The sequence below is a fragment of the Oreochromis aureus genome, linkage group 14 (genome assembly GCF_013358895.1).
Source record: "Oreochromis aureus strain Israel breed Guangdong linkage group 14, ZZ_aureus, whole genome shotgun sequence".
Lineage (NCBI taxonomy): Eukaryota > Metazoa > Chordata > Actinopteri > Cichliformes > Cichlidae > Oreochromis > Oreochromis aureus.
Genome location: NC_052955.1, coordinates 12,002,360 through 12,072,823, shown reverse-complemented (window position 1 = coordinate 12,072,823; position 70,464 = coordinate 12,002,360). Strand labels below are relative to the sequence as shown.

Below are 70,464 nucleotides of genomic sequence, written 5' to 3'. Positions count from 1 at the left end.
GTATTGTGCAGAACACCCTCGCATTTCAGTTTTGTTAATTCTGCTTCCTTGCTTCTTAGTTTTCCTTAGATAGATATAGATACATTCTATAATAATATAAAATATATCTATTCTATATTATTATTTTGAATATTTTCAGAATAAAGGCAATAGAATAAAATTTGGCATATTTAATTTAGTAGATTTTTATGCTGCCTGTCCTGAAATAGATTTATGTCTAATAGTTAAATGTATATTTCAGAAATTTTTATTGTTTTATACTTTGTACTGGTTGATTTCTTTCCATCATAAACTGTTTCTTAAATGAAATATCCTCTATATATTAATAATAAACACTGGAGCGCAGTAAAGGTCCCCTGAAAATCATTTTATTTCATACATTCAAACTTTTCAGTACAAAGTTTCAGCACCCTGATAAATGTAGTTAAGAAGTAAGATTATATGAGAGAGCACATGATGCAACTTGTCAAAGAGACTGAAGAAACACACAGTGATGGTAACATCCTCAGAGGCCATTTTGAAAACAGGAAGGCCACAAAAGTATTGGGGTTGCCAAGGGAACAACTTCAGTGACTCGTGCTACACAGCTTCAATGTGAATGTCTCCAATCTGAAAGAAAAGTTAAATAATGCTTTATTATTATAAGTAAACTGGTGATATTAAGAATGTTGCAGAGCAAAATTCAATGAGTCAGAAAAAGGGTTGTAAAAGTGAAAATCACAAACCTGAACATGAGGAGGGGCACTGAGCACATATGCGATAGCACTGACGATATCTTTTGCTTCCAAAGACTGTCAAAGAAGTGAAAAAATGCTTAATTTATTTTTATCTGAGTAATCATATCAACAGTATGCAAACTGTAGGATTAATGGTTTTACCTTATACGCAGCATATATCCCATCTTTTTTCTCGGGATTGTCACTGTGGAGCCGTGATGCAAATTCTGTGTCCACTAAACCAGGAGAAATGCACTGAAAAAAAACAAAATGGAAATTTCAGTAAACAATGTGTATGTCTCTCACAGCAGCCGATCTTGGTGTTAAAGACACATTTGGAGTCAGTTGGTGTCTTTTAAATCCTCACCGTGGCTCGGATATGGGTCTTTTCAGCACGCAGCTCCTGTCTCAGGCCCTCAGTCAGAGCAGTCACAGCATACTTGGTGGCAGTGTAGAAATGCAGATCAGCAACAGGTAAGACGTGATGTCCACACACGCTGCAACAGAAGGTTTACAAGCTGTTAACCAAATCAGCATTTACCGAGACTGATCATATCAATCATATTTAGGTTCTGAATTGCTGGTTGGTTGGTTTTACGATATTGTGACAGACATTTTTCACTACTGGCACTTTTTTAACTGTTAATGTTAATAAGTAATCATTATACTAGTGAACTCCTGACATGGGGTTTACCTCATTTTGCTTCCTAAATTTTTTAATAACAGAGAGCTACAGACCTAAGCAAATACACGATGGTGGCTTTATTCCATTTCCATAGCAGCAAGCAAAAAAAAAAAAAAAAAAAAAAAAATCTAGCCTATGTTAGGAAACTCTCACAAGTCAGACCAGGGGATATGAATGAGATAAAAAAAAGAACAATAACAATGGGAAATATGTGTCTTGCCTTGTTTTGTTTGAGTTGAGAAGATAATAATCTCCATGTCAAAGAGCTAGCAGTATTGTTAATACCACCATCTGTGCTTTTCCTGTTAACCAAATATTTGATGTGAAAAGGGTTTAAAGACTCCTGGACAATCATGGTAATGGTCATGTAAGATACTTTTCTGATGACTAAGTCTACAGACTTCACAAATCCCCATCGTCATTCATCAGCAAATAAAACTGCACCTGTTGAGATTTATAATGTGCCCATCGTCCACGTTTCTCTCTTTCATTGACTGATAAGCTTCCCGTGTGCAGATGCTCAGTGCAAGAACGTTCACCTGTAAGAAACCAAGCAGAGAAATAAACAACCAGGAAAATCGAAACTTTCCAAATGACTCATTTACTCTTTGTTTCTTTTGCATAAGGAGCATTAAGTAGTTTTTGCCCACTTGTGTATGTTTTTAACTCTCTGAGTTTTGTCAAATTGTATAAGAATTTTGTAATTCAGATGATTCATGAGTTTGGTTGAATCATACTTCCTGTTTTTGGGATGGATTAAACTGAACATGCACCCCACCTATTTACAGTGAACTTTTACACAGAATGTGATTTACAGTGTGATTAATGGATGACTCGTTGGAAAACTGGTTATACTGGTTTATTTACATTGAAATAATTTTTTTTCTCTTTCTGTCATATATAAGTCTGCTGCAGCTGAAAATTTTCTCCATGACAGTGACATTAAACATCAAAATTTAAGTATTCAAAATATAAAACAGCAAAATTTTGGATAGTTAGTTTAGATTAAACAACTGCAGAAACTGCAGAAAACAGTCACAATTATATCTGGAATCAACAAATTTCTGACAACCTTTTAGCTCGATGCTTTTATTTCAGTATTTTTTTTTACCCACTTTTGTGTATTTTTTTCTTTTGCCTTTCTCATCTATTTAGTTTTGTGATATCATGAGCTGGATTGCTATGAATGAGTCAACGTTAGAGTGATCACTGAAATTCACTTCAGTGTTCTGCTGGGGAATCCATTACTTTCAACTCAACTTTCACACCGCTGCAGATTTTCTAAAACATTTCTGAGCTCTTACATTCATCATGTTCTTCCAGCTGTTGGTTTTGCCGTTTAGGAGCTGCTCTGGGTGAGCCAAGCCAGCGTTGTTGATGCACACGTCCACACCTTTGTGCTGCTCCTTGATCGCTGCGAACATGGACAGAATCTCTTCCTCTTTGCTCAAGTCACACTTGAATGGGACCAAAACACCAGGGTGGCCGGCGCTCTGACACTCTGCTGCCAGTTTCTGAAAAAGAAAAGAAGACAAACAGACATTCAGATTCAGAATAACATTAGTAGTGTATGAATCTGCCCTTCAAATGTTTATGTTAGGTTACTGTAAATATCTGGCTTTGTTTTGAGCTTGTATTTTGCAACTCATTACAATAACTTTGTCCAAAACTCGAAATCCCATGTCTGAACACATCCAGCCCTCAACTGGTTCACCAAGCCTGCTGTACAGTACCTTAAAAAACTAAAACTATTTTAACATGAAAACATTCTGACAGTATGTTATGACCCAGCTGTTCCAGGGGACAGGGGAGGTTACATAACCAAGACCCTCACGAGGGAATCAGTCATTTCATATGTTTTTATCTGACCACTGCATTTCTTTTTCTTTTTAATCTATTGGAAAACTGTAGACTGTAAACAGTTAAGCTGCCAGATGTGTATAAATAGTCCAGTCCTTCTTATAGTCTTTGTCATATTGTTTGTATTTTCTATCATTCAACCTGGGCTGAGTCCTGCTTTTAAGTCCTTCACTTTACAATTCATTTCAAATTGTTATTTTTTTTTAATATATGTAATTTTCACCACAGTTTATTCTGCAGTTTAGTCACCAGTGTTTCTCACCTTGTTGATCCTCAAAGAAGGGTTTTGAAAAGTGCTATATTTACAAATAAATGCATTATATTCATTATCATAAGGATTTTTTTTTGTTTGGCTATATCGAGAGAACAAACAAAGACAGTTGAAACCAGGACTTGTATAATATACAAGTATTGTTCCTTCATATTTTCTACTGAAAACTGTGTGGAGACAAGCAACAAGCAGTTAAACTGTAAATCACTCATATGTCATCAGTTAATTTGTGTCCAGCTTTCTGTTTCTGTGCTGGACTCAACTGAAAATCTATTAGCAGTGAACTTTTACATTGAATCTGATTTACCAAACAGCCAATATACAATATTATAATACTGTATAACGGCGGTAAAAGAAAAAAAAAAACTTAACAAAGACTTATAGTTTATTTCAGTCTTACAGTGGATTATGTGTTGCAAAGCTCGTTCAGCAGGTTTATTTAACTGCCATAAAATCGGCTACTGCCCAGCCTCTCATCATTTTTTGCTGTATCAACATAATTAACAAACTATGAGTATGCATATGCCCCAACAACAAACACAACAAATAAACAAACACACACAAAAATCACTTTTAAAAAATGCAGTTGTTGCTCTTTGCTGAAAACGAGTTTTCACTTCAAAACAAACCTGGATTTTCCCGACGTCCCTGGCGCAGCCCACCACTTTCATACCGAGCCGGACCAGCTCTACCGCTATAGCCGCCCCAATCCCAACCGAGGCGCCGGTCACCAGAGCCACTCTTCCCTGCCAGCGCTCCATCACAGTCCGGCAACCTGCAACACACACGAAAGAACCACAAATACGAAGAGAGAGAGTGACGGAACTCAAACTGTCCTGTGCCGGGAAGCATTTATATATCCATCTGAACCATGTCAGCCTGCCTTTGCTCTCAAAACAGCTTCAGTTCTCCGCCCTGCAGGGAGGCAGTCAGCCAATCACATTTGTGAAAACACTGAGGAAACTTTCTAAGAAACCTTTTTATGTAGGTAGAGGTGGCCTTCTTAGTAAGATGTTCAGTGAATGGAAAAGCTGTTCATTTATTTTTAGGTCTACGTAGATAATTAAATACTTCCAACATACAGTATTATTATGTGGCATGATGCTTTTATGAATTTTATGGTTACCAACATATTTGGCAGAATCTGGACTTGTTTGTGTACCAGGGTGTATTTTTGTGAAATTTTCTTTCTTACACACAAAATTGTTCGCCTGTCTATTTTATAGAAAAATTGTATAAAATATAAAAAATATAATTTTAGTAATGACACATGAAGTACCGCAGTGCTGCAAGCTTTGATAAAATCAGCACTTCAGTGACAAAAGACTCGTGGAAAGGATCCATTGGTCTAATCCAGTCCACTGGATCTGATGATATTTGTATACAGAGGGCAGAGAGAGAGAGAGAGGAGAGCAATCAGTAAATGAGCATGTAAAATGAACATTTGTATGTTCATTTTACATGCTTTAAATACTAATACCTGTAAAAAGCCTGTAACAGGTCTACAGACTGGTAGGCTGCCTCAGGAAAATACAGGTTTGCTTTAAAATGAAAACTGAGTTTCAGAAGAGGGCAACTTATAGCTGCTGTTAATGTAGATTTTGGTTTTTTAGCACTGTTAACTACATGTCCATATGTCTGTTACTTACAACATATCTCTCTGTGTCATGGTTAATAAATGATGCAGTGTTTTCTGTTTAGTCCAACAACAATAACTGTATAATGACTCTACATCTGAATTCCATCTATCCATTCATCCACCCCAGGAATATCCATGCAAACACTTCAGTTAATGATGGCTCTGTTCTTATTATAAGAGATGGATTGCAGTAACTGCTAAGAAAACATCCATTTGTATTTACATCAGTTTTTTATACAGTTTGCTGACAGGCGATTTTGTGGCCTGCTGAGGTCTGTTCCCGCTTTATTTCATGACAGACTAAACAGATAAAAAAAAATCTATACTTGATTCCAAATAGTTGGCTTAGGAATCAAAAGATGGTGACATGTTAACCTGCAGGAGACCCATCAGTCATCACGATGGCCTTTCTTCACAGCAACTCAGTAAAATCCAGGCTTGAGAAAATACCTGTATATTGACTTCTGGAAATAAAGGAAGTAATGTTGGAAGGGAACAAAAAGGCAGTATTTTTGCAGTGTCACGATAAGTCATGTTTGTGTTTTACGCAAAGAAAGGGAGTGACATATTTGCCAATTCATTATGAATATATGTTACATAATCTCTCCTGATGTTTACACCAGTTAATTCATTGTTAGCATCAATACCATCCATCAAATAATGATCCTTATGTGACTGAATCTGGAAAGCACAGACTACAGTGGACAACATGGTTTCTCTATACTGCAAAATGATAAGAAATAATTTAAGAAACCTTGTAGAAAGCAGACTATTGAGCATCTCCACCCACTAATGTATGAATTACATTTCTCTCTTTAATCTCTTTATCAAGTTACACCATGTGGCCCCCTACAGGGCCAATGTTAAATCAATATTACACATTTACTATGTTTATTAAAATGTAATAAAGACACATTTACCATCTAATGGCAGTATTCCATATCTTAACTTAAAAGTTGCTTTAAACTGTTTTCATAAAAACAAAAACAAGATTAATTGCATGCCTCCATGCAGGGGGAGAGCTGCCTCTATAACACCAACACAAAACCCAACCATGCTGACAAAATGTTATGGTCCAGGGTCGTTGTGATGGTTTTTTTTAGCTTTGATTTCTTATGTCTTAGATGACTGGCTCCTATTTGTATTGTTACTCCAATATTCCCCACTGATTCCATGTCTCTGTTTCCCTGCTTCCAATTTTCCTCCAGTCTTGTATACGTGTCAGTACTTTTCTCCTTGTCATAGTGGCGTGTGCTTTTGGGTTCAGCTGCAGCAGTGTCAGGTGAGGTGACTGGCACACCTGTTGTGCATTAGCCAGTAAACCTCTCACTCTTTATGCGGTAGGTGAGGGGGCATCTATGCTGACACACCCAGCAATGATGTGGAGAGCTGTTTGTGGGGTTATGAACTGCTCAGGGAGGAATTTGAATGTGCTTTATGCACCCGGCAAGTTTTGTGAATTACACATTACTGAGTGTATATAATGCCAACAATAGGTGCGAATACTTTGATCTTTGTAACATTAAATGCCTCTGTCCATCTCTCACACCTAATAGTACTGCCATTCTTGTTTTCACCTTGGTTATGTCCCTTTTCCTGGTTTTCAATGAAGCCGCACATGGGAAGAAGATTTCATACTGTGCAGTTTGTATAACTGTCTATGGAGGAATTATATTTCAAAACGGAAACAACATTACTTCATCATGCTGAAAAAACACCAGTCCCAAAAGGACCCAGTAGAAATATACTGCTAACACAGTTAACAGACAGTAAACACCAACATGAGATTGAAAATGCGACTAATATGAAAGGGTTCATGTGTAAAACAAACCAGTAAAAGTCAGATTCAATTCTCATGGTCAATAAGTTGCAAATGTAGAAGGAAATCATCAATTACTGAGTGATGTTTTACAAAAGCAAAACTAAATATAAGAAGTTTGTTGCGTTTGTATATAATACTGGAGACGATGGCTCGTTTTTAGGCACACTTTAATTTTAGTCAAAACTGTTTTAAAACGCACTCTTCCACTTCTTCTCTCCCTCCTCTTTTACCTGTTACACAGCGGCACCTCTGGCCTGAAGGAGTAATAGCACCATAGAAGCACATAACATTCTGATTCAGTCTACATAAGCTTGTAAACAATAAAGTTCTTGTACAGACTTTCAGTTTCTTCCACACAGAGAATTTCCTGTCTTTGACTGTAACTGTCTGCAGATCATCTCTTTTGCTAGCTGTGGCGAAGGTGTGTTCCCTAGCTCAGCTGCAGGGGAGGAGTGGTGCAGTGAGCTCAAAGGGGCGGTACCGGGAGGCAGGTGAGCCACAGGTGGTGGCGATTGACTGATCACGGTGTCTCTTTCCGTTTCTCTATATAGTGAAGGCAGTCGAGCGGGGACGGAGAGAGCTGGACTGGAATGGACTGTGTTTCTTGAGTTGACAACTGTCAATAAAACGCAATAATAGTGAGCACAATCATTGTGTGTGTTGTGTACTTTTACACTAGCATTTTGATCCATGTGTGAAAGCTAAAACAAAGAGGACTGTTTGCTGCCCCAGTCATACAGCAGATGCCGGCAGTAATATCCTCCGTTTAGTCCAGGGCTGTCGAAGTCCAGGCCTCGAGGGCCAGTGTCCTGCAGGTAAAAAAATAAAAAATAAAAAATCGAGAGGGGATTAAAACTAACAAATTCTAAGTCTTAATTAAAGCAATTCTGTGGTCAGGTGAGGCCTGTTTCCAATTTAATTCATGACAAACTAAGCAGGTTAAAAAATAATCTGAAGTTGATTCCAAAGAGTTGGCTTAGGAATCAAATTTCTGCAAATAAAGGGAGCAATGTCAGAAGGAAACAAAAGGGGCAGCATTGTTGCAATGTCATGGTTAGTCATGTTGATGTTCAAGTTCAAGTTCAAGCGGCTTTCATTGTCATTTCAACCACGTACAGTGGTACAGTACAGAGTGGAATGAGACAGCATTCCTCCAAGACCCTGGTGCTACATATAACATATAACGGACAAACACAGGACTACGTAAAGTGGAATGTGCAAAATTGCAAAAATAAACAAGACAAGACAGTGCAACACTAGACAGAACAGCACGATAGAGACACAAGACTGAGGAAATGAACCACAAAAACAGCACCATTTGGTCCAGATTGGCCGCTGTGTGCCGCGCCACCAGTCACCTTTGTTAAATGGTAAGTGGACTGATTCTTATATAGTGCTTTTCTACTCTCCCAGAGTACTCAAAGTGCTCTATGCAACATGCCACATTCACCCAATCACACCCATTCAACCAAGCACTTTCTTCTATTCTTAGTGCTTCCTAAATACATTCAGACACATTCATACTCTGATGGAAGCATCGGAGAGCAACTTGGGGGCTTAGTATCTTGCCCAAGGATACTTGACATCCAGATTGGAGGAGCCAGGGATCGAACCACTAACCTTCTGATCAGCAGGTGACCTGCGCTACCTCCTGAGCTCCAGGCTATGTAAAGAAAGGGAGTGACATATTTGCAAAGTCATTATGAGCATGCATTACATAATCTGTCCTGATGGTTTTAAATGTAAATGTAGAACAGCTGAGTCACTGTTAACAAGAGTATTGTCTGTTACAATAATGATCTTTATATGACTGAATCACAAGAGCACAGCCTCTCACAGTGGACAATGTGGTTTCTCTTTACTGCAAATTCATAAGAAATAAGGTAATACATACTTTGTAGAAAGCAGGGTCATGTATGCAAAACATTTATTACAAAAATGTAATAAAATGTCACGCGATTTAAAGTTGTGTTTTGTAATAGATTTGTCAAGGAATTATTTCTAAGATTGTTATTTTAGCCTACACAAACACACTTCAGCCCCAAGTTCAGGGAATTCATCCAACATGTGATTCCCACACGTGCATCACAAATACGTTTTGTATCCATCTCTCACAAAAAGAATGTACACTGTTGTACACTGCCTCCATAGGAATCAAGATATAAGTAGCAGCTAGGTGTTGCTATTAAATATATTGATCATCAGCAAGTATGAGCACCTCTATAAAATCGGAGGTTTTAGCAGTTTTCTGGTCTGGAGCATCATTTCTAAGTTCACACTGGGAACATTTTTGCATTAATGTTCCAGAAAATACACATCAAGGTCAGTTTTCAGACTGACACACCTCAGACATGATAATAATCTACACAACCAGAAACAGAGAAAACACGTATGGCTTGTTTAGCTTTCTGGGAAAAAGAGTCCTCCTATGGGCAGAAATCTGTGCCATCAGAAACTGAATTTGAATAAGTTAAATTTGAATTTGAATTACTCGGATTGAATCTGAATTGTAACTTGAATGAAAGCTTTTGAAAACTGAATTTGAATTAGTCTAATTTGAAATTGAATTTATGGTTTGAAAATGAATTGATTTGCTTTGAAACTGCATTTTATCCTTTAAAAATTCAGCTCTCGAATAATTTCAGATTCACTTCTCACCATTCAGTTTCAGTTCTACAATTCAATTTCAGTTCCAAAATTCAGTTTTTTGGGACTTACATCCGGTTCCGGTTCAAGCGCAGATTAATAGAACTACAGACTGATAGCGTTACTGACGGAATCTACAGCGTCTTGAGCTGAATTAAGACTTCAGAAGTCATTCGTCACGTCGAATGACCAGCGGATAAACTCTCAGGTTGGTAATAAATGTATTACATGTATAAGAACAAGCGTCATGTTAACAATTGATAGCCGTACAGTAACCTTTATGCTGCTAGCTAAAAACGCTAATTTAGCGTAGTTTGCCCTGAATTCAGCTTTGACAAACAAATATGATCGACTGTTTCTAGTAGAATTCCAAAGTTGTCATCTTGTACCCTGTCAGAGCCCTGTATGCTTGCAGAGACCCCTACAGTAAGGAAACATGCAAAACGGTGTCCAAACCTTTGTATTTGAGCTTTATTTATGTCTTACACAGCATCCCAACTCTTTAGCTAACTTAATAACTTTAGCTAAAGTGAATAGTTCGTCTAATTCATTAGTGCAGCTTTACTGGATCACCTCTGTTTGAAGTAATATAATATGATATACAACTATCACTGAAACAGCGAACTTTGTAAATAAACAACACTTCTCATTCTCTAAACGTTTGGCCACAGCTGTAAATTACACTATCAGTGCTTTTTCACTCTTGACAATAATTACATTTCTAAATTCTCTTTGTGCATTTACAGGTAAACAATAGCTAATATTTTATCTAAATGACTGCTTTGTCTTTGAAAAGGTGAAGAGCCTGAGGCCAGTGACACTCCAGTTCTACTCTAAGTACATCCTTACGGTGGCTCACAGGACAAGGCGACATTCCTGTCCTGCCAGAAGAGAAGAGAAACTTCAGAGTCTTCATGAAGTTCAACCACACCTGTCATATGGAATATGACAGGGGTCTCAAACTCCATTCCTCAAAGGCCGGTGTCATGCAACTTTTCCATGCCCTCGAGGACTGGAGTTTGAGACCCCTGCTGTATGGTGTTCATGCAGTTTTCTACCCCACAGTTACAGCATGTCTGACTGCCTGTTCAGCATATGCAAAATATGAGTTTAAGCATGTGATGACAAAGGCCTTCCATTATGGTGTTTGTCATCACATGTCACAGACATCTGGATGATCATTTGGAATAAACAAAAACTTGTTACTTCATCTTTTATCTTTATTATTATTATTATTGTTCTTATTTTACATTTTTCAAGTTAGGCATTGGGTTTATTTGTAGTAGTCCTTTCCAGCTTCTCTCCCTCTTCCATATTACTGTGTCAGCTTGTCAGCATCTATTTGGGGTTGGGAGTGGAACAGGAAGTAAGGAACAGAAAGTGCCATTTAAACCAGGAGAGGTTCTTATATTTCAGAAGAAGGATTAATTCAAAAGAAATGACCTCAATGCCATATTTTATTTAGGAACCCTAGAGAGCACTTTGCAAAATAACACATTCTTATAATTTCACCCTCAGATGAGCCAGGCTACGACTGTCAGGGAAGGTGATGTAGGTACAGAGCATGTGAGAGTGGTTAAGTTAATGTCTCTTGTCTAGATGAAGGCACAGGAGGGATCAATGGCACGGCGTGAGATTCAGTATCTTCAGTCTTCAGTGGACACTCCATTTCTGGCACAAAACACCTGTAAAAGATGGTCAATTTAGGAGGTGACCCGACAACTTCAGCCTGTCAAACATAGCAATGGAGCAGTATGTTTAAAAAAAAAAAAAAATCTAATTAAGCATGCACTCAGTACCCTAAGAATTATTATGGTAGTTAAACACAGTGATAGTTGTATATCATATTATATTACTTCAAACAGAGGTGATCCAGTAAAGCTGCACTAATGAATTAGACGAACTATTCACTTTAGCTAAAGTTATTAAGTTAGCTAAAGAGTTGGGATGCTGTGTAAGACATAAATAAAGCTCAAATACAAAGGTTTGGACACCGTTTTGCATGTTTCCTTACTGTAGGGGTCTCTGCAAGCATACAGGGCTCTGACAGGGTACAAGATGACAACTTTGGAATTCTACTAGAAACAGTCGATCATATTTGTTTGTCAAAGCTGAATTCAGGGCAAACTACGCTAAATTAGCGCTTTTAGCTAGCAGCTACAATAAGCATAAAGGTTACTGTACGGCTATCAATTGTTAACATGACGCTTGTTCTTATACATGTAATACATTTATTACCAACCTGAGAGTTTATCCGCTGGTCATTCGACGTGACGAATGACTTCTGAAGTCTTAATTCAGCTCAAGACGCTGTAGATTCCGTCAGTAACGCTATCAGTCTGTAGTTCTATTAATCTGCGCTTGAACCGGAACCGGATGTAAGTCCCAAAAAACTGAATTTTGGAACTGAAATTGAATTGTAGAACTGAAACTGAATGGTGAGAAGTGAATCTGAAATTATTCGAGAGCTGAATTTTTAAAGGATAAAATGCAGTTTCAAAGCAAATCAATTCATTTTCAAACCATAAATTCAATTTCAAATTAGACTAATTCAAATTCAGTTTTCAAAAGCTTTCATTCAAGTTACAATTCAGATTCAATCCGAGTAATTCAAATTCAAATTTAACTTATTCAAATTCAGTTTCTGATGGCACAGATTTCTGCCCATAGGGTCCTCTTTCTAAGAACAACACAGACTTCTCATACACGCCCGTCGCGGTGTATAAATTCAGAACTTCAGCCGCACTATTCACTCCTGAAAATCTGAGCTCAGTCTTCACAGCCCGTCTTCTTTTTGTCTCATTCATTACTTCAGGTGCCAACATGTCTGCTGAAAAGTGTCTCGCTAAAGGTAAGACTTTAAGATATTACTGCGTTAAGTGAAGCCTCTGAAGTGCAGTCAGCTCTGTTCCGTTCCCTGTCCTGTTCAATGACCCGTTCTGCTGCCTGAGCTCTGTCATGTTCCCTTACCTGGCTTGTGGTGAGGGTATAGTTGCAGTTTTACAAAGCCATGCATTTTAATTAGGTCAATATTGACATTATTTGTGACGACTAAAAGCAGACGACTGAAAACAACTTTAAAAAAAAGTCTAAACTAACAGTGACACACTGTGGCTTCTCTAAAAACGAACAAGGTGCTCTTTTTCACATTTTTATACACAGCTCGTTTCCAAAAATCTTGGGATGTTGTATAAAATTAAAATAGGAATGTAATGTAAGGATTTAAAATCCTTATATTTAACTATAAACATGGCGCCCACCTGCTAATAACAAATATGAAATTCAATTTGCCCTCGTGGAAGCTGACAACTATAAAATTCCTTTAATTTATTGTGTGAATTTTGTGCTTTCTTAATGATTCCTATATTCTATGGGAAGCACAATTAATACATTAAAACAATTCAGCATTTTAAAATGTTGCATTAATGGCCTGAAAACACGAGTTAACTTTTTCTCCAAGCTGCTTTTTCTGATGGATGAAGGTTTTTTGTTTCCCTCAGGTAGCGCTGCACCTGGCCCAGTCCCTAAAGGGTACATCAGAGTTTACAGCATGAGGTTCTGCCCTTTTGCCCAGAGGGCCAGATTAGTGCTGAAAGCCAAAGGAATCAAGTAAGGCTACTTTTATTCTGCTTTGCTTTACACATGGAAAGTCATGACAATCTTAACCTTTACTTAAACACGCATGTGCAACCTGTTTTTGTGTTTCAGGCATGAAATCATAAATGTCCATCTGGCAGACAAGCCAGAGTGGTACCTTAAAAAGAATCCATTTGGGATTGTCCCGACACTGGAGACACCTGCTGGTGAGGTGATATATGAGTCACCGATCACCTGTGAATACTTGGATGAAGTTTACCCTGAAAAGCAGCTGCTTCCTTCTTCTCCTTTTGCTAAAGCTCAGCAAAGAATGATGTTGGAGTATTTTTCCAAAGTAGGTCACATGAAAACTTGCACATAAATCTTTACATTTTGTTTTTTTAATTACCAATTAATCAGTTTAATGTCACTGTTTTAGATGATAGGATACTTTTACAGGATCCTATCAGGGAGAAAGAATGGTCAGGATGTCTCAGGACTGGAAGCTGAACTGAAAGAAAAGCTTTCCAAATTGAATGAGGTAGGTGGCACAATTGAGGCTTCTAGTTTCTTTACACACAAACATATAATTTGAAAGACTGTGTGTAAATGAATGTGCTTGCAACTTTGTTTGCCAATCATAATCACTAATCAAAGGATTATTAAGATTATCTTTAATGACTTTACCTGGTTATTTTAGAGTATTAAATGCAACTCTAATGAATGTAATATTCAATTTCTAGGACCTTGTTAACAAGAAGACCAAGTTTTTTGGTGGTGATTCCATAACAATGATTGACTACATGATGTGGCCGTGGTTTGAGAGACTGGAGGTCTTTGAGCTGCAACAGTAGGTTTTCCAGATCTTGTTGTTCCATAAAGGTTTACCTCTTCCATGTGGACTTATTTTTCTTCCTTTCAAATGAAGAAATAACAGTGTCCAATGTGCAAAACTGTAACACAACTAAAGTAACAGTTTAATATCTAAATTGAGCTTTTCTTCCTTTGTAGCATCTAAACTAGCACTGAATATCTTTTATTTCCTGTCTGCTGGATGTTTTGCAAACAAATGTGTGTTCACATGCTATAATTTACTGTTATTTTATTGACTTCATACCCTTTGTCTCCTAGCTGTCTGGATGGCACACCTGAGCTGAAGATGTGGACAGAGCGCATGCTGGAAGATCCAGCTGTCAAAGCCACCATACACAGCATAGACGCCCACAAGGCCTTCTTCAAGTCCTACGTTGAAGGAAAACCAGACTATGACTATGGCCTGTAGAAGTTTGTGCTGATATCACTGAACAAAAATATAGCTGTCTTTATATATTACTGTGTCAAACAAATCAGGTCTGTTTTCAAAATTCTGATGTGACATGTGTAAAGAGTTGAAGAGTCTAAAAAGTGAATGTGAGTGATTTTCAAATAAAAATTGTCCATGAAATGACTGGCCTCATTCTGAGTTTCCTATTTGTGCTCAAAGATGTATAAAAACAGTTAAATAAGGAGTGATCATTAAAAGGAATTGAATATGATTTATTGATTTACATAATTCAATTAATCTATTTGGCAATTAGACACTGATGGCCCATCACAGAAGAAGAGCAGAACAGCATCCCGGTGCTGCTAGGGATTAGGCCAGGATCTCCCAGAGTTTAGATGCTGGTGGGGGAGATAAAGGTGGAGACCTGAATGGAGCTTGAGAAACATGGGAGAGGTGAAGATAAGGAGGAAGTGGGTTGCACAAAGGAGTCTGTAAAGGAGAATGACAGATGAGCAGTGAGATTTAAAGTACGTGAAGGGGAGGCTGATATTATGTTTCCCTTCAAGCCACATAATGTTGTTTGATTTAATAAACTGAAACTCCACCAAAGATTTGACATCACCATAGCAAAAATATCACAAGCAAAATGCAGAAAAGAGGCTCTAGTTAGCCAAAAAGGATATGTGCACCATTACAATCCTTAACAGCTGCCATCAGATCTGCAACAGTAACAATGTAACATAAAACATTGTTATACAAAGCAGACAGTGCACTGTTTTGTTAAAGATTGCTCAATAACATTTAATATTTCTTATATACTGCTGCTTTTGCATATGTTTGTTTTTGCTGTGGCTGAAGCAGATTTTCAGTCTTTTCTGTCTCTCTGTCTCTCTTCTTCTCTATTTTTTCTCTCCCTCTCCTTTTGTTAACTCTCTTCCCGACCTCTCTTTCCTTCTTCTTTCTCTTCCCTGTCCCCCGACTGTAATAACTCCACCTGGGAAAATAAATCTGTTGGGCATTTTTCTTGGCCTTCAGACAATAACTCTGACTGCTACACTGCCGAATAGAACAGGCAAAAAAGAAAATAAAGATTTTTTTTTTTTTAAGTGTGAAGGAGCAAAAGTGATTAAGTCCCCATAAGAAAGCATGAAAATAAGAGAAAATCACAGACCTGGACATAAGGAGGGGCACTGAGCACACACGTGGCAGCAAATATCACTTGCTTTCAGAGGCTGTTAGAGAAGTGAAAAGTGCCCAATTCATTTTTATCTGGAAAATCACATTAACAGTATCTAAAATTCATAAATAATAATTTTACCATATATGCAGCATGTACAGCAGCTGCTTTTTCAGGTTCATCACTGTGGAGCCAAGATACAAATTCAGTGTCCACTACGCTTTACTACACTTTGGTATTTTAACACACTCATTTCCCAACTGGTAAATAAAGTATATCTCATTTAATCTTATCTTGTCCTAAAACCTGCATAGAAGTGATCATTGCATAATATCCTGCTGGGAAACCATCCCTGTGAATGCTTCTATAACACATATCATATACAAAAGCCAAACCAAAATAACTCTGAGCTCTTACATCCATCATGTTCTTCCAGCCGCTGGTTTTGCCATTTAGAGCAATTGGGTGAGCCAAGCCAGCATTGTTGATGCAGACATCCACAACTTTGTGCTGCTCCTTGATTGCTGCGAACATGGCCAGAATCTCCTCCTCTTTGCTTAAGTCACACTTGAATGGGACCAAAACACCAGGATGGCCGGCGCTCTGACACTCTGCTGCCAGTTTCTGAAAAAGAAAACAATGCGCTGTAAAAAAAAAAAAAAAAAAAAAAAATCATGCAAAAATGCACACACACTCGCGATATAGTGAGGGACCACTGTATACAGAATGTATATATATATATATATATATATATATATATATATATATATATATATATATATATATATAACACCCAGCACGCCCCTGCGGGCGGTTTATCCTTCAAGCTCGGGTCCTCTACCAGAGGCCTGGGAGCTTGAGGGTCCCTCTTGCAGTATCTTAGCTGTTCCCAGGACTGCGCTCTTCTGGACAGAGATCTCCGATGTTGTTCCCGGGATCTGCTGGAGCCACTCGCCTAGCTTGGGAGTCACCGCACCCAGTGCTCCGATTACCACGGGGACCACCGTTACCTTCACCCTCCACATCCTCTCGAGCTCTTCTCTGAGCCTTTGGTATTTCTCCAGCTTCTCGTGTTCCTTCTTCCTGATATTACTGTCATTCGAACCGCTACATCGATCACTACAGCCGTCTTCTTCTGTTTGTCTACCACCACTATGTCCGGTTGGTTAGCCACCACCATTTTGTCCGTCTGCATCTGGAAGTCCCACAGGATCTTAGCTCGGTCATTCTCCATCACCCTTGGGGCATCTCCCATTTTGACCTCGGGACTTCCAGGTTATACTGCACAGATGTTCCTGTACACTATGCCGGCCACTTGGTTATGGCGCCCATGTATGCCTTGCCTGCTAGCATCTTGCACCCTGCTGTTATGTGCTGGATTGTCTCTGGGGCATCTTTACACAGCCTGCACCTGGGGTCTTGCCTGGTGTGATAGACCCCAGCCTCTATGGATCTTGTACTCAGAGCTTGTTCTTGTGCTGCCATGATTAGTGCCTCTGTGCTGTCTTTCAGTCCAGCTTTGTCCAGCCACTGGTAGGATTTCTGGATATCAGCCACCTCCTCTATCTGCCGGTGGTACATACCGTGCAGGGGCCTGTCCTTCCATGATGGTTCCTCGCCTTCCTCCTCTTTCTTGGGTTTCTGCTGCCTGAGGTATTCACTGAGCACGCTGTCAGTTGGGGCCATCTTCGTGATGTATTCGTGGATGTTTCTTGTCTCATCCTGGACTGTGGTGCTGACACTCACCAGTCCCCGGCCCCTTCCTTCCGCTTAGCGTACAACCTCAGGGTGCTGGACTTGGGGTGAAACCCTCCATGCATGGTCAGGAGCTTTCTTGTCTTTATGTCAGTGGCTTCTATCTCCTCCTTTGGCCAGCCTATTACCCCAGCAGGGTACCTGATCACGGGCAGGGCGTGGGTGTTGATGGCCCGGATCTTGTTCTTACCGTTCAGCTGACTCCTTAGGACTTGCCTGACCCTCTGCAGGTACTTGGTGGTTGCAGCTTTCCTAGCGGCCTCTTCATGGTTCCCATTCGCCTGTGGGATCCCCAGGTACTTGTAACTGTCCTCTATGTCTGCAATGTTGCCTTCTGGTAGTTCAATCCCTCAGTTCTGACTACCTTCCCTCTCTTTGTTACCATCCGACTACACTTCTCCAGCCCGAATGACATTCCAATGTCATTGCTGTATATCCTGGTAGTGTGTATCAGTGAATCGATGTCTCGTTCACTCTTGGCATACAGCTTGATGTCATCCATGTACAGGAGGTGGCTGACAACCGCTCCGTTTAAGTAGTCGGTATCCGTAGCCAGTCTTGTTAATGATCTCACTGAGGGGTTCAGGCCTATGCAGAACAGCAGTGGGGACAGAGCATCTCCTTGGTAGATCCCGCACTTGATGGTGACTTGTGCTATGGGCTTGGGTTGGCCTCTAGTGTTGTACGCCACATCCCCATTGAGTTCCTGATGAAGGCTCTTAGGGTCCTGTTGATCTTGTACAATTCTAGGCATTCCAGTATCCAGCTGTGGGGCATTGAGTCATAGGCCTTCTTGTAATCAATCCAGGCTGTGCACAGGTTGGTCAGTCTGGTCTTGCAGTCTCGGCTGACTGTTCTGTCTACCAGTAGCTGGTGTTTTGCGCCTCTGGTATTCTTGCCAATCCCCTTCTGTGCCCCGCTCATGTATTGACCCATGTGCCTGTTCATCTTAGCCGATATGATGCCTGACAGGAGCTTCCATGTAGTACTGAGGCAGGTTATTGGTCGGTAGTTGGATGGGACCGGTCCCTTCTTGGGGTCCTTGGGGATCAGGACCGTCCGACCTTCGGTTAGCCATTCCGGTGTCTCTCGTTAACTAGCAGCTGGTTCATTTGTGCTGCCAGACGCTCGTGGAGTGCAGTCAGCTTCTTCAGCCAGTAGGCGTGAACCATGTCGGGCCCTGGTGCTGTCCAACTCTTCATACTGGAGACCCTTTCTTGGATATCTGCCACTGTGATGGTTACTGGACCCTGTTCAGGAGGTCGCTATGGTTTGCCCTCAGATCCACTAGCCACTGAGCATTGCCGTTATGGGTTGCGTCCTTCTCCCATATGCTCTTCCAGTATTGTCTCCAGCCTTGGTGGTGCTGTTCTGTTATTGTTCCCTTGCCACTGAGAGTACACCTTTGCTGGTTCTGTGGAGAACAGCTGGTTTATTCTCCTGCCTTCTATCTCTCTGGTGTACCTCCTCAAGCGGCTGGCCAAGGCTGTGAGTCTTTGGCAGTTTCAAGGCCTCAGGTATGGACAGCTTGCTGTATTTCTTATGCACCTTCTTTGTCACGCCTTTCTGCAACTCCGTTAGTTGGCTAACCTCCCTCCGTGCTACTTTGATCTTGCCCTCTAGCCTCCTTCTCCATGGAGGGTACTGCCCCTTGTGGCTGTTCAACTTGTAGCCAAGCATCTCACTGATCACTGCTGCCGTAGTGTAGATCAGCTTGTTAGTGTCGGTAATCGTGGTTGTAGGTATCATCCGTAGTGCTGCATTAACATCATCTAGCAGACCTTCTGAGGGTACTTCACGTAATCTTGGTAACCGGCTAGGGGGGTCCAGGTTTCAAGCTTGGCCATGATCCTATCTTTCAGGTCAGTTCCTCTCGCACTCAACGATCCTTCTCCTATCGCACTTGGGGCTATGTACCCAATCTCAGGTGGGGTGATGATATCTCCCCCTGACCTGGCGTCCCTGACTCCTCCTTGCCGTAGCATTTATGTTGTACCTCGTCAATCTCTAGCTGTGAGAGCAGTCCCTTCTTTCGAATGTTGGAACACTGAGCTACTAGTTGTTTCGCCCGTCATTGTGGATGTTGGGTATCGAAGAATCCATAGGTCCCTCATCCTATTCATGTAACCCCTTCCGCCAGGGTTACTTGCGTAGTAGCATTCCAACAATGCCCTGTTTTTCGCCTCTTGCCCACCGATGCCTTCTTGTTCCAGTAGCCCACTTGTCGTCCAGGGTGCCCTGGTTCCTCAACACCTGACGCGGACCTTGTTGATCCGGGCGACGTCCGAGCCGGCATGCCTTCATATTTATCTGTCTCGCTCATGTCTGCGGTAGGCTCACTTAGCATAGGGGGTCTAGCCTTAGGACCCTTACTGGATACAGACGCCCCAGGCAGGAATCGAACTTGCGATCTTCTGCTCCAAAGGCGTGTAGTCTAACCACTACGCTATCCAGCTATTGTCAGTAGCATAAACTCAGCCATTTACAACATCTCGAAACACCTTGCTACCATCCTTGCACCTCTCGTGGGGAACACCTCACACCACATCAAGAACTCCACCGACTTCACCGACAAGGTCCAGAAACTTACCCTGGATCCAGATGAAACCATGGTGTCCTTTGATATAGTCTCCCTCTTCACTTGCATACCCACCACGGAGGCAGTGGAGACTGTCAGAAAACGACTACAAGAAGACAGCTCCTTGGAAGACAGGACCAACTTCACACCCGATCAGATTTGCACACTGTTAGACCTCTGCCTCACCACTACATATTTCAAATACAACGAGGGTTTCTACAGACAAAAACATGGCTGCGCCATGGGCTCCCCCGTGTCACCTATTGTAGCCAACCTTTACATGGAGGAAGTGGAAAGGAAGGCTCTTGGCTCATTCAAAGGAAGAGTACCCAGCCACTGGTACAGATATGTAGACGACACCTGGATCAAAATCAAGACACAAGAAGTGGAATCTTTCACTGCGCACATTAACGCTGTGGATAAAAACATCAAGTTCACCAGGGAAGACACAAAGGATAACTGCTTGCCTTTCCTGGACTGCGCCGTGCACATTGAAGAGAATGGCAACCTCAACATTGAAGTTTACCGGAAGCCCACACACACGGACCAGTACCTCCTCTTTGACTCCCATCACCCTCTGGAACACAAACTTGGAGTAATTAGGACCCTACACCACCAGGCAGAACATGTTCCCTCTAAGCCTTAAGGGAAAAAGAAGGAACACACAAATGTAAAGGAAGCACTCAAAACATGCGGTTATCCTAACTGGGCGTTTATAAAGTCAGCAAAGATGCACAGAAAAGAAGATCAGACACCAGCGAGGGAGGATAAGAAAGACAGATGCAACAACATTGTCATCCCCTATGTAGCCGGTGTATCAGAGAAACTCAGGAGAGTTTTCTCCAAACACGACATCCCAGTGTACTTCAGACCCAGCAACACACTCAGACAGAAACTGGTTCACCCGAAAGACAAAACTCCAAAACACAAACTTAACAATGTGGTGTATGCTGTACAGTGCAGGGAGGAATGCCCAGACCTCTACATCGGAGAGACCAAACAGCCACTTCACAAGCGCATGGCACAACATAGAAGAGCCACCTCCACGGGACAAGACTCAGCAGTCCATCTGCATCTAAAAGACAAAGGACACTCTTTCAAGGATGCCAACGTTCACATTTTGGACAGAGAGGACAGATGGTTTGAAAGAGGAGTGAAAGAAGCCATTTACGTCCAATGTGAGCGACCATCTTTGAACAGAGGCGGTGGTTTACGACACCAACTGTCTGCCATCTATAATCCAGTTTTGAGATCCCTTCCCAGACGCCTTAACGCCCACTCACATCCTGGGCCATCTGACCTCAGGAAATCGCATGATAGGGTGGGGCCAGGTTTCACAATGAGCTCACCCGAAACCCTGGCTGATTGGGACCCACACCCACTTTCACACCTTGGCGCATGTGATTAGGTAGAGGATCATCAGGGGGTCCTTTGTCCCTCTTTTGGGGGAAACTCCCACTGGGTTTAAATCTGGGACTCTCCACCATTGACCCTTAGAACTGAAGAAGCTTCTCGGATGAGAGGTGAAACGTCTTCAAGCAACTCAAAGAAGTCCAGACGCTTTTCTTTCCAAGCTCCTTAGACTACGATGACCTGGATGACTGAGAACCTTCACAGACATATTAGTGTTTAATCACCTGTGTAAGAGCAAGTGTGTACTATTATTATGCTTGCACTGAGAGATTGCATGAAATACATGTAAAACATAGATATTGTTGATGTTTGTTAAAATTTGGATAAGAGATGGATTGTGGAAGGTGAACCGAGTACAGTGTGTCTTCACTGCTCCGTAACTGTACTTGTATTTCCAGGAATTTTATCTTTGTTATTGTGGCACCGCCCCTGGGGCCCATAACATGTTATAATTCCATAGTCCACTGTATAATCTTTTCCACGTCTTTCAGATACCTACACGCGTTCCAGTAAGGAATCTTACAAACACCAAATTCAATTAAATTTTATTTATACGGTGCCAAATCACAACAACATTTGCCTCAAGTTGCTTTATATTGTAAGGTAGGTCCTATGGTAATACATACAAAGAAAAACCCAACATATGATCCCGTATGAGCAAGCACTTTGGCAACAGTGGGAAGAAAAAATTCCCACTTGAAAATTCCCATAAAATGTCTCTGAGCACTTATTTTGACATAAGATTTAAATTAACTTCTATTTCCTTACTCACAGGGATAAACACTGCATGTATACAATCACTTCTCAAATGTAATTAAAAAAAAGAAACACTTGAAAAGTTTGTTGGCTTTTCTCCCCAAAAGTTAAACATGACATCAGTTACTAACATATCATTGTATGTATATTACAATCTAAAGTGAAACCAAAGGAATGTAGATTTTAGTGTTTGGCTGAAACAAAACATATGAATAGTATATACTTTACTCATCTTACTTTATGATTAGAAATGAAGAAATGAGCATTACAGCCGGCAATTTAGTTGAAATTAACACAGTCATAATCTGTTACATGATAACTAAGTCTGAAGGAAGAGACAGTTTTACTAATCTGTATATAACCAAACACATAGGATCGAAAATATATTTTATTTTTGAATATCCAATTTGTTGGAATTATTCCTGTGCAATGGTTTATTCATATTCTTAGGGATTTACATGCAGTTAGTGAAAATTTGTGATACAAACATCACAACATTGTTTCATGACCTCGTATTTAGTGAAAAGTAATATTAGCGAGAACATTATTTGAGTCATGAGGTGCAACATCAGAGACTTAACAAACAGAATGATAGTAAAATCCTCACAGGCTGGTTTGAAGTTAAGTATTACAGCATCTAGGTCAGGGGGCTCAAACTCGCGGCCCGGGGGCCACTTGCGCCCCAAATCACCCCTACTTGCCGCCCATATGATGACGTGAAGAAATATAATGCAATTTGGCCCTTTGGCATTTTAATTTAGTTAAATATGAACAAAATTATAGCAGAAGTGCTGCCACATGTCTGGCCAGAAAGAGAGTAGCAATTTGTTTATTTGGTAGTTCAATGAAAGGCTTCAGTTAGTTAAGAATGAGGAAAAAAAAAGTTTTGTCTTGTTGTACAATATTTTAATTTAAAAAACCGAAGATTGTAAATATTTGTGGTTGTTTCTTGTTTGTTTGTTTTGTTTTTGTACTTCTTGAACACTAAAGTGGCCCTCCAATGAGATGACAGTGCCAGCAGTGGACCACAGCTCATTTAAGCTTGAGACCCCCGCTCTAGGTTGTATTGTGAGATGTGTTGAGGGATCCTGACCAAGAGTCCATATGTGACGAGTAAGGAGTGCAAACATGTTGGATGTGCAGGTCACATGTGTACAGCAGGTCAGAACCGATCAGGGAAGCCATATAAGAAGTTTAAAGAGGAAAAGTATTAGTAGAGGAAAAACAGAAAGAAATACCTGTATGTAAAACTGCAATATATTCTGCTTTGGTTTGAAAGCAAAGGAAAATCATTTATCTAATAGCAACAGTTTATTGTTAATTTTGATGTGTTCATTTTCGAGTGCGAATCTGAATTAAACAAAAACATACTCGAGTCCTTCTTCATTGGCATTAGAACAATTTATTTTGTTTTATTTAGTTTTCACAGTCATTTTAAAAGCTGATGAAAAAAAACAAGTTTGTCTTGACTTTTTATAATTTTAAGATCAAATATGACTGGGCCCTGCAGTGAATGGTGGATTTAATTTTTTCTTCTTAGTAGAAAAAGGATAAAAGTAGAGAGCAGTGTCAAGCAGTCAGGAGCGTCACACCACTATGTTGTGAAGGCTGGATTGGGTGCCTGCAGTGGGGCTGACAGGGTAGCAAACTCTGTGACACCAGCTACACACCTTCAAAGTTAATGTCTCCAACCTGAAAGGAAAGTTATAGGGATATTATCTTATGGTGAGTAACCTGGTGGTATTTAGCATATTGGAGACCTAAACTCAAACTCAATAAGTCAAAATTCAAAAAAGGTAAAAATAAGAGAAACCACAAACCTGAACATGAGGGGGGCACTGAGGATGTATGTGACAACACTGGCAATGTCTTTTGCTGTCAAAGGCTGTCAGAGAAGTGAAAAACGCTGAGTAACTTTGATCAGAGTAATCATATCAATAATCTGTGACCTATCAGATTGATAATTATACCGTAAATGCACTGTACACAGCAGCTGCTTTATCAGGTTCATCGCTGTGGAGCCGTGATGCAAATTCTGTGTCCACTAAACCAGGAGAGATGCTCTGTAAAAACAAGAAAAGAATATGGATTGTGAGGCAACTTCAGAAATGCACCTGATATTGGTTTTAAAAGCACGTTTGGAGCTTATTAGTTTTTCAAAACCTTACCGTAGCTCTGATATGTGTGTTTTCTGCACTCAGCTCCTGCCTCAGGCCCTCAGTCAGAGCGGTTACAGCAAACTTGGTCGCCATGTAGAAATGTAAATCGAAAGGGATAGACCTGATGTCCACCCACACTACAACAGAAGAAAGTTCAAGTAGGAAGGACAGCATTTACAGTGCCAACATATTCTGATCTGATCTCAGACCTTAGTACAAGAAAAAAATTTTAATAATGTATTGCAATTTATCCTTTTGAAGACATACTTAATGGACTGTAGCAAGAACATCAGTATAAGCTCTACGATTGCAGCATTTAATATATAATAAATGATCAATTAATTTCTCAAAGGTACAGTCACTATTTTTTTAGGTTATTTAATGAAAAAAAGGATAATGTGTGAAATATCCACGGAATAATCTTAATTACATCTTCCAACTAACTGATGCGTTCTCATAAACTTATAGCTAAGGCATTAAAAATACACAAGCATGGATGTGTGGTTTGGGGTAGCCGCCATGTTCCCCCATCATATTTGAATACAGTGGCTGGGAAGGACATCGCCCTTCCAACTAATCATGTTTTATGTATGTAGCTAGAGACCGACCACATGCGTTGCACACAAAAGGCAGAGGAGAAGTCCTAGGCATTCCCATACAGTGGAGGGACATTTAAATTCGTGCCTGTACCTTTAGACTCAAGATAAACTCAAAAGAATCAAAGGATCACACCTGTGTTTTATCCTCAGATGATAGCTCCCCATTTCCAAAGAAACAAAAATAGACAGCGCCAGTGGCATCTTAATAAAATGTCACCCTCTTCCTTCTCACTTCAAACCTCATCTACTGAACTGAAGTCTGGGCTTATATATATGAAACTGTGCATAAACATGCCTATTTATTCCAGATATTGTTGCAATTGCTTATTGTTAGCAGACATGTGACCCCCCCTTTTCTCTACACAGCACTCAGTTGACTCTAATCTAGACATGGTAGTGATGTGGTTTAAAAAGTGTTTATATTTTCTGCTTTAACACGAATGCAAATTATATTTAATTCCATGTATGTCTATCTGTTCTTTTCCTGTTAACTACATGTCTACTGTGAAATAAGGTGCAGTTTTACCAAAAAATGCTCATAATCGCAATCTCGGTCTGCATCCGATCATGATTATATTCAAAGATATTTGAATCATGTTCAACTCATCAGACTTCACAAGCATGGCCATCGTTGATCATCAGAAAATAAAACGGCACCTGTTTATGTTTATGATGTGTCCATCATCCACATTTCTCTCTTTCATTGACTGATATGCTTCACGTGCACAGATACTCAGTGCAAGAACGTTCACCTGCAAGAAACCATGCAGAAAAACATGCAATGAAAAACATGTGAAACAAGCATCTTGCAAATATCACATTTACTCAGTGCTTCTTGTGCTCACTGGGAACCAAGTGTTTCTTTTCCCACTCAGGTGTAAGGTTTTACCTCTCTGAACTACTTTGTTTTGAGATGTTTTATTATATTAATGAGCTAAATTGATTTTAATGTTTAAGTGCTGTAACACACTAATTCCCCAACTTTCAGAGCTACATAAAATCGATCATTTTATTTCATTCAATATTCTGCAAAGAAAACATTTCAGTGAATGCTTGTCCACATACCATAAACCAAAATATTATTGGTCTAAACTAAGATCATGTTGTTTTCTGAAATATCTGAGCTCTTACATCCATCATGTTCTTCCAGCCGCTGGTTTTGCCATTTATCAACGGCTCTGCGTGAGCCAAGCCAGCGTTGTTGATGCACACGTCCACGCCTTTGTGCTGCTTTTTAATTGCTGCAAACATGGCCAGAATCTCCTCCTCTTTGGTCACGTCACACTTGAAAGGCACCAAAACACCAGGATGGTTGGCATTTTGACACTCTGCGGCGAGTTTCTGAAACCAAAAGGAAAAAAAGATAAATATAGTAAACTTCAGAACCAAGATTAAAATCAATTTTAACAGTCCATTTTGCATGCACCCACTGGAAAGATTTCAGATAACTATTAAATATTCCTGTCTTTCCCTAGTGTCTGTTTTTTTTTTTTTAATATGAACCAACTTTGAGTGCCTTATTTTCTAGTGAAAACTGTAGAGACAAGAAAAATTAGTGAAACTGAAATTCAGATGCTCATCATCAGTTCAGTTTTGTCGAGCCTTCTCTTTCTGGAATGGAGTAAGCTTTGTGCCACATTTATCAAAAGTGAACTTTTACACACAGTCTGTATTGTCGTGCTACAATTACTGACCTGTTGTAAAACAGGTTTAATTACAGTGAACTAAAATGACTTAAGTAAGCCCTACACAGCTGGAAGACCTTGTATGATAGTAACGTTAACATCAAAATGCACTTTGCACGTTGCAGAGAGTTTGGGTTTTCACTACAACCTGATGGTTAAAAATGATCTGCATATCACAAAACACTTCGCAGTGGAGGTATTTTATGTTAAGTTACTTTGCAGAAACTGAGTTTTCACTTCAGAGCAAACCTGTATTTTTCCGACATCCCTGGCGCAGGGATACCGAGCCGGACCAGCTCTACTGCTAGAGCCGCCCCAATCCCGACCGAGGATCCGGTCACCAGAGCCACTCTGCCCCGCCAGCGCTCCATCACAGCTCGGACTCAGGTGACCTGCTACACACAGAAAGAACCACAAGTATGAAGACAGGGACACTGAGTCTGCAGCAGAGAGACCCTTGAGCTCAAACTGTCCTTTACCTGTGAATCATCTGTATATATCTGTCAGAAACACTTTATAAGTCTTGGTGCCGCCTTCCAGCCAATGAATGGAAAGCTATATAAAACAAAAGTTCTTATCTCAAACTCCCATATCACATTTCTGTAAGCACGCCCTGCACAGTATCTCCTGCTTTAATCAGCACATTATAAGAGTGAGATGAGGCACTGAAAGAACCCTGAAATAATATCTATGCAACAGCACAGACGGTGGTAGAAGCGTAAGTTTTATTTTGGAGCATAGTCAACCTTTTTATTTCCTTTAATCAGATTTCACTGGTGATTCTATGCAGCTCCCATGACCAATAAAATGAAAGATAATTTAGAAACTGCTTCAAAATAATTGTCCAAATAAGTAGCCAGAAGTGTTGCAAGCATGGATGCCAGACACACACATACATACACTGTACACATACACTACACGCACTACATAAACTTGATACAGTGTTTATCGACCAATCATAAAGACTGAGAGGGTAAAGTGATTTCAGTTTTCCACAATAACTCAAGGTCTAGTGCCTGAACACTTCACAGGCTGCCAACATCTCTTCATCTTTGGTCTGTTTGTATCAGCATAACTGTCCCTTCACCTAGTACATAAAGGGGGAAAGGTTATAACTAATAAACAATAGGTGTGTTAGTCATTTCATCTGGTATTGCTTCCTGCAGCTGAGTTTGTAACTACACCGCTCTGTGATAAGATCTGGTAAGTTAATCTCATTTGGTGTTAATTAACAACAGGTGCACTAGAGCGGCAATGATAAAACAACCCCTGAATCATGGGGTTTCTGTTCATGGAAAACTTTCTGACTGTTTTTTCACTAGTTTTACATTTGCTGAGGTTCTGTGTCACTACTGGTAGCAGGAGGCTATACCTGGAAATACAGAGGTTGTATACAGACGTGGACAAATATGTTGGTACCCTTCAGTCAATGAAAGAAAAACTCATAATGGTCACAGAAATAACTTTAATCTGACAAAAGTAATAATAAATAAAAATTCTATAAATGTTAACCAATGAAAGTCAGACATTGCTTTTCAACCATGCTTCAAGGGAATTATTTAAAAAATAAATGCATGAAACAGGCCTGGACAAAAATGATGGTACCCCTAGAAAAGAATGAAAATACTGGGGGGTGTCCAAATTCATGGGCTGCATCCTCCTGAGGCCGCATTTGTAGACAGATTACGTCACAGCGACGCGTCGAAGGCTGTCCAAATTCGTAGACTCCTCCGATTGCAGCCGACAAATGCGTCCTCCTTTTCCCCGAATTTGAAGGATGGGTCGGGTGTGTCCTTCGTGGCCCACCATATCCCAGAATTCAGAACAGCCAAACTCCAGTTTTGTCATGGTCCGACAGCCCTTGCCTTGGCTGCCTGCCCATGCGTTATTGTGTGTATGTTGCTCCCTTCCTCTCTCTCCCACTCTCTCTCTCTCTCTCTCGCTCTCGTAACGGGATTGTTTACCTCCGAGCGGTGACGAGCATTCCCGAGAGTGTTCCCGCGCAGAGACTGACCGCACTTGTTGTTGATCGGAGCCGACCAGCTGTAACCAATTATCCGCCATTTCCCGGGCTGCCGTCTTAACAGGGCGATCGAGCGTCAGTCAGCGCTGGATCATTGTGTGAAGCACGGTAGAGCAGCGCCGACGGTTTTTGTGGCAGTTTATGTTGAGCTCAGGATTGTTTAGTTACTCTGCGTGTGTTTGTGTGTTTGCCACCAGGAGGGAAACGGAGAGAGAGATCACGGGAGCTGGACCACCTTTTGGGATTACTGTTTGGAAGGAGTCACTACGTGTGTTTTCACTTCATGGCCACGAGCACTGCTAGGAGGAGAAGGAGGAGACCACACCTGGGCACCCCATCACTATATATATTGAACTGTTGCACCTTTACCGCACTGTAAATAAATCCACTGTCTTCTCCCAAAGGAGTCCTGCATACGAGTCCTGTTTTCTACACCTACCCTGACAAGTTTCCAGCAATGGCGGCCTCTACTAAGTTTAAAAATTACTCTTATTAATTTTTCTGGGTCACAAAATAAACTTTTAACATATTTTCAGGCGAGAATGTGGGTGTGTAAACTTCAAATATCTGCTCGGTTTATCAAGATATCACATATTTGCAAAAGTGCTTCGACGTTTTTGGAGACGTCTGTTACCCACCAGCTCGATAGCTAGCCGGGAGCTCGAGGGTCACTAGAGCCGCCGAGACCGGCAAACTTCCGGCACATCATTTTCAGATCACCGCGGACTTTCGCTACTCAGGTTAAACGTAATATATAAGTCACTTAGATAACCTAAAAATGTTATTGTTTGGCGTTTTTCAGTGTTTTATTTATAAATCGGTTTGGCTGAGATTAAAGTTATTAGATTAGATTAGATAAAATAAAATAAAACTTTATTAATTCCTTGGGTGGGTTCCTCCTTGTTTTTCACACAGCTTAATAAACGTCAAACAGAAAACTGATTAAACAGAAGTGTGAGATGGTGGAGAATTTACGCCAGTGTCCTGTTATATTTTAGATAGCAAGGAGCAGACGGCCGAGTTTATTAAACTCCACTGAGACAGCGGTGATGCAAATCAGAAGGCTAGACCGTCCAATTTCACTGCCGTTTACTTCCGGCCAACCCAACCTTCTGAGGACCCGGCCCACGTAGACCGCGAAGGCCGAGTCCTTAGGAGGACGCAGCCCATGAATTTGGACACGACTAATGTGACCAAAGGGACATGTTAATCCAAGGTGTGTCCACTAATTAGCATCACAGATGTCTACAATCTTGTAATCAGTCAGCGGGCCTATATATAGGGCTCCAGGTAATCACTGTGTTGTTTGGTGACATGGTGTGTACCACACTCAACATGGACCAGAGGAAGCAAAGGAAAGAGTTGTCTCAGGAGATTAGAAAGAAAATCATAGACAAGCATGTTAAAGGTTAAGGCTAGAAGACCCTCTCCAAGCAGCTAGATGTTCCTGTGACTACAGTTGCACATATTATTCAGAAATTTAAGATCCATGGGACTGTAGCGAACCTCCCTGGACATGGCTGCAGGAGGAAAATTGATGACAAATCAAAGAGACGGATAATCCGAATGGTAACAAAAGAGCCCAGAAAGTTTTCTAAAGAGATTCAAGGTGAACTTCATGCTCAAGAAACATCAGTGTCAGATCACACCATCCGTCATTGTTTGAGCCAAAGTGGACTACATGGGAGACAACCAAGGAGGACACAATTGTTGAAAACAAATCATGAAAAAGTCAGACTGGAATATGCCAAACTTCATGTTGACATGCCACAAAGCTTCTGGGAGAATGTCCTACAGACAGATGAGACAAAAATGAAACTGTTTGCCAAAGCACATCAGCTCTATGTTCACAGACAGAAATGAAGCATATCTAGAAAAGAACACTGTCCCTACTGTGAAACATAGAGGACGCTCTGTTATGTTCTGGGGCTGCTTTGCTGCATCTGGCACACAGTGTATTGAATCCGTGCAGGGTACAATGAAATCTCAAGACTATCATGGCATTCTAGAGAGAAATGTGCTGGCCAGTTTCAGAAAGCTTGGTCTCAGTCGCAGGTCATGGGTCTTGCAACAGGACAATGACCCAAAACACACAGCTAAAACACCCAAGAATGGCTAAGAGGAAGACACTGGACTATTCTAAAGTGGCCTTCTATGAGCCCTGACCTGAATCCTATAATCATTTGATTGCAGTGATTGCCTCAAAAGGTTGTGCAACAAAATATTAAGTTGGGGTACCATCATTTTCGTCCAGGCCTTTTCCATGCATTTATTTTTTAAATAATTCCCCTGAAGCATGGTTGAAAAGCAATGTCTGACTTTCATTGGTTAACATTTATAGAATTTTTATTTATTATTACTTTTGTCAGATTAAAGTTATGTCTGTGACCATTATGATTTTTTCTTTCATTGACTGAAAGGTATCAACAATTTTGTCCACGTCTGTCGGTAGTCTAACTCCTCCAGGATGGTACATCCAAATGCACCAAAGTTTGCTGTGCAACCCGTGAATTATGGGGTTTCTGTTCAGGGAAACCTTTCTGACTGTTTTTTCACTAGTTTTACATTTGTTGAGGTTCTGTGTCACTACTGGTAGCAGGAGGTTATACCTGGACCATACAGAGGTTGTATAGGTAGTCCAACTCCTCCAGGATGGTACATCCAAATGCACCATTACCAGAAAAGTTGCTTTGCTCACAGCACAGTTTCAAGAGCATGAAGGAAATTCCAAAGGTTAGGCAGTTACTCTAGGAGACATGGACAACGCCGTAGGTCCTTAAAACATCAGCAGGACAAGTATCTGCTCCTTTGTGCAAGGAGGAACATAAAGAGCATTACCAAAGTCCCACCAAATGACCTACAGTTCCTGGAGGAATTGATACCACTGAATGAGCCCACATTCACCTGACATAAAACCAACAGAACACCTCGGGGACATTATATTTCTGTGCATGTGATGCCACCAGGTTGCACCTCAGGCTGTCCAGGAGCTCGGTGATGCAATGGTCCAGATCTGGGAGTGCCCCCAGGATACCTCCCAGTTACCCAGTTGATCCATGATTTCCACCCCGTTTAATAGTTTTTATTATATTTGCCAATTAGTATGAGCAGTGTCTGAGAGAAATGACACAGTTTTTCTGATATGTATTCAACCAAAGACAGAGGATGGAATTTCCTTGGCTATCTAGTTAGTTATAGTAATTTCTTCTGGCTGTTTTTATCAAAATCTTAGAGATTTATGTCTCTGCAGATATTTAAAAAACGTACTATACTTACTTTAATTACAGTATATTTAAGCAATTTTATTGATTTAAAAAAATCAGTTTCATATATTTTGCCTTAACCTTAAATATATTCTTTGTTTTTTCATTATATACATATATATATATATATATATATATGTATTGTACTGGATATTCTCCACAGCACATAAATATCCTTTAGCGCAACAAGAACACTGCAATGAAACAAATTTTCCTGAAAGTTTTATTAATTAGCAAAAATTATCAGTAAAATGTTATAGAGTGTTTTCATGAGTACATAAAGTCGGTAAAATTTACCAGTACATTATGGTCACATGCTGCAACTTCTCACTGAGATGGAAAAAAACGTCTCACAGTCTGTTTTAAGGAGGCTACAAATTAAAAATGCAACAGTTTCTCCTCAGGGATGAGAAAATGCACTCTGTGTATGTCTAACTGACATCCTCATCGAAGGTTCTAACCAGATGAAATGAACACCTGCTTAACAGTAAAAACACTCTTAGAGCCTAAATACTGTCCAGCAACTGAGGTCTGTTACAATAAGAAGGAAGCTGTCATTCATCAAAGTGTTTTTATGGGCATTCCTTGCTGGCCAGTAGGACGCTTGTAAAAAGGTACCACGGGGGCCTTTGATAAGAAGATAGTTAGACAGTAGAGCGCTAACAGCTGGAGGAGTTTCCTTCATTTTATTCTTCTGTGAATTGATTACAATCTGACAGTGTTGAGAAGTAAGGAGAGCCAGTCACACTACTTTGATGTAAAGATTGGGATGGGTCTCACGGCCAAGTTGCATGACACCTGCTACAGACCTTCAAGCAAAATCTCCCCAATCTGAAAGAAAAGATAGAGGAATGTTATCTTATGACTAAACTGCTGATATTTAAAATGCAAAATAGAAAAGTTCAAAAGGTCACAAAAAAGATGAAAATAAGAGAAAATCTCAAACCTGAACATGAGGAGGGGCACTGAGCACGTATGTGATGGCACTGGCGAGGTCTTTTGCTTCCAGAGGCTATCAAAGAATTGAAAAGTGCTTAATGAAATTTTAGCTGAGTAATCATATCAACAATACTGTAGGAATTGTAGGAAATAAAGGAATAAAAATTTTACCTTATATTTAGTGGATATAGCAGCTGCTTTATCAGAATCATCTCTGTAGAGGCGTGATGCAAATTCTGTCTTCACAAAGCCAGGAGAAATGCTCTGCAAAATGACATTATTAATGAGGATTCTTCAAGAAGTACTGTGTGTGCAACTTATAACATTTGACATTAGTGTTAAAGGTACTTTGCAGCTGGTTACAGTGTCTTTCAAAAGCTTACTGTGGCCCGGATATGAGTGTTTTCTGCACGCAGCTCCTGCCTCAGGCCCTCAGTCAGCGCAGTTACAGCATACTTGGTGCAGGTGTAGAAATGTACATCAGCATTAGGAAACACTTGATGACCGCACACACTGCAACAGAAGGATATTTACAAGCTGCTAATCAAATCAGCATTTACCAACATATTCTGATCTGATCTCAGGCCTTGGGGTTACAACAACTATGGCAACAGTTACTATATAGTTTAACATCCATCTGTTTTCTTTTGCTGATCTAATTCAGGGTCCTGGAGCCTCGGGTACACCCTGGACTGTCACAGGACACAGAGAGACAGACACAATTCAACTAAACTAACCCAACTAACTGCATGTCTTTGGACTATGTGGGAAGGTGAGAACTCCTGCAGACACAGGGAGAACATGCAAACTACACAGAGAAAGATACCGGCCAGATGCTGGATTTGTTTCTATATAATTTATATGCATTTTTTCTTTGATGATTTTCATAGTAAACTCAAAATCTTTTAGTTCTGAACTGCTATCTGTCCAATGAAAGTGATATGAAGATGTCACTTATGGTTTTAGGATATTGTTATTGACATTTTTCATTGGCTTCACTGGCTATACTGAGGTTCTTAAATGGGGAGATCAAATGTGTGCTGTGAAAAAAGTCCATTGTGCAGAGTTGCCAAAAGAATGACTGAATCATAAAATATTTGTGTTAGGATTAAATCAATAAACTTCACAAGGATACCCATCACTGTCCTTAAGTAAAATAAAACTGCACCTGTTTATGTTTATGATGTGCCCATCGTCCACGTTTCGCTCTTTCATTGACTGATAAGCTTCACGTGCGCAGATACACAGTGCAAGAACGTTCACCTGTAAGAAACCAAGCAGTGAATTAAACGGTAAAGAAAATATTTGGAGTCATCCATCCATCCATTCACTTCCGCTTATCTCCTTTCAGGGTCACAGGGGGCACTGGAGCCTATCCCAGCTGTCTTAGGGCAAGAGGCAGGGTACACCCTGGACAGGTTGCCAGTCTGTTGCAGGGTTAACACACAGACAGAGACAATTATTCGCACTCACATTCACTCCCGCATTTACACCCATGGGCAATTTTAGTGTTTCCAATTAACTATTGCTTTACGTACTTTCATATGTACTACACAACAACATATTACTGCATATCAACCAGGAAAAATTTTTTTTCTAAAATAACTCTGAGTTCTTACATCCCACATGTTTTTCCAGGCACTGGTTTTGCCATTTAGCAGCGCCTCTGGATGAGCCAAGCCAGCGTTATTGATGCACACGTCCACGCCTTTGTGCTGCTCTTTGATCGCGGCGAACATGGCCAGAATCTCCTCCTCTTTGGTCAAGTCGCACTTGAAAGGGACCAAAACACCAGGGTGGCCGGCGCTCTGACACTCTGCTGCCAGTTTCTGAAACCAAAAAGGAAAAGACAACTTTAACATAATAAAAAAATTAGAAATAGGAATGAAAACGATGAATATATGAGTATAGTCAGGGGCTAAAATGGGATTTGTAGATGTGAGAACCCTAAGATCATTGTAGTGGTTATAGGAGTGTGAGGAAATGAATCAGGAGTCACAATAGGCTCTATTAAGAGCTCCAGCAGATTTTTTTTGTCTACAGGCTGTGATCAGCTGACCTGTGCTGTGGCTGTTGACCCGAGGTTTACTGTTTTTTGTGGATTTACACAACTCATCAATATGTAAGCTATCATGTCTGACTTCCGTCTCCTACACTGCCAACATACTGTTTATACATTTTTTTATTATACTGCATAGTAAACAACTTGGATCTGGTATTGTGCAGCTCATTGTAACCCATGCATATAGACCAATATATACAGCATAAATTATTTACTGTAAAACAAAAAGTTTGTCTGCTCGACAGCCATTATCTGATGTCCGCTTGACAGAGCTACATAACTGCATATCTGCATAACATTAAAAAGTCCTTTGCATTAGAGTTTTACATTAAGTCTTTCTCTTCCGAAATTGAATTTCTTATTTCAGAGCAAACCTGTATTTTTCCCACGTCCCTGGCGCAGCCCACCACTTTCATTCCGAGCCGGACCAGCTCCACGGCTACAGCCGCCCCAATGCCGACCGAGGCTCCGGTCACCAGAGCCACTCTACCCCGCCAGCGCTCCATCACAGACAGCCGTAACCAGCTCACGCCCCAAACTTATGAAGAGAGGGACGTGCCAAGGTAGGTATCCCCACAAAATTAGTTTCCTCTGCGTCGTGAGCGCCCGAGGTAGGGAGAACGGATCCAGTTGACTCCGCCTCCATTCCAACCAAGTTACTTGAAAATAGTAATTAGTTACAAATTACTGATTAGGTTATCCAGTTACTTTACTGATTACTTATTTTTAAAAGTAATTATTTACTTTTAAAAACATGATACACAACCTGAATACGTTATAAAGCAATAGACCTTTCAGCCCAATTAGATTTTTTTCTGCATAATCCATCTAAAATTGGATCAATTGAAAAAGTGTCTTTTGAAAATTGGTTTTATTAGTTTTAATCTTTTAACTTTATGCACACTGCATCAAGCAAAAAGTCACATTATATGGAACAGCCGATGACTTGGAGAAATTTGTTTAACATTTAAACATATTTTGTGCATATTCACTCATGTAAAATAAACACATTTTTTGTGTTTATATTGTCTGTCTGTGATTTGGACCGCCAAGCGTGTGCTCTCAACGCAGGGGAAACAAATTCTGCCGGGGACAACTACCTTGACATGACTGCCACAATAAAAACTGAAGTGAGTGAGCTAATTAATTTGTAACATTCTGTATAATATTAAGTATTTGTGACCATTCGGCCTTTGTTAAGGATTTCCTCCCTAAGATTAGAGACAATATGGGAAGAATCAATGAATCCTCAGTCATGCTCTATACAGCAGCAAAGAGACATATAACTTTGAGGGGGAAATGCTTCTTTAGGATGAGTCCTTCCATTTTGCAGAAATGGAAAACTTGTGAAGGTCATCAGCATTTCATAGCTCAACAAGAAGGAAAGAAGGCATGATTTGGTAATACTTTATACCAGAATTGTGACTCGCAAATTAAAAACTTCTGAGGAAGTTGAACTTTTGATCATGAAGGGTTTTGGGGGCAAACAAGCTTCCATAAATAACCCATGTAAAATAAAAAAAACTACACCAAACATATTGGATACAGAAACCCTTTTTTAACAAAAAGCTTTAAACGGGCGTTTTTGTGCACCATCTGGTAAAAATTAACTTTTACACAGAGTCAGGTTTACAGAGTTATAATGGATGATGAATTGCAACTCACCGGTTTTATAGTAACATAAACTGGCTGCCATCCCAGTTTCTTGGTCTCATCTCAGCATGACACAGCAGAAAAACTTCATTATTATTAATTTTATTATTATTATTATTATTGTTATTATTATTTGTGGCAGTAGTATTAGTAGCAGCAGTTGGAGTATTTTAAATAGGATTTCTCTTTGAGGAACACTTGTGGATAAAAGAAATATCAAGTTTGTTTGTAGACCAACACACATACTTTGTCTTCTCTGATTGCCTCTGGAAGAATTAGATGTTGTCAGTGCCATCACAATATGTGCTCAGTGCCTCTCTGCATGTTCAGATTTGTGATTTTCTCTTGTTTCATGCTTTTTACTGTGACTTATTGAACTTTCCTTTTAACGATATGGGCTTCATAGATAATTGGCAAACCTTCTGGAGGAAACCTGGTCTTGTTAGGAGAGACGGCATCCATCTCACTTTGGATGGTGCAGCTCTCATTTCTAGAAATATGGACCAATTTATTAAACCCCCCAAAATATGACTATCTAGAGTTGGGACCAGGAAGCAGAGTTGCAGTCTTACACGCCTCTCTGCAGCTTCTCTCCTCCTGCTACCCCCCAAAACCCATCTCCATTGAGACTGTGTCAGCTCCCAAACAGACAAAAACAAACTAAAAACCAGCAATAAACAACTTAAACATAAAAATCAAAAGAAAGAACAAAACAGTATCCACATCTGAACCAAAGAGTAAAACAGTGAAATGTGGATTATTAAATATTAGGTCTCTCTCCTCCAAGTCTCTGTTAGTACATGACTTAATAATTGATCAACAAATCGATTTACTCTGCCTTACAGAAACCTGGTTGCAGCAGGATGATTATGTTAGTTTAAATGAATCAACACCCCGAGTCATTCTAACTACCAGAAATCTGGAAGCACAGGCCGAGGGGCGGTGTGGCAGCAATTTTCCAGACCAGCCTATTAATTAACGAAAGACCAAGACAGACTTTTAATTCATTTGAAAGCCTGATGCTTAGCCTCGTCCACCCTAGCTGTAAAACTCAGAAACCAGTCTTACTTCTTATCATCTATCGTCCACCTGGGCCTTACACAGAGTTTCTCTCTAATTTCTCAGACTTTTATCTGATTTAGTGCTCAGCTCAGATAAAATAATTATTGTGGGTGATTTTAACATCCATGTAGATGCTAAAATGACAGCCTCAACATCGCATTTAATCTGTTATTAGACTCAATTGGCTTCTCTCAAAATGTAAAAGAACCCACCCACCACTTTAATCACACTCTAGATCTTGTTTTAACATATGGCATAGAAACTGAACATTTAACAGTGTTTCCTGAAAACCCTCTGCTGTCTGATCATTTCCTGATAACATTTACATTTACGATAATTGATTACACAGCAGTGGAGAGTAGACTTTATCAAAGTAGATGTCTTTCTGAAAGTGCTGTAACCAAGTTTAAGAATATAATCCACCCACTGTTATCATCTTCAATGCCCTGTACCAACACAGAGCAGAGCAGCTACCTGAACGCTACACCAACAGAGGTCGATTATCTTGTTAATAATTTTACCTCCTCACTACGTATGACTCTGGATACTGTAGCTCCTGTGAAAACTAAAGCCTCAAATCCGAAGTACCTGACTCCGTGGTATAATTCTCAAACACGTAGCCTAAAGCAGATGACTTGTAAGCTGGAGAGGAAATGGTGTGTCACAAATTTAGAAGATCATCATTTAGCCTGGAGAAATAGTTTGCTGCTTTATAAGAAAGCCGTCCGCAAAGCCAGAACATCTTACTATTCATCACTGATTGAAGAAAATAAGAACAACCCCAGGTTTCTCTTCAGCACTGTAGCCAGGCTGACAAAAAGTCAGAGTTCTACTGAGCCAACAATCCCTTTAACGTTAACTAGTAATGACTTCATGAACTTCTTCACAAATAAAATTTTTATCATTAGAGAAAAAATTACCAATAATCATCCCACAGATGTAATATTATCTACAGTTACTTTTAGTACCATCAATGTTAAGTTAGACTCTTTTTCTCCAATTGATCTTTCTGAGTTAACTTCAATAATTACTTCCTCCAAACCATCAACGTGTCTTTTAGACCCCATTCCTACAAAACTGCTCAAAGAAGTCCTGCCATTAATTAATTCTTCAATCTTAAATATGATCAACCTATCTCTAATAATCAGCTATGTACCACAGGCCTTCAAGCTGGCTGTAGTTAAACCTTTACTTAAAAAGCCATCTCTAGACCCAGCTGTCTTAGCTAATTATAGGCCAATCTCCAACCTTCCTTTCATATCAAAAATCCTTGAACAGCTAACAGATCATCTGCAGAGGAATGGCTTATTTGAAGAGTTTCAGTCAGGTTTCAGAGCTCATCACAGCACAGAAACAGCTTTAGTGAAGGTTACAAATGATCTTCTTATGGCCTCTGACAGTGGACTCATCTCTGTGCTTGTCCTGCTAGACCTTAGTGCAGCGTTCGATACTGTTGGCCATAATATTCTATTAGCGCGATTAGAGCATGCTGTAGGTATTACAGGTACTGCACTGCAGTGGTTTGTATCATATCCATCTAATAGACTCCAATTTGTACATGTAAATGGAGAGTCCTCTTCACACACTAAGGTCAATTATGGAGTTCCACAGGGTTCGGTGCTAGGACCAATTCTATTTACATTATACATGCTTCCCTTAGGCAGCATCATTAGAAGACATAGCATAAATTTTCACTGCTATGCAGATGACACGCAGCTCTATCTATCCATGAAGCCAGGTAACACACACATCAATTAGTTAAACAGCAGGAATGTCTTAAAGACATAAAGACCTGGATGGCCGCTAACTTTCTGCTTCTTAATTCAGATAAAACTGAGGTTATTGTACTTGGCCCTGAAAATCTTAGAAATATGGTATCTAACCAGATTCTTACTCTGGATGGCATTGCCTTGGCCTCCAGTAATGCTGTGAGGAACCTTGGAGTCATTATTGACCAGGATATATCCTTCAACGCACATATTAAACAAAAATGTAAGACTGCTTTCTTCCATCTGCGCAACATCTCTAAAATTAGAAATATCCTGTCTCAGAGTGATGCTGAAAAACTAGTTCATGCATTTATTACTTCTAGGCTGGACTACTGTAATTCATTATTATCAGGATGTCCTAAAAACTCGCTGAAAAGCCTTCAGCTAATCCAAAATGCTGCAGCAAGAGTCCTGACAGGGACTAGAAAGAGAGCATATATTTCTCCTATACTGGCTTCCCTTCATTGGCTTCCTGTTAAATCCAGAATTGAATTCAAAATCCTGCTCCTCACATACAAGGTCTTAAATAATCAGGCCCCATCTTATCTTAATGACCTTGTAGTACCATATCACCCTATTAGAGCACTTCGCTCTCGCTCTGCAGGCTTACTTGCTGTTCCTAGAGTATTTAAAAGTAGAATGGGAGGGAGAGCCTTCAGTTTTCAGGCCCCTCTTCTGTGGAACCAGCTTCCAGTTTGCATTTGGGAGACAGACACTATCTCTACTTTCAAGATTAGGCTTAAAACTTTCCTTTTTGCTAAAGCATATAGTTAGGACCAGGTGACCCTGAATCCTCCCTTAGTTATGCTGCAATAGACGTAGGCTGCTGGGGATTCCCATGATGCATTGAGATTTTCCTTTCCAGTCACCTTTCTCACTCACTATGTGTTAATAGACCTCTCTGCATCGAATCATACCTGTTATTAATCTCTGTCTCTCTTCCACATCATGTCTTTATCCTGTTTTCCTTCTCTCACCCCAACCGGTCTCAGCAGATGGCCGCCCCTCCCTGAGCCTGGTTCTGCCGGAGGTTTCTTCCTGTTAAAGGGTTTTTCCTTCCCACTGTCGCCAAAGTGCTTGCTCATAGGGGTCATATGATTGTTGGGTTTTCTCTGTATGTATTATTGTGCGATCTACTGTACAATATAAAGCGCCTTGAGGCGACTTCTGTTGTGATTTGGCGCTATATAAATAAAATTGAATTGAATTGAATTAATTGCATTTTAAACAAGCGGTTTACTCATAGTAAGATAACACTGGTATAAACATGGAAATACTGATGTATGGAATTTAAACCATGGCTGATTGTTAATGAAGAGCACAAAGTGTCCAAAGAAAACATACCTCTGAAGGTCATCACTATTTTGCATTTCACAGCTCTGCTTTTACTTCCATTGTAATATTAACCACTAGAGGTCGTAGTACAGTCGTGGCCAGAATCTACTGCTCTTTGGTCAAGTCACACTCGAAAGGGACCAAAACACCAGGGTGGCACTTTGACACTCTGCTGCCAGTTTTTTAAACCAAACTTATGTTTTCTTGTTAGTCAAAGTTTTACATTGACATGATAGCTCCTTTAAAAGCTTACTCTCTCAGATACCTGCATTTGTTTATTTACACCAAATGTATTGTTTATTACAAACAAGAGCCTCAGTAATTTGAAGAGTGCTTGCAGACATATTTGCATTATCCACACAAACTGCTGGAGAGTGTAGTAACCTGCTACCATACAAAGGAACCAAACTGAGGTTTTGGTACAGCACTATATACCTCCTTGCCATGAATTTTACCTAGTGACTGCCAACAACTTCCAGCAACCATTCACCAACTGGTTGGAGAACATACATTGGTAAGTGACCTTTGTTCATCAGTCTATAGGCCCTTATGACTTGTACGGTTGCTCCATGACACCCCCCCCCCCAGCTAAGGTTCTAACCAGCTGAAATGAACATCTACTTAACAGTAAAAACACTCTTAGAGCTTAAATACTATCCAGCAACTGAGATCTGTTACAATAAGAAGGAAGCTGTCTTGAATCAAAGTGTTTTTATGGGCATTCCTTGCTGGCCAGCAGGGCGCTTGTGGAAAGGTACCACGGGGGCCTTTGATAAGAAGACAATTAGACAGAACAAACAGCTGGAGGAGTTTCCTTCATTTTATCCTTCTGTGAATTGATTACAATCTGACAGTGTTGAGAAGTAAGGAGAGCCAGTCACACTACTGATGTAAAGATTGGGATGGGTCTCACGGCCAAGTTGCATGACACCTGCTACAGACCTTCAAGTAAAATCTCCCCAATCTGAAAGAAAAGATAGATGAATGTTATCTTATGACTAAACTGCTGATATTTAAAATGCAAAAGACAAAAACTCAAAAGGTCACCAAAAAGATGAAAATAAGAGAAAATCTCAAACCTGAACATGAGGAGGGGCACTGAGCATGTATGTGACGGCACTGACGAGGTCTTTTGCTTCCAGCGACTATCAAAGAATTGAAAAGTGCTTAATGAAATTTTAGCTGAGTAATCATATCAACAATATTGTAGGAATTGTAGGAAATAAAGGGATAATAATTTGACCTTATATTTAGTGTATATAGCAGCTGCTTTATCAGAATTGTCTCTGTAGAGCCGTGATGCAAATTCTGTCTTCACAAAGCCAGGAGAAATGTTCTGCAAAATGACATTATTAATGAGGATTCTTCAAGAAGTACTGTGCGTGTATCTTATAACAGCTGACATTAGTATTAAAGGTACTTTGCAGCTGGTTACAGTGTCTTTCAAAACCTTACCGTGGCTCTGATATGAGTTTTTTCTGCACGCAGCTCCTGCCTCAGGCCCTCAGTCAGCGCGGTTACAGCGAACTTGGTCGCCATGTAGAAATGTAAATAAGGAAAGGGATAGACATGATGTCCACCCACACTACAACAGAAGAAAGTTTAAGTAGGACAGCATTCATGGTACCAACATATTCTGATCTGATCTCAGACGTTAGTACAAGAAATCCTAATAATGTATTGCAATTTATCCTTTTAAAGACATACTTAACTAAATGATGCAAGAAGCACTAAGGCTGCAGAGAATACTTTATACTTTATAAACAATTAGTTTCTTAAAAGTACAGTCACTATTTTTTTGGTTATTTAAACAAAAAAGGATATTGTGCTCATAAATATACATAGAATAATATGTATCACATGTGTCACATGTTCCAACAAACTGAATTCTCATTAAACTTATAGCTAATGTATTAAAAACACATAGGAGCAGGTTTGCAGCTTGGGTAAGCCCCCACCATATTTGAATAGAGTGGCTGGTAAGGATATCTCCCTTCCAAATAATCTCGTTTTATGTATGTTGCTAAAGACATAGCACTCCAAAGCTAGAGGAGAAGTCCTATATGCATTCATTTAAGGTGGAGCGACATTTATATTCATGCCTGTACCTTTGAACTCAATGTATTAAGGATCACACCTGTGTTTTATCCTTGGAGGAGGAGTCCTTTTTACCAAAGAAATGAAAAGAGCCAGCACCACTGGCATCTTAATAAAATGTCACCCTCTTCCTCCTCACATCAAATCTCATCTACTGAACTGAAGTCTGAGATTGAATATACAAAAATGTGCATAAACATGCCAATTTATTCCCGTGTCGGGAATAGATGCAAATCATTTCACTCTCACTATTGAAAACACAGTTTTCCCTTCACCTCAGTTTAAGAGTCTTGGCGTCATCTCACTATCCTATAAATCTCACATTAATGATCTCACCTGTTCTGCCTATTTCCATCTACGCAACACTGACCGATTACGTCCTTCTCTTTCCACCCAGTCTGTGTCCATTCTTGATCATAGTATCGTTACCTCCTGAATTGACTATTGTAATTCTCTCTTGCATGGTCTCCCCCCAAAATCCCTCCACAAGCTTCAACTGGTTCAAAAATCCTTGCCCGCATACCAGTACATCATCCCTATCCTTCAGCAATGTCACTGGCTCACTGTGAAATTCCGAACCACCCCACACAAATGCTGTCCCAGACCAGGATTGTTGATGCACACATCCACGCCTTTGTGCTGCTTTTTGATCGCTGCAAACATGGCAAGAATCTCCTCCTCTTTGGTCAAGTCGCACTTGAAAGGCACCAAAACACCAGGATAGACAGCGCTCTGACACTCTGCTGCCAGTTTCTGAAAACAAAAGGAAATGACAGATGATAAGCTTTAAGATTAGAATCGTAAGAATTAAGATCTGAGTTTTTATTAATTTCTTATTTTCTAGTGAAAACTGTAGAGTCAAGAAAAAAAAAGTAAAACTGAAATTCAGATGTTTGTCATCAGTTCAGTTGTGTCCAGCTTTCTTTTTCTGCAATGGAGTAAATTGAAATTGAAAGTGTTGTGCCACATCTATCAATGATGAACTTTTACACACAGTCTGTAAAACAGGTTCAATTACAGTTAAAGAAAACGACTTACGTAAGCCTGATAAAGCTGGAAGATCTTGTGTAAAATATACTTTGCACTCTCGCAGAAAGTCTGAGTTTTCATTCCAGCCTGACACAATTAAAAATGATTTGCATATCAAAAATTACATGAGTCTTTCACTTCAGAGCAAACTTGTATTTTTCCGACGTCCCTGGCGCAGCCCACCACTTTCATACCGAGTCGGACCAGCTCTACTGCTAGAGCTGCCCCAATCCCGACCGAGGATCCGGTCACCAGAGCCACTCTGCCCTGCCAGCGCTCCATCACAGCTTGGACACCTGCTACACACTGTCAAAAAAACCCAACTTAATAACGCTTGGTGCCGCCTTCCAGCCAATGAATGGAAAGCTATATAAAACAAAAACTCTTATGTCAAACTCACATATCATATTTCTGTAAGCACGCCCTGCACAGTATCTCCTGCTTAAATCAGCACATTATAAGATTGAGATGAGGCACTGAAAGAACCCTGAAATAATATCTATGCAACAGCAAAGATGGTGGTAGACGCGTAAGTTTTATTTTGGAGCATAGTCAACCTTTTCTTTTCCTTTAATCAGATTTCATTGGTGATTCTATACATGCAGCTCCCATGACCAATAAAATGAAAGATAATTTGGATACTGCTTCAAAATAATTGTCCAAATAAGTAGCCAGAAGTGTAACTCAAGGTCTAGTGCCTGAACACTTCATAGGCTGCCAACAGCTCTTCATCTTTGGTCTGTTTGTGTCAGCATAACTGTCCCATCACCTAGTACATAAAAAGGGAAAGGTAATAAACAATAGGTGTGTTAGTCATTTCATCTGGTATTGCTTCCTGCAGCTGAGTTTGTAACTACACCGCTCTGTGATAAGATCTGGTAAGTTAATCTCATTTGGTGTTAATTAACAACAGGTGCACTAGAGCAGCAATGACAAAACAACCCGTGAATTATGGGGTTTCTGTTCATGGAAACCCTTCTGACTGTTTTTTCACTAGTTTTACATTTAGCAAATTTCTGTGTCACTACTGGTAGCAGGAGGCTATACCTGGAAATACAGAGGTTGTATAGGTAGTCCAACTCCTCCAGCATGGTACAGCAATAGGCACCATTGCCAGAAAGATTGCTGTGCTCACAGCACAGTTTCAAGAGCATAGAGAAGACTCCAAAGGTTAGGTAGTTACTCTAGAAGAACTGGACTATGCTACAGGTCCTTAAAACATCAGCAGGACAAGTATCTGCTACTTTTTGCAAGGAGGACCATAAAAAACATTGCCAGAGTCCCACCAAATGACCTACAGTTCCTGGAAGAATTAATACCATTAAATGGCCCCACATTCAAAAGACATTATATTTCTGTGCATGTGATGCCATCAGGTTGCACCTCAGGCTGTCCAGGAGCTCGGTGATGCAATGGTCCAGATCTGGGAGTTCCCCCAGGATACCTCCCAGTTACCCAGTTGATCCATGATTTCCACCCTGTTTAATAGTTTTTGTTATATTTGCCAATTAGCATGAGCAGTGTCTGAGAGAAATGACACAGTTTTTCTGATATGTATTCAACCAAAGACAGGATGGAATTTCCTTGGCTATCTAGTTAGTTATAGTAATTTCTTCTGGTGTTTTTATCAAAATCTTAGAGATTTATGTCTCTGCAGATATTTGAAAAAAATGTACTATACTTACTTTAATTACAGTATATTTGAGCAATTTTATTGATTTAAAAAATAAAGTTCGGATATTTTGTCTAAACCTTAAATATATTCTTTGTTTTTATTTATATACATATTTGTGTACTGGATATTCTCCACAGCACATATATATCCTTTAGCACAACAAGAAAACTGCAACGAAACAAATTTTCCAGAAAGTTTTATTAATTAGTCAAAATTTTCATGAGTACATAAAGTCAGTAAAATTTGCCAGGGCATTAGGGTCACATCCTGCAACTTTTCACTGAGATGGAAAAAACACAGAGATGGTAAACTTTTCACTGGCTGTTTTAAGAAGGAGGCTACAAATTAAAAATGCAACAGTTTCTTCTCAGGGATGAGAAAATACACTCTGTGTATGTCTAACTGACATCCTCATCGAAGGTTCTAACCAGATGAAATGAACACCTGCTTAACAGTAAAAACACTCTTAGAGCCTAAATACTGTCCAGCAACTGAGGTCTGTTACAATAAGAAGGAAGCTGTCATTCATCAAAGTGTTTTTATGGGCATTCCTTGCTGGCCAGTAGGACGCTTGTAAAAAGGTACCACGGGGGCCTTTGATAAGAAGATAGTTAGACAGTAGAGAGCTAACAGCTGGAGGAGTTTCCTTCATTTTATCCTTCTGTGAATTGATTACAATCTGACAGTGTTGAGAAGTAAGGAGAGCCAGTCACACTACTTTGATGTAAAGATTGGGATGGGTCTCACGGCCAAGTTGCATGACACCTGCTACACACTTTCAAGCAAAATCTCCCCAATCTGAAAGAAAAGATAGGTGAATGTTATCTTATGACTAAACTGCTCATATTTAAAATGCAAAAGAGAAAAACTCAAAAGGTCACAAAAAAGATGAAAATGAGAGAAATCTCAAACCTGAACATGAGGAGGGGCACTGAGCACGTATGTGACAACACTGATGAGGTCTTTTGCTTCCAGAGACTATCAAAGAAGTTAAAAGTGCTTAATGAAATTTTAATAGCAATCATTTAATAATCATATCAACAATACTGTAGCGATTGTAGGAAATAAAGGAATAATGATTTTACCTTATGTTCAGTGTATACAGCAGCTGCTTTTTCAGAATCATCTCTGTAGAGGCGGTATGCAAATTCTGTCTTCACAAAGCCAGGAGAAATGCTCTGCAAAATGACATTATTAATGAGGATTCTTCAAGAAGTACTGTGTGTGCAACTTATAACAGCTGACATTAGTGTTAAAGGTACTTTGCAGCTGGTTACAGTGTCTTTCAAAGGCTTACTGTGGCCCGGATATGAGTGTTTTCTGCACGCAGCTCCTGCCTCAGGCCCTCAGTCAGCGCAGTTACAGCATACTTGGTGGCGGTGTAGAAATGTCCGTCAGGATTAGGAAACACTTGATGACCGCACACACTGCAACAGAAGGATATTTACAAGCTGCTAATCAAATCAGCATTTACCAACATATTCTGATCTGATCTCAGGCCTTGGTGTTACAACAACTATGGCAACAGTTACTATATAGTTTAACATCCATCTGTTTTCTTATGCTGATCTAATTCAGGGTCCTGGAGCCTCAGGTACACCCTGGACAGATCTCAAGTCTGTCACAGGACACAGAGACACAGACACAGTTCAACTAAACTAACCCAACTAACTGCATGTCTTTGGACTATGTGGAAAGGTGAGAACTCCTGCAGACACAGGGAGAAGATGCAAACTACACAGAGAAAGACACTGGCCATATGCTGGATTTGTGAGATAAGTTGTGAGATAACGGTGTTAACCACTGCATCACTATGTTGTTGTGCTGTAATTTAAAAATTTTTATATAATGTATAACCAGGAAGGTATTTGTGTTTCGAGATTTTAAAAAAAGCAAAATGTTTCTCGGTTCTGGCAGTTAGATTTGGTTTCATTTTTCTTGATGATTTTCATAGTAAACTCAAAATCTTTTAGTTCTGTTAGCAATATGAAGATGTCCCTTTTGATTTTAATATAGTGTTATTGACACAGCAGTCTGGCATTTATGTTTATTGGACCTACCAGTAATAAAAAACACTCATTGGTTATACTGAGGTTCTTAAATGGGGAGATACAATGTGTGCTGTGAAAAAAGTCCATTGTGCAGAGTTGTCAAAAGAATGACTGAATCATAAGATATTTGTGTTATGATTAAATCAATAAACTTCACAAGCATACCCATCACTGTCCATCAGTAAAATAAAACTGCACCTGTTTATGTTTATGATGTGTCCATCGTCCACATTTCTCTCTTTCATTGACTGATAAGCTTCACGTGCGCAGATACACAGTGCAAGAACATTCACCTGTAAGAAACCAAGCAGTGAAAAAAACGGTAAAAAAATATTTGGAATCAATGCATTAAAATTATACTTTTCCTTGTTGCTATTTGCACTCAAGATGAACAAATTCTTTTAATTCAATTCAATTTTATTTATACAGCACCAAATCACAACAACAGTTGCCTCAAGGCGGTTTATATTGTAAGGTAGACCCTACAATAATACATACAGAGAAAAAATTATATGACCCCCTATGAGCAAGCTCTGTCGTGACAGTGGGAAGGAAAAACTCCCTTCTAACAGGAAGAAACCTCCGGCAGATCCAGGCTCAGGGACTGCGACCGGTTGGGGTGAGAGAAGGAAAACAGGATAAAAGACATGCTGTGGAAGAGAGCAGCTTACACCTGATGCAGAATAGCTAAGGGAGGATTCAGAGTCACCTGATCCAGCCCTAACTATACACTTTAGCAAAAAGGAGTTTTAAGCCTAATCTTAAAAGTAGAGATATTGTCTGTTTCCCATATTCCACAGAAGACGGGCTTGAAAACTGAAGGCTCCCATTCACCTTTTAAATACTCTAGGGACCACAAGTAAGTCTGCGGTCTGAGAGCGAAGCACTCTAATGGGGTAATACAATACTATGGCATCATTAAGATAAGATGGGGCATGATTATTTAAGACCTTGTATGTGAGCAGCAGGATTTTGAATTCAATTCAGGATTTAACAGGAAGCCAATGAAGGGAAGCCAGTATAGGAGAAATATGCTCTTTCTAGTCCCTGTCAGTACTCTTGCTGCAGCATTTTGGATCAGCTGAAGGCTTTTCAGGGAGTTTTAGGACATCCTGATAATAATGAATTACAGTAGTCCAGCCTAAAAGTAATAAATGCATGAACTAGTTTTTCAGCATCACTCTGAGACAGGATATTTCTAATTTTAGAGATGGTGCGCAAATGGAAAAAAGCAGTGCTACATATTTGTTTAAAATGTACATTCAGGGAAATATCCTAGTTAAAAATGACTCCACGGTTCCCCACAGTGTTACTGGAGGCCAAGGTAATGCCATCCAGAGTAAGTATCTGGTTAGATACCATATTTCTAGGAATTTTAGGGCCGAATACAATAACCTCAGTTTTTTGTGAATTTAGAAACAGAAAATTAGAGGTCATCCAGGTCTTTATGCCTTTAAGACATTTCTGCAGTTTTAACTAATTGATGTGTGTTGTCTAGCTTCATGGATAGATAAAATTGGGTGTCATCTGCATAGCAGTGAAAATTCATCCTATGCCTTCTGATGATACTGCCTAAGGGAAGCATGTAAACGGAACTGGTCCTGGCACAGAAACTACAGAACAATTGGAGGCTGTTAGATAGATATGATACAAACCACTTCAGTGCAGTACCTGTAATACCTACAGCATGTTCTAATCGCTCTAATAGAATATTATGGTCAACATTATTGAACACTGAGGTCTAGCAGGATAAGCACAGAGATGAGACCACTGTCAGAGGCCATAAGAAGATCATTTGTAACATTCACTAAGAGTGAGTTAGGAAATGGCTGCAATCACAGCATTGTAAAATTGGTTCAGCGATGGTCTTTGATCAGCGGTTGTTGATCTTTGATCATGACAGTTTGGATACTAATAATCCAGGAACTGACCTCACAGCCCATTTTTTCCATTCAGTGGGCTGGTTTCAGTCACTGTGCAAAGGTACTGTTTATGAGGTTGGGGAAACCTGCAGTCAACTGAAACGGAAGATGTCACTTGGATGAGTGACGAAACGTTTCTCCCACTGAGATGCTACGTCCCGATGAACAGAATAAATTTTTTGGGACTTATCTAAAGGTGTTTCTGTATTTTGATGAGCTCTGAAACCTGACTGAAACTCTTCAAATAAGCCATTTGTCTGCAGATGATCTATTAGCTGTTTGACAATTTTTTAAACGAAAGGTTAGAGATTGGCCTATAAATATCTAAAACCGCTGGGTCAAGAGATGGATTTGTTATGGTCCTGGGTCGGTGGCCCAGTGTTTTTGGTTTTTGTACTTTTACTTTTGATTTCATCATGGAATGTGACTGTTTGTGTTTTGGTTTCTGTCCTAGTATTTCTAGCTTCCTTGTTTTGTGGTACTTCCTGAGTTTTGATTTTTAGGTTTTGTTATTTGGCTTCCCAGTGTTAATTCTGTGCTCCCTCTGTTCTTTGTCTTCCCTGCCTGTGTATCGTGTAGTCAGGTCTCTGTGTAAAGCCAGCGTCTCTGAGTCTGTGTCTTTGCATGTGTTTTGAGTTTCCTGTTTTATTGTGAAAGTCTGTGTCTTATGCCAGTGTGTTCAGTTTGCATTGCCCCTGTCTCGTCTTGTCAGTCAGAATCAGCTCTGCCTCCCTCCTGTGTGTAGTTTCCTCGTTCCCATCTGTGTATTTATAGTGTGTGTTCTCTCGTGTTCGCCGCTAGTCCGTCTGTGTTTCTTCCCTGCATTTTCTCCAAGAGTCGTCCGTTCAGCTTAGTTTTGTTAGTCATTCCCAGTTTAGGTCACCTTTAGGTTTTGTTTTGCTTGCCGTGTTTCTGTTTGTGCCACCAGTGTGTAAATAAAGCTCGCTCACGTCCAAGCCAGTGCCAGCGTCTGGGTCCTCTCTCACACTCACCACACGTCTGCCACCGCAGCCGTTTAACTACTGCCAGCTTGAAGGCCTGCGGTACATAGGCAACAGTCTTTTAGCAGTCTTGTAAGAATGGGGTCTAAAAGACACGTTGATGGTTTGGAGGAAGTAATTACTTACGTTAACTCAGAAAGGTCAATTGGAAAAAAAGATTAATAAATACAAATGGTACTGAAAGTAGGTGTAGATAATGTTAGATCTGTGAGATGATTATGAGTAATTTTTTCTCTAATGGTTAGAATTTGATTTGTGAATAAATTCATTAAGTCATTCCTAGTTGATGTTAAAGGGATAGTTTGCTCCAGAGTGCTCTGACTTTTTGTCAGTTTTTTCACCTTTTGAGGGAAGCCAATTGAATCTAATAAAATATTAAATACCACGGTGATTGACACTGTCATTTTTAACATCTACATGGATATCACCCATAATAATTATTTTATTTGAACAGAGCACTAAATCACAGAAACTCTGTGTAAGGCCCAGGTGGATGATAGATGATAACAAATGAGACTGGTTTTTGAGTTTTCCAGCTGGGGTGGACAAGGCTAAGCATCACGCTTTCAAATGAGTTAAAAGTCTGTCTTGGTCTTTGGTTGATTAATAAGCTGGTGTGGAAAATTGCAGGCACACCTCCCCCCAGCCTGTGCCTCGAGGACTCTGATGGTAAAGGAGACTCTGGAGTGTTGATTCATTTAAACTAACATAATCATCCTGCTGTAACCAGGTTTCTGTAAGGCAGAGCAAATCGATTTGTTGATCAATTATTAATTCATGTACTAACAGAGACTTGGAAGAGAGAGACCTAACGTTTATGTTTTACTCTTTGGTGCTGATGAGGATACTGTATTGTTCTTTCTTTGTGATTTTTTTTTTTTAATGTTTAGGTCGATTTTTGTTGATTTTATTATTTTGCTAAATTTGCATTTACCCTTAGCCAACATGTCTTAAAACAGAATTGGCAATTGCCAGAGTCTGATCTCCTGCGAGTGTGTCGTTGAGTGGGGAAAAGCAGTTGGCCACATGAACAGGTTGGTATTGTACCGGGGGCTATGATTCCTGCTCCCCGTCATCCAGCCATCCTGTTTCCCCAGCTACTCGACAGTCTGCTGGGGGACACCTAATGGGGCCTGCGCTACCTTCGGCTGCATTGACTACAGGAGGCTGGCTAGCTAGAGAGTTTTCAAGGGTGCAAAACCGAGTCTCCAATTCAGTATCATTAAAATTTAAAAAAACAAAAAACAAAACAAAACAAAAAAAACTAAGCTAAGCTAGTGAATCCCTAAAGACACAGTGAGTGAATACTGTGACTATAAATTAGCGAGTAAATACAGTTTTTATTACAACAGATATGCTACACAAAAACACCACTGTGTGTTGGAACACGAAGTGATAATCTACCGCAGAGAGAGCGAACATCAAGTGACAGCCTTAAGCCAGTTTTGCATAATATTTTATCTCTCTCATCTATTGTGATTGTGTTTATTTTAATGAGATGGGGATTTTCATAGTTTGAAATTTTAACACAGTAATTATCCAACTTTTTGTATAAATAAAAGACATCTATCTCATTCTAAAAAATACTGATGACTCAATTTATCATTTCATTAGAATACAGTATTCTGCTAGGAAAACATTCCTGTGAATGCTTTCATATGTACTACACAACAACATACTACTGCATACCAACCAGGACAATTTTCTTTCTAAAATAACTCTGAGTTCTTACATCCCACATGTTTTTCCAGGCACTGGTTTTGCCATTTAGCAGCACCTCTGGATGAGCTAAGCCAGCGTTATTGATGCACACGTCCACACCTTTGTGCTGCTCTTTGATCGCGGCGAACATGGCCAGAATCTCCTCCTCTTTGGTCAAGTCGCACTTGAAAGGGACCAAAACACCAGGGTGGCCGGCGCTCTGACACTCTGCTGCCAGTTTCTGAAACCAAGAAGGAAAAGATGATACCTTTATAATCACCATCGTACTCAGATTCTTGTGGTAAAAATACTCTGGTAAAAGTTGAATTATCGAATAAACTTCTTTACTAAGATAAAAGAGAAAAATTCCAGGCTCTGAAATGAATTCAAAGCAAAAAAGTAAGAAGATGAAGACATTTTAATTTTGCAAAGGAAACTCAACCTTGTACAATTTTAACATAATAGCAAAATTAGACATGGGAATGAAAACTTAATTTAAACCTAAACTCTACTGAACGCCTGAAATGTGAATGATAGTGAAAACACAAGCATAGACAAACAAAAGAACTTTAAAACATAGCTCTATTTGCTGCAGCCTACATTGTAGATGGATGAGTCTGCCTCTACATCTAAACAGAATATACATTTATTAATGTAATAATATTAATACAATACATCATTTTATAATGATTATTAATTATTATTAATATAATATTAGTAACAAATCTGAGCTTCTTCTCGTAGGCACTAAACAAACACTATCCAGAACTAATAGCTTTTCTATTACAATCAATAACTGGCCGGTCTCCGTTTCCCCATGTGTGAAAAGTCTGGGTGTCATCCTTGACAGTACTCTATCGTTTAACTCACACATCAATAACATCACTCGGTCTGCATATTTCCAACTCCACAACACTAATCGTCTCCGTCCTTTTCTCTCCCCACATGCCACTGCCATTCTTGTTCATAGCCTGGTCACTTCCCGGATCGATTACTGCAACTCTCTTCTTTTTGGTCTTAGTGAAAAATCTATTCATAAGCTTCAAGGTGTCCAGAACTCTGCTGCCCGTATTATCACCAGGACCGCTTCTATTCACCGCATCACCTCTGTTCTGCTGCACCTTCATTGGCTTCCAGTTAAATACCGCATCAATTTCAAGATACTTTTGTATACATTCAAGGCTATCCATCATCTCTCGCCTTCATACCTCTCTGACCTGGATCACCATTCCTTCTCCGTGTCTCAGATCCTCCTCCTCTCTTTCCCTTTCCGTCCCTTGCCCCCGGCTAGCCACCATGGGGCGCAGGGCTTTCTGCTGCTCTGCTCCTTGACTTTGGAACTCCCTTCCTCCTGAGATAAGAAACATCACTTCCCTCAATCTTTTTAAGTCCAGACTCAAAACTCACCTGTTCACAAAAGCCTATTCCACATAAACTTTTCCACCATGCTACTTAAATTTATTTTATTTATTTGCTCTGCGTTTTATCCTTATTATTTTGTAAATTGTTATGTTTGTTGTTGTTATTGCTTGTGTACAGTGTCCTTGAGTGTTTTGAAATGCGCTTTCTTACATAAAATGTATTATTATTGTTATTATTATTAGTATTATTATTAATACTTAATATACTTAATTATTATTAAGTATAGTCAGGGGCTAAAATGGGATTTGCAGATGTGAGAACCCTAAGATCATTGTAGTGGTTATAGGAGTGTGAGGAAATGAATCAGGAGTCACAATAGGCTCTATTAAGAGCTCCAGCAGATTTTTTTGTCTACAGGCTGTGATCAGCTGACCTGTGCTGGCTGTTGACCCGAGGTTTACTGCTCTTTGTGGATTTACACAACTCATCAGTATGTAAGATATCATGTCTGACTTCCGTCTCCTACACTGCCAACATACTGTTTATACATTTTTTTTTATTATACTGCATAGTAAACAACTTGGATCTGGTATTGTGCAGCTCATTTTAACCCATGCATATAGACCAATATATACAGCATAAAAATTATTGTAAAACGAAAAGTTTGTCTGCTCGACAGCCATTATCTCATGTCCGCAGTTATGTAACAGAGTTACATGTAACAGAGTTACATAACTGCATATCGGCATAACATTAAAAAGTCCTTTGCATTAGAGTTTTACATTAAGTCTTTCTCTTCCGAAATGACTTCAGAACAAACCTGTATTTTTCCCACGTCCCTGGCGCAGCCCACCACTTTCATTCCGAGCCGGACCAGCTCCACGGCTACAGCCGCCCCAATGCCGACCGAGGCTCCGGTCACCAGAGCCACTCTACCCCGCCAGCGCTCCATCACAGACAACCGTAACCAGCTCACGCACCAAAAGTATGAAGAAAGGGACGTGCCAAGGTAGGTATCCCCCACAAAATTACGGATCCAGTTGACTCCGCCTCCATTCCAACCAACAAACAATAAACTGGCTGCCGTCCCAGTTTCTTGGTCTCACGTCAGCATGACACAAAAGAAAAAACTCCATTATTATTATTATTATTATTATTGGCAGTATTTTAAATAGGATTTCTTTTTGAGGAACACTCAGAAAGAAAAGACATGCTGGGTTTGTTTGTAGACCGACACACATGCTTTGTCTTCTCTGATTGCCTCTGGAAGAATTAGATGTTGTCAGTGCCATCACAATATGTGCTCAGCGCCTCTCTGCATGTTCAGATTTGTGATTTTCTCTTGTTTCTGCTTTTTACTGTGACTTATTGAACATTTTTTTATTGCATTTTAAACACAAGCATTTTACTCATAATAACCTAACACCGGTATAAACATGGCAAAACTGATGTATGGAATTTAAACCATGGCTGATTGTTAATGAAGAGCACAAAATGTCCCAAGAAAACATACGTCTGAAGATCATCATCATTCTGCATTTCACAGCTCTGCTTTTACTTCCATTACAATTTTAACCACTAGAGGTCGTAGTACAGTCGTGGCCAGAATCTGCTGCTCTTTGGTCAAGTCACACTTGAAAGGGACCAAAACACCAGGGTGGCACTTTGACAGTCTGCTGCCGGTTTTTTAAACCAAACTTATGTTTTCTTGGTAGTCAAAGTTTTGTATTGACATGATAGCTCCTTTAAAAGCTTTACTCTCTCAGATACCTGCATTTATTTATTACACCAAAAATTAACACTAGCAAACAGTTCTGCTACCATACAAAGGAACCACAAGGGAGTTTTTAGTACAGCAACATATACCTCCTTGCCATGAATTTTACCTAGTGACTGCCAACAACTTCCAGCAACCATTCACCAACTGGTTGGAGAACATAGATTAATGAACAAAGGCCACTTACCAGTCTCTAGGCCTTTATGACTTGTGTGGTATAAATGGTTCACCAGTTTTAATTAGGCATAGGGACTGATGACTGACTGATTTATAGATGGATTAGAAAAAAAGGCCAGATAATCTTCCTCAAAAAGAGGAAAAAACCCAAGAGAAAACACAAAAAGGAACCAAAAGAAGAAAACACAAAAGTAAAGAAAAGAAAGATCTAAACTTGGGGAACTTCATAGCCAATAAGAACAGTTTATTGTTAATTCTGTTGTGTTCAGTTTAGTTCAATGTGCATCTGAACCGAACAAAAACATTCTCGAGTCTTTCTTCATTCGCATTTGAAAAATTTATTTTGTCATTTTCTCACAGTCATTTTGACAGTTCTGTTTGATGAAAAAATCAACTTTGACTTGGCTTTTTATCATTTGAAGGTCACGTAGGAGTATGCCCGGTAATGGTTGGTGGTTTTTATTCTTTTCTTCTTAGCAGAGGATAAGGTTAGAGAGCAGTGTTGAGCAGTCAGTAGAGTCACACCACTTTGTTGTGAAGGCTGGATTGGGTGCCTGCACTGTGACACCAGCTACACAGCTTCAAAGATAATGTCGCCAACCTGAAAGGACAGTTATAGGGAGATTATCTTATGGTGAGAAACCTGGTGGATTTAGAATATTAACGAGCTAAATTCAATAAGTGAAAATTTTAAAAAAGTTGAAAATAAGAGAAAACCACAAACCTGAACATGAGGCGGGGCACTGAGGACGTATGTGACAGCACTGGCAATGTCTTTTGGTTTCAAAGGCTGTCAGAGAAGTGAAAAATGTTTAATAACTTTTATCAGAGTAATCATATCAACAATCTGTAAACTGTGGGATTAATAATTATACCCTAAGTGCACTGTACAAAGCAGCTACTTTTTCAGGTTCATCGCTGTGGAGCCGTGATGCAAATTCTGTGTCCACTAAACCAGGAGAGATGCTCTGTAAAAACACACCCCAAAAACAAAAGAAAAAGAAGTGTGTTTGTGTGGGAACTTCAGAAAGTATTGTAAATGTGTCTCATAGCAGCTAATATTGGTTTTAAAGGCACTTTGGAGCTTATCAGTGATCTTTAAAACCTTACCGTGGCTCTGATATGAGTTTTTTCTGCACGCAACTCCTGCCTCAGGCCCTCAGTCAGCGCGGTTACAGCGAACTTGGTCGCCATGTAGAAATGTAAATAAGGAAAGGGATAGACATGATGTCCACCCACACTACAACAGAAGAAAGTTTAAGTAGGACAGCATTCACAGTACCAACATATTCTGATCTGATCTCAGACGTTAGTACAAGAAATCCTAATGTATTGCAATTTATCCTTTTAAAGACATACTTAACTAAATGATGCAAGAAGCACTAAGGCTGCAGAGAATACTTTATACTTTATAAACAATTAGTTTCTTAAAAGTACAGTCACTATTTTTTTTGGTTATTTAAACAAAAAAGAATATTGTGCTCATGTGTCACATGTTCCAACAAACTGAATTCTCAGTAAACTTATAGCTAATGTATTAAAAACACATAGGAGCAGGTTTGCAGCTTGGGTAAGCCCCCACCATATTTGAATAGAGTGGCTGGTAAGGATATCTCCCTTCCAAATAATCTCGTTTTATGTATGTTGCTAAAGACATACATAGCACTCCAAAGCTAGAGGAGAAGTCCTATATGCATTCATTTAAGGTGGAGCGACATTTATATTCATGCCTGTACCTTTGAACTCAATGTATTAAGGATCACACCTGTGTTTTATCCTTGGAGGAGGAGTCCTTTTTACCAAAGAAATGAAAAGAGCCAGCACCACTGGCATCTTAATAAAATGTCACCCTCTTCCTCCTCACATCAAATCTCATCTACTGAACTGAAGTCTGAGATTGAATATACAAAAATGTGCATAAACATGCCAATTTATTCCCGTGTCGGGAATAGATGCAAATCATTTCACTCTCACTATTGAAAACACAGTTTTCCCTTCACCTCAGTTTAAGAGTCTTGGCGTCATCTCACTATCCTATAAATCTCACATTAATGATCTCACCTGTTCTGCCTATTTCCATCTACGCAACACTGACCGATTACGTCCTTCTCTTTCCACCCAGTCTGTGTCCATTCTTGATCATAGTATCGTTACCTCCTGAATTGACTATTGTAATTCTCTCTTGCATGGTCTCCCCAAAATCCCTCCACAAGCTTCAACTGGTTCAAAAATCCTTGCCCGCATACCAGTACATCATCCCTATCCTTCAGCAATGTCACTGGCTCACTGTGAAATTCCGAATAGTATACAAGCTTCTTCTGATCACCTTCAAGACCCTTCATAACCTTGTTCCTCCTTACCTTTCTGACCTGTCAAGCACTACCTCTTCTGCCTGCTCACTTCGATCTTCTTCTTCTATCCAGCTTGCTGTGCCTTCTTTCCCCCTCAGCACCATGGGAAGCAGAGCTTTCAGTTGCTCTGCTCCCAGGCTGTGGAACTCTCTACCCCCAGATAAAAGAAACATTGGTTCTCTCCCTAGTTTAAATCTCAACTCAAAACCTATCTGTTCAAGTCTGCATATTCGCTGTGAACTTATTGTTTATTTTATCTTGTTCTTTTGATTTTTCTTGGTTTTGTCATTGTTCTACTATGTGGTTTATTCTATTGTTAAGTGTCCTTGGGTATCTTGAAAGGCACTTTTTTATAAAATTTATTATTATTACTTATTCCCGATATTGTTGCAATTGCTTATTGTCAGCAGGCATGTGAACCTCCAACATCCTTTCTCTGGACAGCACACAGTTGACTCTACTAGTGAAAAACTTTACACATTGTAACTTCAAGTCTTGAGCTAAAAAAACTAGCATTTTGATTACCAGTGAAAGCAATATGAAAACACCACTGTAGGTTTTAGGAAAACCATTGGCCATGTGTTCTTTTTCTCTTAACTACATGTCGACTGTGAAAAGTGTCTAATGCATAGTGTTACCAACAGAAGCTCATAATCTCAATCTGAATCTGAGCATAATTATATTCAAAGATATTTGAAAGACGTTTAAATCATCAGACTTCACAAGCATGGCCGTCGTTGATCATCAGAAAATAAAACTGCACCTGTTTATGTTTATGATGTGCCCATCATCCACATTTCTCTCTTTCATTGACTGATAAGCTTCACGTGCACAGATGCTCAGTGCGAGAACGTTCACCTGCAAGAAACCGTGCAGAAAAATAAACAGTAAAAATTATTATTATTATTATGATTATTTTAATGGGCTAAATTGTTTTTGATGTTTTGCTGCCATAACAGAGTAATTCCCCAACTTTTAGAGCTACATAAAAGTGATCATTTTAGTTCATTCAATATTCTGCAAAGAAAACATTCCAGTGAATGTTTTTCCACATACCGCACACCATATATATTATATTAAATATTACTGAAATATATATATTATTGAAATATATATAAATATTATTGAAGTTTAAATCAAGATAATTATGTTTTCTAAAATATCTGAGCTCTTACATCCATCATGTTCTTCCATCCGCTGCTTTTGCCATTTAGCAGCGGCTCTGGCTGTCCCAGACCAGCATTATTGATGCACACATCCACGCCTTTGTGCTGCTTTTTAATCGCTGCAAACATGGCCAGAATCTCCTCCTCTTTGGTCAAGTCGCACTTGAAAGGCACCAAAACACCAGGATGGCCGGCGCTCTGACACTCTGCTGCCAGTTTCTGAAAACAAAAGGAAATGACAGATGATAAGCTTTAAGATTACAATGGTAAGAATTAAGATTAAAATCTGCATTTTTATTAATTTCTTATTTTCTAGTGAAAACTGTAGAGACAAGAAAAAAAAAGTAAAACTGAAATTCAGATGTTTGTCATCAGTTCAGTTGTGTCCAGCCTTCTTTTTGTGCAATGGAGTAAATTGAAATTGAAAGCGTTGTGCCACATCTATCAATGATGAACTTTTACACACAGTCTGTAAAACAGGTTTAATTACAGTTAAAGAAAACGACTTACGTAAGCCTGACACAGCTGGAAGATTTTGTATAAAATATACTTGCATTCCAGCGAGTTTTCATTCCAGCCTGACACAATTAAAAATGATTTGCATATCAAAAATTACATGAGTCTTTCACTTCAGAACAAACCTGTATTTTTCCGACATCCCTGGCGCAGCCCACCACTTTCATACCGAGTCGGACCAGCTCTACGGCTAGAGCCGCCCCAATCCCGACCGAGGCTCCGGTCACCAGAGCCACTCTGCCTCGCCAGCGCTCCATCACAGCTTGGACACCTGCTACACACAAGAAAGGACCACAAGTATGAAGAGAGGGACGCTGGGTCTCCAGGATAGTCACCCTTCAGCTCCAGCTGTGCTTTAAAGTGAGCCATCTCTCTCTCTATATATATCTTACAGAAAGAGGTTACAAGTCTTGGTGCAGCCTTCACGCCAATGAATGGAAAGCAGTGATTGACTAAACACTTGTTACTGGTTACACTCCCAAGCTATACCAAACAAAAGCTCTTATGTCAAGCTTCCATATCATATTTGTTTTAGCACTCCCTGCACAGTTCTTTGCACCATGCACTGCCACAATAAAATCTACAGAGTAAGTTAGACCTGTTGCTTCACTTTAATGTGCAATAAATGGATAATAATGTGTTTGTGACCATCATCGGTGTTTCCTCTCTAACACCATAGACTGAGAAAGTGTCACTAAAAGAATCCTGAATCAAAATCTATGCTGCAACAAAGAATGTGGTAGAAGTTTAAGTTTAAGGGGAAAGAGCTTTGAGTATTGTTTAGTTTCTTATTCAAGTTTCTAAGCTTTGTTTTGTTTTTATGTAAACAAAAATAAATAACTACATCAAACAAGACTTGCATTGTAAAGTTGAACACATAAATGCTGCTTTAACATAACACCATAGTTTTAAACTGGAATAAATCTGGTCATTTATAAACCAATTGTGAACAATGAACTTTTGCACAGAGTCTTATTTACAGTAATAGATGATGAATTGCAAATAATTTTAAGTTTATTCATCTCTTTACAGCAAGATAAACTAATTGCCCGCCCAGTCTCTCTCTCATGTCAGCATGACACAGCAGAATCATGATTGCATTAGTAGTAGTACAAGTAGTAGCAATATTTAATCCATTTTTTAAATATATTGTCTTTGAGAACGAGATCTCTTTTTGAATACACAAAGACATGTAGAGTTTAAGAGTAGACTGGTAAACAGACACACATAATTCAAACACACATTATTTATGCTCTTAAATTCAGAAAAACTTCATGTTACTTTTTAATATGTTTGTGACAAATCAGTCTCTGTTTAATTTGGTCATCCATGCATATCTATTGCTTAAATCAGCACAAAATGAGAGAGAGATGAGGTACTAAAGGATCTCTGAATTGATATCTATTCAACAGCAAAGATGGTGGTAGAAGTTTATTTTTTATTTTGGAGCATAGTCAACCATTTTTTCCTCTTCAATCAGATTTCACTGGTGATTCTATACATGCAGCTCCCATGACCAGTACAATTAAAGTTAATTTAGATACTGCTTCAAAATAATTGCCCAAATAAGTAACCAGAAGTATTGCAAGAATGGATGCCAAGTTGTGAAAGTCACTTCTTCAAGACCTTTGGCGTCATACATAACTGTAGCAGTTATTTGCTCTACCTGTGGGTTCATCTCACTATACAAAACAGCCCACCGACAGAATTTGCCACGCACACTACATAAACTTGATACTGTGTTCTCCATAAAGACTGCTAAGTAGGTAAATTTTCCAAAATAACTCAAGGTCTAGTGCCTGAACACTTGACAGGCTGACAACAGCTCTTCATCTTTGGTCTGTTTGTGTCAGCATAACTGCCCCTTCACCTAGTACATAAAGGGGGAAAGGTTAATAACTAATAAACAATAGGTGTGTTAGTCATTTCATCTGGTATTGCTTCCTGCAGCTGAGTTTGTAACTACACCGCTCTGTGATAAGATCTGGTAAGTTAATCTCATTTGGTGTTAATTAACAACAGGTGCACTAGAGCGGCAATGATGAAACAACCTGTGAATTATGGGGTTTCTGTTCAGGGAAACCTTTCTGACTGTTTTTTCACTAGTTTTACATTTGTTGAGGTTCTGTGTCACTACTGGTAGCAGGAGGTTATACCTGGACCATACAGAGGTTGTATAGGTAGTCCAACTCCTCCAGGATGGTACATCCAAATGCACCATTACCAGAAAAGTTGCTTTGCTCACAGCACAGTTTCAAGAGCATGAAGGAAATTCCAAAGGTTAGGCAGTTACTCTAGGAGACATGGACAACGCCGTAGGTCCTTAAAACATCAGCAGGACAAGTATCTGCTCCTTTGTGCAAGGAGGAACATAAAGAGCATTACCAAAGTCCCACCAAATGACCTACAGTTCTTAGAGGAATTGATACCACTGAATGAGCCCACATTCACCTGAGATAAAACCAAAAGAACACCTCTGGGACATTATATTTCTGTGCATGTGATGCCATCCGGTTGCACCTCAGGCTGTCCAGGAGCTCAGTAATGCAATGGTCCAGATCTGGGAGTTCCCCCAGGATACCTCCCAGTTACCCAGTTGATCCATGATTTCCCCCCCCCTTAACAGTTCAACCAAAGACAGAGGATGGAATTTCCTTGGCTATCTAGTTAGTTATAGTAATTTCTTCTGGGTGCTTTTATCAAAATCTTAGAGATTTATGTCTCTGTAGATATAAAAAAAGGTATTATACTTACGTTAATTACAATATATTTAAGTAATTTTATTGAGATTTTTGTAATTTTTTCAAACATTTTGCTTTTACCTTAAATATATTCTTTCTTTTTATTCTTATATATATTTTTGTGTACTGGATATTCTCCACAGGACATTTTTATTTAAATGTCCTATTACAAACAGCACATTAAATATCCTTTACCACAAAAAGAACACTGCAATGAAAGAAATTTCCCTGAAAATCCTTTTATTTTATTCCTTAGTGAAAATTATCAGTAAAATGTTGTAGAGTGTTTTCATGAGTACATAAAGTCAGTAAAATTTACATTAAGGTACATTAAGGTGACATGCTGCAACTTCTCACTGAGATGGAAAAAAACGTCTCACAGTCTGTTTTAAGGAGGCTACAAATTAAAGATGCAACAGTTTCTCCTCAGGGACGAGAAAATACACTCTGTGTATGTCTAACTGACATCCTCATCGAAGGTTCTAACCAGATGAAATAAACACCTGCTTAACAGTAAAAACACTCTTAAAGCTTAAATACTGTCCAGCAACTGAGATCTGTTACAATAAGAAGGAAGATGTCATTCATCAAAGTGTTTTTATTGGCATTCCTTGCTGGCCAGTAGGACGCTTGTAAAAAGGTACCACGGGGGCCTTTGATAAGAAGACAGTTAGACAGTAGAGAGCTAACAGCTGGACGAGTTTCCTCCATTTTATTCTTCTGTGAATTGATTACAATCTGACAGTGTTGAGAAGTAAGGAGAGCCAGTCACACTACTGATGTAAAGATTGGGATGGGTCTCACGGCCAAGTTGCATGACACCTGCTACAGACCTTCAAGCAAAATCTCCCCAATCTGAAAGAAAAGATAGAGAAATGTTATCTTATGACTAAACTGCTGATATTTAAAATGCAAAAGACAAAAACTCAAAAGGTCACAAAAAGATGAAAAAAGGAGAATATCTCAAACCTGAACATGAGGAGGGGCACTGAGCACGTATGTGACGGCACTGACGAGGTCTTTTGCTTCCAGCGACTATCAAAGAATTGAAAAGTGCTTAATGAAATTTTAGCTGAGTAATCATATCAACAATATTGTAGGAATTGTAGGAAATAAAGGGATAATAATTTTACCTTATATTTAGTGTATACAGCAGCTGCTTTATCTGAATCATCTCTGTAGAGGCGTGATGCAAATTCTGTCTCCACTACACCAGGAGAAATGCTCTGCAAAATGACATTATTAATGAGGATCCTTCAAGAAGTACTGTGTGTGCAACTTATAACAGCTGACATTAGTGTTAAAGGTACTTTGCAACTGGTTACAGTGTCTTTCAAAGGCTTACTGTGGCCCGGATATGAGTGTTTTCTGCACGCAGCTCCTGCCTCAGGCCCTCAGTCAGCGCAGTTACAGCATACTTGGTGCAGGTGTAGAAATGTACATCAGCATTAGGAAACACTTGATGGCCGCACTGGCTGTAACAGACGGAGATTTACAAGCTGCTAATCAAATCAGCATTTACTATCCATCTGTTTTCTTCTGCTTATCTAATTCAGGGTTCTGGAGCCTCGGGTACACCCTGGTCCCAAGTCTGTCACAGGACTAACACAGAGACACAGACACAGTTCAACTAAAAGGTATTTGTGTTATGATTAAATCAATAAACTCCACAAGCATACCCATCACTGTCCTTAAGTAAAATAAAACTGCACCTGTTTATGTTTATGATGTGTCCGTCATCCACATTTCGCTCTTTCATTGATTGATAAGCTTCACGTGCGCAGATGCTCAGTGCAAGAACGTTCACCTGCAAGAAACCAAGGCAGCGACATAAATGGTTAAAAATATATGGAATTGACGCATCAAAATTATACTTTTACTTGTTGCTTCTTGCGCTTAAGAAAAATAAATTGTTTTAGCCACTTTTGCATAATATTTTATTTCACTCATATAATGTGTTTTGTGATTTTGTTTTTATTTTAATGAGATGGGTTTTTTTTCATATTTTGGCATTTTTAATACACTAATTATCCAACTTTTTGTATAAATAAAGGACAACTATCTCATTCTAAAAATTAATGATGACTCAATTCATCATTTCATTAGAATACAGCATTCTGCTTTGAAACCATTCCTGTCAATGTTTTCATATATTACTGCATACCAACCAGGACAGTTTTGTTTTTCTAAAATAACTCTGAGTGCTTACATCCAACATGTTTTTCCAGGCACTTGTTTTGCCGTTTAGCAGCAACTCTGGGTGAGCCAAGCCAGCGTTGTTGATGCACACGTCCACGCCTTTGTGCTGCTCTTTGATCGCTGCAAACATGGCCAGAATCTCCTCCTCTTTGGTCAAGTCGCACTTGAAAGGCACCAAAATACCAGGGTGGCCGGCGCTCTGACACTCTGCTGCCAGTTTCTGAAACCAAACAGGATATATGTATATATATAATTATCAAAGCAGTGTGAGGAGATTAATCATAATAAGCTCTATTGAGAGCTCCAGCAGATTTCTTTGTGTACAGGCTGTGATCAGCTGACCTGTGCTGTGGCTGTTGACCCAAAGTTTACTGCTCTTTGTGGATTTACACAACTCCATTCATCAAGATGCAAGCTATCATGCCTGACTTCCGTCTCCTTTACTTTTGTATAGTACACAGCTTAAATCTGGTATAAAGCAGCTCATTTTAACCCATGCATATAGACCAATATATACAGCATAAATTGTTTTTCTTTATTTGTTTCTTTGTTTTTTACTTGTCTCAACTCTTCATCTTTGAAGCGTATATCAATAGGATTCCCCTATGCAATTTGTGCATAGATGGAAATAATAACTCCCCTCAAATGTCTTTATCGTAAACGAATGCACCTGTTTTGAGAATTAAAGTATTTATATTTATTCACAGTAAAACAAAGGGTCTGGCTGCTCAACAGCCCCAGTATGACGTTCGCCTGACAGAGCTACATAACTGCATATCGGCATAACATTAAAAATTCCTTTGCATTAGAGTTTTACATTAAATCATTCTCTGTTGAAATCCAGTTTGTTATTTCAGAACAAACCTGGATTTTTCCGATGTCCCTGGCGCAGCCCACCACTTTCATGCCGAGCCGGACCAGCTCCACGGCTATAGCCGCCCCGATCCCGACCGAGGCTCCGGTCACCAGAGCCACCCTGCCCCGCCAGCGCTCCATCACCGACACCGGTAACCTGCTACACGCACAAAAGCACCAAAAGTATGAAGAGAGCGATGAGGAGTCTCAGTGACAGTCAGCTCCAACTGTCTTGTGCCTGTTAGCCATCCATCTATAGATATATATATTGGAACGTCTTAAGTCTCGGTGCAGACTTCACGAGACGCCAATGAATGGAACGCATTGACTGATTTACCATTTCATTTCAGCTGAATCACTGGCTACAAAGCAAATTCTTTATCAAACAAAAGTTCTTATCTCAAACTAACATATCATAGTTGTGTCAGCACGCTCTCCTTCTATGCACCATACACTGTGACTGCCACAAAAGACTGAAGTGAGTGAATTTGCAGAAATGGAAAACTTGTGAAGGTCATAAGCATTTCACATTTCACAGCTCAACAACAAAGGAGGAAAGAATGCATTATTTGGTATTACTTTATACCAGAATTGTGACTCCAATAAATCCAAACATCTGAGGAAGTTGAATTTTTGACCATGAAGTTTTTTTTTGTTGTTGTTTGTTGTAATGTGTTATAATGGAAGATGAATTGCAACTGACCGGTTTTATTAATGTATTTACAGTAAGATAAAATGGCTGCCCGCCCAGTTTCTTGGTCTCATGTCAGCATGACACAGCAGAAGAAAACCTCATTATCATCATTATTATTATTTGTGGCAGTAGTATTAGTAGCAGCAGTTGGTTTATTTTAAATAGGATTTCTCTTTGAGGAACACTTGTGGAGAAAAGACATGTCGAGTTTGTCTGTAGACTGGTAGACCGACACACATCATACAAAGACGGCTAAGCTCTTTCTCTTCTCTGATGCCTCTCTGCATGTTCAGATTTGTGATTTTCTCTTATTTCATGTTTTTTACTGTCACTTATTGAGCTTTCCTTTTAATTGCATTTTAAACAAGCAGTTTACTCTTAATAAGATAACACTGATATAAACATGGCAGTACTGATGTATGGAAATTAAACCATGGCTGGTTGTTAATGAAGAGCACAAATGTCCCGAGAAAACATACGTCTGAAGATCATCATCATTTTGCATTTCACAGCTCTGCTTTTCCTTCCATTACAATGTTAACCACTAGAGGTCGTAGTACAGTCGTGGACAGAATTCCCTGCTCTTTGGTCAAGTCACACTTGAAAGGAACCAAAACACCAGGGTGGCACTTTGACAGTCTGCTGCCAGTTTTTGAAACCAAACCAGCTCTGCTTTAACTTCCATTATAATGTTAACCACTAGAGGTCGTAGTACAGTTGTGTAAAAAAGACAAAGGAAAAATATAAAAACAAAAATATCTAACCAGCTACACAATGTAAATTTACTTTTCACACACCTACTACAGTTTGCAATTTAAAACTACAACTCCAAAACGTAACAGTAGCTCTTGTTAATAGTTTGCACAAACAAACTATGAAAATGTTTTCTGATGGAGGATATTCCATATATCCGTTATCTGACGAATACCAGACTTGAGATATCACTGTCTGCTGTATAACACACAAATCAAGACAGTACTTTTTAGGTTTGACTGAAAGGTTTCTTTAACATACCAGTAGGCTCTTCTTAGTGATGTAAAAATGCATACTGTGTGTGTCTAACCAACATCCTTATCTAAAGTTTTAACCAGTTAACATTGATTTAACAGTAAAAAAACCAAAAACAAAAAAAACTTTTACTGGTTTAAAACTATCCAACAAGTAAGATTTAATATAATAAGAAGGAAGTTGTCATTAATTAAAGTGTTTTCCTGGGTATTCCTGTGGTTGGTCAATAGCACTTCTGAGCAGATAGCAGGTGAGGCTTTGAGAAGAAGAGTTAACAGCTGGATGAGTTTCTTTCTTTTCAGTCTTCTGTGAATTGACTACAATCTGGCAGAGTTGTGTAGTGAGGCAAATCAATCACACCACTTTAATGTAAAGCTATTATGGGTTCCTGCACTGTAGCTGCCAGGGTAACAAACTCTGCTTCACCTGCTACACACCTTCAAACAGAATGTCTCCAAGCTGAAAGAAAAATTAGATGAATTCATTATGAGTAAACATAATAGACATAAAATTAGTCACAATAAAAAAGGTTAACAGTAAGAGAAAATGACAAACCTGAACATGAAGAGGGCCACTGAGCACGTATATAACAGCACTGGCAATATCTATTGCTTTCATAGGCTGTCTGAGAAGTGAAAAAGTATTTGTATAAAATACAAATACTTTGTATGTGAATAATCATCTTAACAGTACCTGACATGTAGGAATAATACTTTTACCTTATGCTGCTTTATCAGGATATTCCCTGGTAGAGCTGTGTTCAAATTCTTTCTCTACAAAGCCAGAGAAATGCTCTTCACAAAAGAGATAATAATGAAGGAAATTCATAAAGTGCTGTATATGGGTCTTGTAACGGCTGATATTGGGGTTAAATGCTGGTTAGAGTGTCTTTTAAAGCCTACTGTGGCTCGGATATGACTGTTTTCTGCATGCAGCTCCTGCCCCAGGCCCTCAGAGCAGTTACAGCATACTTGGTGGCATTGTAGAAATGGATATCAGCAGCAGGAAAGACTTTATGACCACTTAAGCTGCCACAGAAGAAGATCAGAACTCATATTCTGATCAGATCTCAGAACTTAATACAAAAGCCTAATTGACTGAAATTGATTATTTAATATTGCAGTCATATAGTATCTGGCTGAATGTTTCAAGAAAATCTGTATCAGGTATAAAGTCTCAAAAATTTGTATATAATTTATCATCAATTATTTATTTAAGTCTTAAACATAAAGGATGGAAAATGCATATTTGGTGCACTGTAATGTCAATTCTCCACAGCCTGTAAAGCCACAAAAAACCAACAGGTGCATGGACACCTACAAGGACCCTCATGCTGTCTGATGAAATTCATGAGATTGTGACTGCAGCAGACCCTAGCGGACTCACGGATGCAAGAAAGTATAATCCCTGCTTAACCTGATTCAGCCTTCCAGCTAAGAGGCATGGCCTCAGTCTTTGAAACGTCTTTGTGCAATGTTTGCAAAGGTTATCTTCAGAATCGCTATCTAAATCGTGATAAAGATTCTATAAAAAGATATTTACTTGATGATTATATCTACAGGCTTCACAACCATGTCTGCTACTGTCCATTAGTAAATAAAACTGCACCTGTTTATGTTTATGATGTGCCCATCGTCCACATTTCTCACTTTCATTGACTGATATGCTTCACGTGCACAGATGCACAGTGCAAGAATGCTCACCTGCAAGAGACTGAGTAGAAAAAAGAAAAAAACTGTCTGTAATCAACACCCTCTACATTGGCACATGTACTTGTAGCTTCATGTGTCCATGGGAACAATGAAGACGAAACCATTTTTGGCCACTTTTGTGTCACAGTTGATCTTTCTCGTCTATTGTGTTTGTGATGTCTTATTTATTTTAATGAGCTAGGTTGTTGTTCATGTTTTGGCTGTTTTAACACATTCATTTGCCAACCTTCTGAAATAAATAACAACAACTAAGGATCACTAAACTAAAGTGATCATCTGTTTTCAACGCAATGTTCTGCTGGGAAGAAATCCCAGAATCTCCTTCTCGTTGGTCAAGTCCCACTTGAAAATACCTTTAGACCAGAGGTTCCCAAAGTGTGGGGCCCGCCCCCTAGGGGGGGCGCAGAGCCATTGCAGGGGGGGCGCGGTATGAAAAGGAAAAAAAAAAAAAAAAGAGCGCTTGGACATTGTGGACAGGTTTTTGACGGGGCTCCCACACAAACGCAAAGCAGGAGATGAAGCATCGCCAAATATGTTTCCAAACCAACTTCCTTCCAAGCCAAAGACAGGAAAATATGGTGAAGCATATCTTCCCTTTGGCTTCACCTGCACAAGTGCCAAGGTAGGTCTCCCCTGCAAAATTAGTTTCCCTGCGTCGGGAGCACGCGCTGTGCTCTCCAAATCACGGACAAACAGTATCCCACATTCTTGATTTTTAGTTCACAAACACTTCTTGTAATAACTAACTACTCCTGACATTCAAAGCACGCGCTGTGCTCTCCAAATCACGGACAAACAGTATCCCACATTCTTGATTTTTAGTTCACAAACACTTCTTGTAATAACTAACTACTCCTGACATTAAATGTCATATTTGTTGAAGTGTCTGTGAAGGTTCTCAGTCATCCAGGTCATCGTAGTCAAAGGAGTTTGCAAAGAAAAGCGTCTGGACTTCTTTAAGTTGCTTGAAGACGTTTCACCTCTCATCCGAGAAGCTTCTTCAGTTCTAAGGTCAAATGGCCGAGAGTCCCAGATTTAAACCCAGTGGGAGTAACCCCCAAGGAGGGACAAAGGACCCCTGGTGATCCTCTAATCACATGAGCCAAGGTGTGAAAGTGGGTGTGGGACCTAATCAGCCAGGGTTTCGGGTGAGCTCATTGTGAAACCTGGCCCCACCCTATCATGTGATTTCCTGAGGTCAGATGGCCCAGGATGTGAGTGGGCGTTAAGGCGTCTGGGAGGAACTCAAAACTGGATTATAGATGGCAGACAGTTGGTGTCGTAAACCACCGCCTCTGTTCAAAGATGGTCGCTCACAGTGGACATAGATGGCCTCTTTCACTCCTCTTTCAAACCATCTGTCCTCTCTGTCCAATATGTGAACATTGGCATACTCGAAAGAGTGACCTTTATCCTTAAGTTGCAGGTCAAGACTCCGCAGTCCACCTGCATCTTAAGGATAAAGGTCACTCTTTCGAGGATGCCAATGTTCACATATTGGAACACAACTGTTTATGTGTTTAAACCCATTTTGCACAGAGAGGCAGTTTTTGAAAAATGTATTGATAGCAATGTTGAATATTATTACACAGGAAAAAAACCAACTACACGTAAAATAATTACGCCGTGACGCCTCTGCCTTTCTAAATGGAGGGACAGTAACTGCGTGTGTATATGTAAGAGTGTAAAACCTGAAGATAGTCAGATTAACAGTATTTTGTCT

General features: G+C 39.6%; 6 protein-coding genes, 2 long non-coding RNA genes and 1 pseudogene across 9 annotated transcripts; 2 read left to right on the top strand and 7 right to left on the bottom strand.

The window, feature by feature from the left end:
- Positions 1-359: 359 nt before the first annotated feature.
- Positions 360-4,377, bottom strand: LOC116316390 (dehydrogenase/reductase SDR family member 11-like). Its single transcript, XM_031734947.2, has 7 exons — positions 4,162-4,377; positions 2,706-2,915; positions 1,846-1,940; positions 1,084-1,213; positions 879-971; positions 726-791; positions 360-609 (listed from the first exon to the last, which is right to left on the bottom strand). Exons 1-7 carry the CDS (start codon positions 4,291-4,293, stop codon positions 580-582), a joined length of 756 nt encoding a protein of 251 aa, XP_031590807.2. The 5' UTR covers positions 4,294-4,377; the 3' UTR covers positions 360-579.
- A 7,989-nt stretch (positions 4,378-12,366) lies between these two features.
- On the top strand, positions 12,367-14,652 carry LOC116316384 (glutathione S-transferase omega-1-like). Its single transcript, XM_039622912.1, has 6 exons — positions 12,367-12,490; positions 13,140-13,248; positions 13,348-13,570; positions 13,655-13,756; positions 13,959-14,065; positions 14,347-14,652. Exons 1-6 carry the CDS (start codon positions 12,463-12,465, stop codon positions 14,495-14,497), a joined length of 720 nt encoding a protein of 239 aa, XP_039478846.1. The 5' UTR covers positions 12,367-12,462; the 3' UTR covers positions 14,498-14,652.
- Positions 14,653-14,807: 155 nt separating this feature from the next.
- On the bottom strand, positions 14,808-16,164 carry LOC120443678. The gene is made up of 4 exons (XR_005615588.1): positions 16,074-16,164; positions 15,798-15,840; positions 15,651-15,711; positions 14,808-14,968 (listed from the first exon to the last, which is right to left on the bottom strand). It is a non-coding gene; the product is annotated as an uncharacterized LOC120443678 (long non-coding RNA).
- Positions 16,165-23,537: 7,373 nt separating this feature from the next.
- On the bottom strand, positions 23,538-26,975 carry LOC116316374 (annotated as a pseudogene).
- Positions 26,976-32,096: 5,121 nt separating this feature from the next.
- LOC116316375 (dehydrogenase/reductase SDR family member 11-like) lies at positions 32,097-35,466 on the bottom strand. The gene is made up of 7 exons (XM_039622908.1): positions 35,263-35,466; positions 34,446-34,655; positions 33,995-34,089; positions 33,210-33,339; positions 32,998-33,090; positions 32,834-32,899; positions 32,097-32,718 (listed from the first exon to the last, which is right to left on the bottom strand). Exons 1-7 carry the CDS (start codon positions 35,392-35,394, stop codon positions 32,689-32,691), a joined length of 756 nt encoding a protein of 251 aa, XP_039478842.1. The 5' UTR covers positions 35,395-35,466; the 3' UTR covers positions 32,097-32,688.
- On the top strand, positions 35,323-43,349 carry LOC120443679. The gene is made up of 3 exons (XR_005615589.1): positions 35,323-35,451; positions 35,942-36,018; positions 43,295-43,349. It is a non-coding gene; the product is annotated as an uncharacterized LOC120443679 (long non-coding RNA).
- On the bottom strand, positions 43,341-43,918 carry LOC120443677 (dehydrogenase/reductase SDR family member 11-like). The gene is made up of 2 exons (XM_039622913.1): positions 43,843-43,918; positions 43,341-43,557 (listed from the first exon to the last, which is right to left on the bottom strand). Exons 1-2 carry the CDS (start codon positions 43,912-43,914, stop codon positions 43,357-43,359), a joined length of 273 nt encoding a protein of 90 aa, XP_039478847.1. The 5' UTR covers positions 43,915-43,918; the 3' UTR covers positions 43,341-43,356.
- A 1,771-nt stretch (positions 43,919-45,689) lies between these two features.
- Positions 45,690-65,688, bottom strand: LOC116318426 (dehydrogenase/reductase SDR family member 11-like). Of its 2 annotated transcripts, none has more exons than XM_039622909.1 (7): positions 65,337-65,671; positions 64,483-64,692; positions 63,986-64,080; positions 63,619-63,748; positions 63,407-63,499; positions 63,243-63,308; positions 45,690-46,306 (listed from the first exon to the last, which is right to left on the bottom strand). In XM_039622909.1, the coding sequence occupies exons 1-7, from the start codon at positions 65,466-65,468 to the stop codon at positions 46,277-46,279; spliced, it is 756 nt and encodes a 251-aa protein (XP_039478843.1). In that variant the 5' UTR covers positions 65,469-65,671; the 3' UTR covers positions 45,690-46,276. The 2 variants fall into 2 exon arrangements, with proteins under 2 accessions (XP_039478843.1, XP_039478844.1); XM_039622910.1 differs by lacking the exon at positions 45,690-46,306 and adding an exon at positions 62,512-63,128 and having other exon boundaries at positions 65,337-65,688.
- On the bottom strand, positions 55,822-60,020 carry LOC116321239 (dehydrogenase/reductase SDR family member 11-like). Its single transcript, XM_039622911.1, has 7 exons — positions 59,658-60,020; positions 59,026-59,235; positions 58,614-58,708; positions 56,610-56,739; positions 56,375-56,467; positions 56,224-56,289; positions 55,822-56,100 (listed from the first exon to the last, which is right to left on the bottom strand). The coding sequence occupies exons 1-7, from the start codon at positions 59,787-59,789 to the stop codon at positions 56,071-56,073; spliced, it is 756 nt and encodes a 251-aa protein (XP_039478845.1). The 5' UTR covers positions 59,790-60,020; the 3' UTR covers positions 55,822-56,070.
- Positions 65,689-70,464: the final 4,776 nt, after the last annotated feature.

Coding starts and splice junctions, on each gene's coding strand:
- LOC120443677 (XM_039622913.1), bottom strand. CDS start 43,914: ATGAAAACTCAGACTTTCTGCGAGAGTGCAAAGTATATTTTACACAAG. Junction 43,558..43,842: donor TCCAGCTTTATCAGGCTTAC/GTAAGTCGTTTT, acceptor TTTTGTTTTCAG/AAACTGGCAGCAGAGTGTCA.
- LOC116321239 (XM_039622911.1), bottom strand. CDS start 59,789: ATGGAGCGCTGGCGAGGCAGAGTGGCTCTGGTGACCGGAGCCTCGGTC. Junction 58,709..59,025: donor GATGGAAGAACATGATGGAT/GTAAGAGCTCAG, acceptor GGTTTCTTGCAG/GTGAACGTTCTCGCACTGAG. Junction 56,740..58,613: donor CACATCATAAACATAAACAG/GTGCAGTTTTAT, acceptor CTTCTGTTGTAG/TGTGGGTGGACATCATGTCT.
- LOC116316384 (XM_039622912.1), top strand. CDS start 12,463: ATGTCTGCTGAAAAGTGTCTCGCTAAAG. Junction 12,491..13,139: donor TGAAAAGTGTCTCGCTAAAG/GTAAGACTTTAA, acceptor TGTTTCCCTCAG/GTAGCGCTGCACCTGGCCCA. Junction 13,249..13,347: donor CTGAAAGCCAAAGGAATCAA/GTAAGGCTACTT, acceptor TTTGTGTTTCAG/GCATGAAATCATAAATGTCC.
- LOC116316375 (XM_039622908.1), bottom strand. CDS start 35,394: ATGGAGCGCTGGCGGGGTAGAGTGGCTCTGGTGACCGGAGCCTCGGTC. Junction 34,090..34,445: donor CCTGGAAAAACATGTGGGAT/GTAAGAACTCAG, acceptor GGTTTCTTACAG/GTGAACGTTCTTGCACTGTG. Junction 33,091..33,209: donor ACACTCATATCCGGGCCACA/GTAAGCTTTTGA, acceptor GTCATTTTGCAG/AGCATTTCTCCTGGCTTTGT.
- LOC116316390 (XM_031734947.2), bottom strand. CDS start 4,293: ATGGAGCGCTGGCAGGGAAGAGTGGCTCTGGTGACCGGCGCCTCGGTT. Junction 1,214..1,845: donor CACATTATAAATCTCAACAG/GTGCAGTTTTAT, acceptor CTTCTGTTGCAG/CGTGTGTGGACATCACGTCT. Junction 972..1,083: donor AGACCCATATCCGAGCCACG/GTGAGGATTTAA, acceptor GTTTTTTTTCAG/TGCATTTCTCCTGGTTTAGT.
- LOC116318426 (XM_039622910.1), bottom strand. CDS start 65,468: ATGGAGCGCTGGCGGGGCAGGGTGGCTCTGGTGACCGGAGCCTCGGTC. Junction 64,081..64,482: donor CCTGGAAAAACATGTTGGAT/GTAAGCACTCAG, acceptor GGTTTCTTGCAG/GTGAACGTTCTTGCACTGAG. Junction 63,500..63,618: donor ACACTCATATCCGGGCCACA/GTAAGCCTTTGA, acceptor GTCATTTTGCAG/AGCATTTCTCCTGGTGTAGT.